We start from the raw sequence: 72,089 nt of genomic DNA on the forward strand, positions 1-72,089 counted from the left end.
TACAATGAAAAAGACACAAAACTGGATTTATTCTGTCTTTGCTGCACAGCTGCCTCTTCTTCTCTCACCCTCTCCTCCTCTCTCTCCCGTTGCTACTTCAAGCATGAAACTGATCAATGATCGGCTGATCGGCTTTTTTTCTCTTGTTTGTTTATCGTCCACTTTGCGCCAGAAAGAAGAAACCAGCAGATGTCGCGCTAAACAACAGCAGCACGTTTAAGCTTGATCAGCTGTTGTTAGAATTTATTTAATATTACTTTCTAGTATCAGCTGATGTCTGCTGGAGCCACAGCTGTAAAGCTGCTGGTCATGATATCGGTTTGGATATGTGGTGAGAGGGAAACATGAAGATGAAACTAGGAGATGTCCTTACTGAATCATCAGAGCTGTGATGGAGAAACAGGTTTACCTTTTAGGTGACATGAATGAGTTGAAGGGAAGTTATGAACTGTTTCTGAGAGACAAATAACACCAGGATCCTTTTCTCAGTAGCTGACAGCTGGTAACTGTGCAGGGGCGGGTCTAGCAAAGTGTTGCCAGGGGACCAGGTATAGGGCATTAACAGGGAAAGGGGGACACAAAGAAATACTTTTCTTTCTTATTCTCATTTAAAATAATAGCTTTTAAAAAATAATCATCTGAGTCTTACAACAAACGATTGATAGATTCATACATATATACCATCAAGACAGTGTACATCACTTGTGACGTATGACCCTGAAGGTAAGTGCGTCATGGACTAAAGTAAAACAGTATGTTGGATGTGCCACGCAATGCTCAATTACATGGGTGGGAGCTAGTGTGTTAGCGCAGTTAGCTCGTTAACGTGTTGGCCGTCTAGCCCCATGCACGGGGCTATCAGGGGTAGCTCGTTAACGGAGATTTGCCGTGTTGTGGCATTAAGGTCATTTTAACGAGGTTAACCTGAAAGCACTAGTGGGAACACAACGAATATGACTGCACATTTACGCCGACATCATCGCTAGCCCGACGTCCTGGGGCTAGGACGCTAGCGATTTTTCCAGTCGGGCTACCAAAATCTATCTCTGCCCTGCCCGTCCGGCTATTGTAGGAAGGAAAAATATATGGCAATGCTTTTGCATTCTTTCAGAAATGTAGCTGGGTAATTATGTCATTGGCATCGGTGAGCCACTGCCAATATGTGACATATTGAAGTCGCGTTTGAATTTGCGCTTGTTTTTTTGCTTTCACTTTGCAATCGCGTGAACTGTGTATAGAGAGCGACAGCACTGATCTGAGTGATGATAATTTGTGCACCAATTCCTCTGACATCGTCTTATCAATCGTTAGCTTACTATGCAAACATGACAAGTGAAATCTCCCGCAGCAAGCTTAAACATGTGAGAGGTTGATCGCGCAGAGAATCGCTGAGCTTATGTGAGTGCGTGTGTAAAAGCAGCAGGATTTATATTTCAGTTCTGCTGAGCCAAATAAGACAGGTCAGGGTGAAGAAGTGACAGCCAAAGAAAAGCTTACCACAAAACGGAAAAGTTATGACAAATCAGACTATAAGGCAAAAAGAAAGTGCAGCTTTATGATTTCATGGACAAAAGAATTTCTGTGGCTGCGATATGATGAGCTAAATAACCAGGGCTGCACATAAGTGGTCCGCAGGTGCGCATTCGCTGTCAAAATAAAAAAACACGCACAAGGGTTAGGGTTAAATTTAAAAACTGTACTTTTGAGTTAAAATATATATTTATAATTTTAATAAATGACAAATTAAAAAGGCATGAACATTTTTTTTGTATCGAAAAAATATCGAACCGTGACACCAAAGTATCGAACCGAACCGAGTGGAAGAATCCGCGAGTTTCTCTGTGAGTTTCCCATTACGTCGTTGCGCACTTGGTGCTTGTTTGGAAGGTTAGGGTTTTTTTTCGCTGTAAAAAGAAGTTTTCTTCCCACGCACGATGGACGCTAATGTTTTTGTCACTTTTTATGGAATCAAACTCAAAGTAAGGTCAGTACTTCCACGCTTTAAACGCTGCACGCTCATACTCTCTCCCACAATTGATATATGATCCATTGTTGATCTGCACACAGCTGTTGTCACTAACGTCTCACTCGCTTACGTCACTGTAGTGAGACATTCTCGCAAAAAATCACGGTTTTAGTAACGCAGTAACGCAGTGTTCCTACGGGAAAGTAACGGTAATCTAATTACCATTTTTGCAATAGTAATCCCTTACTTTACTCGTTACTCGAAAAAAGTAATCAGATTACAGTAACGCGTTACAAGTAACGCGTTACTGCCCATCTCTGGTCCAGACCAAGTTGAAAAACAGTAAAGTATGTTTTCTTTAAAAAAAGGCCATTGTTTTTTTTTTATTCTTGTGAAATATGCATGTCAAAAGCTTTATATGTTTGTATGTGATGTTCTAGCTCTTAATCCAATGTTGACATGATGGTCTAATGTTGTGGTTTTGATTGTAATTAGTGATTGATTTTACTTTTCACATGTTTTACAACAAAATTAAAATGTGTTCTTTTATTCCTTTCCATGGTATCCTGAGTGATGCATCCTCGTCCAGTTTATTAGTTAAGTTTGAAGCAGGCTTTTAGAAGAAGCTCAGCTTTTTTGAGCCACCATACTCACCTTGACAAAGCAAACTTCCCTCAAAATTCTGACAAATTATAAGGACTCAGGTATGAATGGTGTGAATCCACCTGGGATTTATTTAATTTAAAACAATAAAGCACTGAACCTGATAGAGAATAGAACAAAAGGCAAGCAACATACAACAAGAAGAGGAATGCACATGTTCCAATACATTGTTGCAGCCATTTACCATTTTGCTATATAAATAAAGAAATGAGTTACTCAACAAAAAGTACTGGCTCAGTACTTCTTCTTTTTGCACATTACTGCAAACAGGGGTTTAACTGCATCAGAAATGCGACCTTTTGTGTGAAATTAGGGAACGTGTAGCTCTGTCCAAAACTCAAATTCCATTTCCCAATATTAAAAAATACTGACCTAGCATCTGAGCCATCTGGGAATAAATATAATAAAAACATTCACAGGCTAATGTTAAGAACTAAGAAGCATGCAAGCTCCAATTTTTAATCTAAGTAGTCACAATGACATAAGCATTGTTAGTTAAAAGATGTAGTAGCTTGTGATCAATTATATAAGCACACACCTTAGCACATGCACTTTGCAGGTGATGAGGCATGATGACATAGCAAAAATCCACCTTAGGTAAAATGCACAGCAGACTAATATAGGGTGGGCCATTTATATGGATACATATAAATGTAGAATAAAGGCAGTTTGTGGGATTCGTAGTTTTTGAGAGTCTTCAACTAGTAAAAACTAAAGTTATAAGGAGATGTCTGTATGTTGTGTTGCATAGACACCAAAAACAGGCAACTGAATTTAGCATGCTAACTGGCTAATTAGCTGCAAAAGTCTCTCATGTTGCTGGTGAGTTCATCATCAGACATCAAAATGACAAATTTGACTGGCAAATAAACGCTAGCACAAAGATTTCACTTTGACATGTTTCAGTCCCAGTACTCACTTATCCTTTCCCTCTATCACAGCCGTTATCACGTGAAAATTGTGCCAAGTCATGCTGTGCAGTACGTGGGTTTAATTGCCTGAAGGAAATACAGCACCTTACCAGGAACATCCAAAATCACATGGAGCTTGAGAATAAAATAAACAGCTCCATGCAGCTGAACAAACACAACTCCAGAACACTGTATGATTGTCTGTGTATGATTTATCCCCCCCTCTTCCTCTTCATGAGGTACCATCAGAGGGTCAGTCCCATTGTGTATTTACATTGTGAATTCCATACTGACCCTGTCTAAGCCTCTTGAACCTGCTTATCTTGAACCAGCTTATTTCCTTCTGGCTGTGACATGAAAATAACACAACTACGCCTTTTTTTACATGACAACTTCAAAAAGATTGTTTTCACATCAAAAGGGTTTAATATTACATTCATATATGCCTGCAAGAGCTTCATGAGTCCGTAGTAATACGCTTGGCAGCTGAAGCTTTACTGGACCACTGGCCACGGGTTAAAACATTAATGAAACACTGCTGCCTTCTGTGTGCCGATAGCACAGACAAGTGTTGACACTGACTCAGGCTCAGATGCTATTTCCTCGTGTGTGCTTGCTGTAACTTTGCCCAAAATGAATGAATGTTGCCACATTATAAGAAGAAAGCACCTGTCTCTTTGTGAACCAGAGTGATGAGCTAAACCGTACCTATGATTATCAGTATTATCATCTGTTTAAACGTGACCTTTTGTGTGAAATTAGGGAACGTGTAGCTCTGTCCAAAACTCAAATTCCATTTCCCAATATTAAAAAATACTGACCTATTTCATCTGGGAATTAATATAATAAAAACATTCACAGGCTAATGTTAAGAACCATGTCATTTCCTAAAATAGTTTTGGAGTTGGAGAAATACTAAACAAACCTGACCTTTGAACTGTACGATGTGTTCATAGAGAGATGATTACCAGCACAGCAAACTTTGTCATTGTTTGGCTGTTAATGTGAAATGCAAAGTTTGTATCAAACACAGTGAGTCACAAATATTTTTACAGTCAGGAATATCTATTATATCCACAGGAAATACTTACAGGATTGATATCATTCACAACATTAGGATAACAGCCAGCGTTTGAAGTCTGTTTTATGATGTGGCCATTAAGATAAACTCATATAGATGAAGAGTAATCAGTGTAGGTTGTTTGGATAGTTCAGCTTTGAATCATCATCATCACAAGGCTGTGTTGCAACCACTACATGCTGATCATGGATACTTTATTTGTTTGTCATTTCTATTTAATAGAGTTATGAAATGCTGCATTACTAGTAAATTTAGCAATGGTTGATTTCATATTTCGCATAGAGTTCAACAAAACATAGGCTGTAAGAAGACGGTAAAAATAAAAGAAATTGACGAATTAAAACATAAAGCTTGGCTGTAAGTTTGTATCAATTTTCACAGAAAAGAATATTGCTATAGAGATTTACATCTAGACCAGGGGTGTCCAACATAAGGCCCAGGGGGCCTTAATCAGCCAGGAAAAGACTCCCATACTGGATGTTGCTAGAGTATGTGAAAGAAGCATATGTTTTAGACTTTAAACTGTATTTTCATACATTTTACACCTCGCTGATGGCCAATTAAATCTATTTTAACTTCAATTTCATTTCAATCTGTCCAATTACAGGAAATCACAACAGCAGTTGCCTCAAGGCGCTTTATATTGTACAGTAGATACAGAGAAAAAACCAACAATCATATGACACCGTATGAGCAAGCACCTTGGCGACAGTGGGAAGGAAAAACTCCCTTTTAACAGGAAGAAACCTCCGGCAGAACCAGGCTCAGGGAGGGGCGGGGCCATCTGCTGCGACCGGTTGGGGTGAGAGAAGGAAAACAGGATAAAGACATGCTGTGGAAGAGAGACAGAGGTTAATAACAGATATGATTCAATGCAGAGAGGTCTATTAACACATGTTGAGTAAGAAAGGTGACTGGAAAGTCACAGCTCTTCAAAGGAGAAGATTATTTCACAGTAGCATTTACTCACCTTGTGCTTTCTACCTTCAGCCATCCGGTCAACTTCCCCTTAGATCCTCTGACTATACTCACCTGCATCCAGACGTTGGTCTGTACTCGGCAGCTCACATCGGCTTAACTCACCTGCCTGCCCTCCTGTCACAGTACTCTTAGAATCACCCTCACCTGGAAACCATGCTGCCTCACCTGGACCACTTGGCCCTCCCTTGCCATTTCTCCACCTGCCTGTTATGATTCCTATCCACCAGGACTTCACAGACTGAGCCACTAAATCTTGTCTCCTCTCATTCTAGTGTTCAGAGCCTCCTGTTTGCTTTACCTGATCCAAGACCTTGTACCTACTCGCCTCGTCACCGCTCCCAAGTGCTTTTCTTTTTTTTTTCTTTTTTTTTTCAAGTAGCAGATCATTTAATTTTCTTAAATACTTAATTTAATTGACCTATTTTAGGATCACAAGACCTGTCTGAAGATATTATTATCAAAGTGTTAATAAGCATATATAAGTATATATAAGGAGTATGAGCAATATATTGATATGGTAATAATATAATTTATTTGTATCAAACTTTAAACAATAGTTCACCCTCATTACTATTAAATTATTAAGTTGAGTGTGTGTGCTGAGCTCACTGTTTATACAGGAGGTATTCTTTATCAGTTTGAGTCATGAATATTTGGCAGTGGTACACTTTCCTAGATTTATAGCATTATCTTCTTTCTTTTTTTTTTTTTCTTTTTTTTTTGCCTGTCCCGTTTGACTCTTTTGCCAGTTATAATTGCAGACAGCAAGAACTTCAAAAAAAAGGATATACTTACTTTTTTTGCCAAAAAAGGCTGATGCTGATGGACTACAGCAGCAGAGAAGACCAACACTGGACAACAGAAGTTTAGAAAAATGTTGTCTGATAAGTCACGATTTTGCTGCAACATTCAGAATTTCACATAAACAACCTGAAATAATGGATCCCTCATGCCTTGTATTGGCAGTCCAGGCTGCTGGTGGTGGTGTAATGGTGTAGAGTAGAGCTTTCAAACAAAAGGACTGGGAAAGACTCCAATCCGGTGCACCGGATTGCTTTGGACCAAGTGAAAGAGAGCATATGTTTTGGACTTTTGAACTGTATTTTCAGAGGTTTTGTAGCTTTTCCTGCTTTTCCTGCTTTCCACCTTCCCCATGAACATTCATACTATGATAAAGTCATTAACTAATAAATAAACAATTACATGACAGAAAGCTCCTGTTTTGACCATCTAATGTAGAAATTAGTTTTTCACAGTGAAAAAAGCAAACAACTGAAGCTTATGAGTAAGTTCAAAGGAAGATCTGTATTCACTTTTCTGCCTGCTTTCCTGGGTGTTAGGCTGCTTTCTGTTCTTTACATAACTACCACTTTCCCACGCTATCAGTTTCAATACTGACATCATTATTCCAGTCCAATCATCTTCTCGTCCACCTTTGAGCCAATCAGCCTTTGCTTTGCATGATTTAAATCTGTGTGCTCCATCATTCTCCCTTTCAGACTCTCATTCGCGCAGCCCACCTCCTCCTCATCTCCACCTCACGCACCTCAGTCAGGGCTCCATCCATCGGTCTCCAGCTTTACCGCCACCAGCATCTAGACTCGGGGGAGTCCTATCATGGCTGGGATTCTGTTCTACCCTGAGGGGTCACTGGAGTCTAATGGGAAAATGTGTTAATTTCTATATCTTGATAAATCATGTTTAATTCTTCCAAGTCATCAGTTCTTCTCAATTCTTCCAGATGAAGTTACTGAACTTAAAATATCTTTACGATGAAATGCCTAGCATAGGTACTTTCTCTGGTCCAGCCCACTTGAGATCAACGTAGGCTGCATGAGTGATGTCACATCCCTGGTGTAGAGAAGATTGTTCTGTTTCAAGAAATGACTGTTGTTTAGGTGTTTTTTTTAATTTATAATTTTAAATAAAACTGAATTAAACTGAACACTTCATGTATATAATATGCCAGTTAAACATTATCGATCTTAATGACAGACATTGAGTGACAAACATGGAGTGGATGGCACTGTGCTCCGTGTGAACACACTGAGGAACAGAATGTACCCAGAACTGAACTGAACCAACATATTGACTGAGGTTGATTCGCACAGACATATGAAACTGCAGAAATCGAGCTCAGTTGTTTGCACACGTAGCAAACGTTCATTTTCTTAGAAAGGGTGTGATGTACTCTCACTGTCCTGGCTGTTAGTAAAGCAGATTTATTTTCCATCACAGCAGGTGAAGAGCACAGAGCTAATGAAACACATGAGTGAAGGCCGTCGGCTGGACTGGTTCCCAGGCCGCTGAGTCTGTAGCAGTATTTTACCTCATTGTGTGTTTAGGTTAAGTACACACTTTATTCAGTTTTCATAGTTTGATTTTCAGAAATGTCTAACTGTGCTTGTAAGCAATTTCTATCTCTTTCGTTTCTCAGGAATAAAGACTTTCATTTCTTTTCAGACATGCGGGGCTAGCATAACCTCCCAGGCAGATTTAACACACCTAGGTTTTGCTCCACCACGCCTACACGGTCCCCAAGAGGTCACGATCAATACCCCCCCTTTTTGCATGCGTAGTGTACTGCATGTCTGTGGTTGGAGGTGGTTATTTCTCACACCTAAATGTAGTTTATGTCACAGGGTTGCCATCTTTGCCACTGTAGGCGTGTCATGCAGCACCTTACAGTCAGACACATAAAATCATCCATCTCTGATCTCAGAGACCGAGCCCTGCTCTCCTGAGCACATCCTTTAAGTGATTAAAAAGAGATAGTGTTTGTGTGTGTGTGGTTTTCCATGTTGTTGTGGCTATGGAAAATGTGTGTATCCTGTGTGTGTTGTGCTGATGCTGCTTTCAGATGAGTCATCAGCATATGGTGAGGACCCCGAGCTTAATTACGTCCTCTAATTCTAGTTTTAATTCATTTAAGGTCATTTAGTAAAGTCGATCAGTGGTGATGACACTGACATTTCCCTGATGCACTCAATCAATGAGAGCGGGGCCTTTTTCTGACTCTGCTCAGCTGTTCTAAAATTGAATTGTATTTCATAAAAGTCTGTTAACCACATCTAGACAGATGCTTGTTCAGAGTGGGTACTGGCATCCACTCTGAGGCCACCGAGAGCATCCTTGGTCTCACACACACACACATATGTATATATTAGGGGTGCAACGATACACAAAATTCACGGTTCGGTTCGATACTTTGGTGTCACGGTTCGATATTTTTTCGATACAAAAGAATGTTCATGCCTTTTTAATTTGTCATTTATTAAAATTATAAATATATATTTTAACTCAAAAGTACAGTTTTTAAATTTAACCCTAACCCTAGCCCTTGTGCGCGTTTTTTATTTTGACAGCGAATGCGCACTTCTTCACCCTGACCTGTCTTATTTGGCTCAGCAGAACTGAAATATAAATCCTGCTGCTTTTACACACGCACTCACATAAGCTCAGCGATTCTCTGCGCGATCAACCTCTCACATGTTTAAGCTTGCTGCGGGAGATTTCACTTGTCATGTTTGCATAGTAAGCTAACGATTAATAAGACGATGTCAGAGGAATTGGTGCACAAATTATCATCACTCACAGATCAGTGCTGTCGCTCTCTATACACAGTTCGCAAGATTGCAAAGTGAAAGCAAAAAATCAAATCAAATCAAATCACTTTTATTGTCACATCACATGTGCAGGTACATTGGTACAGCACATGTGAGTGAAATTCTTGTGTGCGAGCTTCACAAGCAACAGAGTTGTGCAAAATACAATAATGTAAACAAGCAAAATACAAGAATGGCTACATCTGAAACTAATAAATATATGTACAATATATAATAGTATATGCATTTCTGGATGTGTATACTAAATATTTTTCTACGTGTGTGTGTACACATATTTTACAAATTAAATAGAGTAAACAATAAATAAAATATATAAAATAAAATATACAGAGTGAGACATGTGCAAAACAGTGGCGTTACTGTACAGTATGGAGTGCATAATGTTAAAGTTCCAGTAGTGAAGCTGAGGTGTCTATGAAGTGTTCAGCAGTCTGATGGCCTGATGGAAAAAGCTGTCTCTCAGTCTGCTGGTACGGGACCGGATGCTGCAGAACCTCCTTCCTGATGGAAGTAGTCTGAACAGTTTATGGCTGGGGTGACTGGAGTCCTTGATGATCCTCCCCGCTTTCCTCAGGCACCGCTTCCTGTAGATGTCTTGGAGGGAGGGAAGCTCACCTCCAATTAGCCGTTCAGAGCACCGCACTACTCGCTGGAGAGCTTTGCAGTTGTAGCTGTTGCCATACCAGGTGGTGATGCATCCAGTGAGGATGCTCTCAATGGCACAGTGATAGAAGGTCCTGAGGATGCGGGGGCTCATGCCGAATCTTTTCAGTCTCCTGAGAAAGAAGAGGCGCTGCTGCGCCTTCTTCACTGTTTTGTTTGTGTGTACTGACCACGTAAGATCCTCAGCCAGATGTACACCAAGGAACCGGAAGCTGCTCACTCTCTCCACAGCAGCGCCGTTGATGGTGATGGGGGTGTGTACTTCTCTGCACCTCCGGAAGTCCACTATCAACTCCTTTGTCTTTGCGACGTTGAGGGTGAGATGGTTGTCTTGACACCAGTGGGTCAGGGCGCTGACCTCCTCCAAGGAGTTAAGCTCTCCTTGCGACATGGCAAATTGAACCTCCCCCACCCTCATTCAGATCTGGCGTTTGGAACTATTTTGGTTTTCATGTGAAGTATGACCCTGAAGGTAAACGTGTCATGGACAAAAGTAAAACAGTATGTCGGATGTGCCACGCAGTGCTCAATTACATTGGTGGGAACTAGTGCGTTAGCGCAGTTAGCTCGTTAACGTGTGGAAGCCGTCCAGCCCCACGCACGGGGCGATCCGCGGTAGCTCGTTAACGGAGATTTGCCGTGTTGTGGCGTTAACGTCATTTCAGATTAACGCTGACAGCACTAGTGGGAACAAAATGAATATGACTGCACATTTACGCCGACATCATCCTAATGCAAAGACAAGTGGAAGCAGACAAAAACAACAAGCACACATGCTACAAACTTTACCCGAGTCATTTAGACAGCTGTTAGCACATGATTCTCCTTATGGGGACCTGATATGTTTCATATGCTGCTGAGAATATAGCCCAGAAGAAGCGTATAGTATAGCTTTTATTTTGGAAAGAGACATTCCTCTGTAATAAACTCTCTTTTCCAAAGATGAGTGATTTCTCGATCAGATAGATTTATTTTTTTTTATTACTTTGTTGTTTCAGCAACATTAAATTTAAAAACTGCACTTTTGAGTTAAAATATATATTTATAATTTTAATAAATGACAAATTAAAAAGGCATGAACATTTTTTTTTTGTATCGAAAAAATATCAAACCGTGACACCAAAGTATCAAACCGAACCAAACCGTGAATTTTGTGTATTGTTTATATATATATAAACGATACCCTATATATATATATATAGGGGGCAGGGATAGCTCAGTATGTAAAGTGGTCGCCCCATGATCGGAAGGTCGGCGGTTCGAATCCACTTAACGGCTACCCTGAGGTACCCCTGAGCAAGGTACCGTCCCTACACACTGCTCCCTGCTTAGTGGGCTGCCCACTGCTTCACTGAGTGAATGGGTCAAATGCAGAGAAAAACAAGTAATTTCCCCATGGGGATCAATAAAGTATCCATTATTATTATTATTATTATAAATGGCCTGTATTTGTATAGCGCTTTTCTAGTCATTAAGGACCCCAAAGCGCTTTACACTACATTCAGTCATTCACCCATTCACACGGACATTCACACACTGGCGATAGCAAGCTACATTGTAGCCACAGCTACAGACAGAGGCGAGGCTGCCGGACACAGGCGCCATATCTATATCTATATATATCTATATCTATATATATCTATATAGATATAGATATATGCTTATTGTTGCCATTTTCTCATTGAGTTATTTACTTGTGGTACTCAATATTAATTTAAGTGACCTCTGAATTAAATCTCTGCTTTTACTAATTACCAGCTGTAATAGAACAGATGTTTGTACTGCATGTCTGTCTAGCTATGGAAAGATTTTTATCAAGACATTAACATCAAAGCTATGTAAGCTGCAGTCATGAAACTTGACACTGAAATGAGAACTCTTTATAAGGTCAGTGTGTTCCGAGAACTCATACAACTGCAACACGTCTCCACACGTCTTTGAGCTCCTGTTAAAGTTTCTCACTTACACTTGGACAGTCTCTTTTTAGGGTAGTTTCATTTTAATGAAGTAAGATAGTATATCAACCAAATGTCAAGCATTAACACATTAAATACGTTATGAACTGATTTGCATGTTGTTGAGTGAAAGAAATATTTGATCCCAAAGCAAAACATGACTTGGAAAAACCCTTGTTGGTAAGCATTTCTTGTAGTTGGTCACAAGGTTTGCACAGATCTCAGGACAGAATTTGCATTGTTTAGGCTTGGGCCAATTGTTTAAGAATAGTGAAGCAGTAGCACTTTTGCATGAGATGCCCATCCCTAGTATGAAGCAAATGTTATGTATATCTGGACATACAGAGATAGAAACTATAACTTAAATGGTTATATAATTCTCATTTTTATATGGAAATTCTGAAAGGTATTTCACATATAATGTTACACCTACAAATAAACCATGTTATGAGTCTCCAGTTACCCTATACCAGGGTTTCCTGGCTCAACAGGCTTCTGGTTGGTGGCTAGACTTCTGATTCTCATAGTGAAAGCAATAAGTCCATGTGATCTTATTTGACAGAGCTTAATGCATTTTCCTGTGTATATATATATTTTCAACAAATTAAACCATAAAGAAATTTGAAACTAATTTTTCCAAAGCAAAGGATCCATTAGTACTTGGTGGAGAGTCCTTTTTTGGCTTATAGTTGGTCTCCAGGTTTGCGCACATCTCAAAAAGGAATTTTGAGAAAGGCCAAATCTCTAAATCCTTTAGGTTTCCTAGCTCTCGTCTTCAGACTGGCTAGGCCACATCATTGCCGTAATGTGCTCCTTAAATAACCACTCCTTTATTGCCTAAGCAGTATGTTTTGGGTCATTGTTATGCTGAAAGACCCATCTACGACTCATCTACAGTGTTCTGGCTGAGGGAAGGAAGTTCTCGTCCAAGATTTTATTGCATATAGGCCTGTCCATTGGCCCCTCAATGCAGTGGATGCCAAAGCGCTTAATTTTAGTTTGATCTGACTACAGCACTTTTCTGAATGAATTATATGTTCACTGGCAAAATTAAGATGGGCCTGTATCTTGTATTTTCCCAGTTTAGTTGGTCCGCTGTTTACCGGCAACCTGCTAATAAAACGGTTATTTTGAGTTCTACTTTGCCTCACTGAAACCTGCATTTTGGGTCCTTCTCTCCTTGCCTGCTGGTACGCGAACATGACAGAATGATGCGACCATTTCCTGGACCCAGCGGTTTCATCCCGGGAGCATGACCTCTCCCGCATCCACCGCCTGATCGAGTGGGTTTCCCACACTAAGGACACTAAGACTATGGCAGTTGGGATTAATGCAATCGAAGCGATCCTGGAGGGGAATCCTCATTTGCGCACACTAAAGGGATTTATGGGCTTCATGGACCAGCTGCATGAAGCCCAGGAGGTGCTACAGGCTCGGGAGCTTGCAGCCTTTGCCCGCGCCCAGTATTCTTCGCCGAAGCCATCGCATCGGCAGTGGCCGCAACATAAGGAGCTCTCCGCGGAGTCGCCCGCCGCACAGCAGCAATTGCCACGGGGGAGAGGGGTTTCCGCACCGCGGCCACAGAGCTCCACTACTTGCCGCTCAGGGCTTAATTCACCTGCCTCCTGCTTGGCGGTGATGTGGTCGCAGGACGAGGACCTCTTTTCTCCATCGTCACCAGTTTCTCCTGTCGCCTCAGCCCCTGCCGCCAGGAGGAAGCAGCGCCACCGCCGTCATTCCTCACTACAACCGGAGCCCAATCACTCGTCAGAACAGCAGGCAATGGTGAGTGATGTTGACTGTACCCCTATTGCTTCACCTGCGAATAGTAATGGGAACTGTTTTCTTCTCACGGCTAAGAGTAGTGAGGTGAAGGCGGTTTGTTCCATGGACATTCATCCCGGCCCTGTAGAAAGAAAAGACTCCCTGACTAATTATGTTGATGCTTTTTCCGCTGAAGTATCAGAATGTATGGGCAAAACTCTGATTGTGCACCCTCTGTTGGAGCCAACTAAGAATTTTTCTGTCGATACAGAGTTAACCCCGGACAGTTTGAATTCAGTTTTGACATGTACTGCTGAATCTATGAATGACGCTGTGGGTTCGCTATCCAAGAATGGGGAGGGAGACTTAACGGGCTGTTTCTGCCCTGTTCTCTTAGAGCAGAGAAGCCTAAGCAGAACTGTTTCTTCTGAACTCGTTCAGCTAGTTAAAACCGAGCCCTAGAGGCTCAGGGGAGCCTATACCACCCCCTGCATCACGCTCACTACAAACACCTCTTCAACTGTTAGCTCATTCAGCAGCCCAGCTAGCTGTTCAGCTGCCCTCAGCTCAGTCAGCTGCCCAGTTAGCTCCTCCATTACCTATAGCTCAATCATCTGCTCCTTCACTAGTTTCGTTCTCACCACAACTGTCACTTCAGCCTTTTTCAACCCAGTCTCCTGCTGAGCAGCCATCTTTTCTCACTCGTGTTAAGCAGAAAAACATTCCCAACAGGACTGTTTTCGTTCCTCAAAAGCTGGCCCGATTAGAGACATTTACTACCTCCAGGGCCTCCCCAGAGTCCGAGTTTCAACCCGCAGTCGACTCTGGACCCCTGGAGGCTAAGGAGTCAGCCGAGGACTGCACCCAACTGTTGCCTCCTGAGCCAAACCTATGTGTTGCTCAGCCCCAGTCAGCATCAACGCTGCCAGAGGCCCGTGCGCCTGCTGGTCCTGTTCTGTCCCTGCCAGAGGTCCCCGCACCTGCTGGTTCTGTTCTGTCCCTGCCAGAGGTCTCCGCACCTGCTGGTTCCGTTCTGTCCCTGCCAGAGGTCCCCGCACCTGCTGGTTCCGTTCTGTCCCTGCCAGAGGTCCCCGCACCTGCTGGTCCTGCTCTGTCCCTGCCAGAGGTCCCCGCACCTGCTGGTTCCGTTCTGTCCCTGCCAGAGGTCCCCGCACCTGCTGGTTCCGTTCTGTCCCTGCCAGAGGTCCCCGCACCTGCTGGTTCCGTTCTGTCCCTGCCAGAGGTCTCCGCACCTGCTGGTTCCGTTCTGTCCCTGCCAGAGGTCCCCGCACCTGCTGGTCCTGCTCTGTCCCTGCCAGAGGTCCCCGCACCTGTTGGTCCTGCTCTGTCTCTGCCAGAGGTCCCCGCACCTGCTGGTTCTGTTCTGTCTATGCCAGGGGTCTCCGCACCTGCTGGTTCTGTCCTGTGTGTGCCAGGGGCTCCGGTGCCCACTGGTTCTGAGACTGTTTTCGCTGGGGGGCCAGAGGAGCCCGTCCAGCTTCCTGCCTCGTCAGCTGGAGGGCCCGAGGAGCCCGTACAGCCCCAAGACTCGTCAGCTGGAGGTTCAGGAGAACCTAGCCAGCTTCCTGCCTCGTCAGCTGGAGGGCCCGAGGAGCCCGTCCAGCCCCAAGACTCGTCAGCTGGAGGTTCAGGAGAACCTAGCCAGTTTCCTGCCTCGTCAGCTGGAGGGCCCGAGGAGCCTGTCCAGCCGCCAGCTGCAGCCTCATCATCCTCGCCAGCTGCAGCTTCATCCATGCCACCTGCAGCAGCCTCCTCATCTGCTTCAGCGCCGCCTGCAGCAGCAGCAGCAGCTTCATCCACGCCGCCGGCAGCAGCAGCGGCTTCTTCCACGCCACCGCCTGCAGCGCCACCGTCTCCGGCTTCCACGCCGCCGCCTGCAGCGCCACCGTCTCCGGCTTCCACGCCACTGCCTGCAGCGCCACCGTCTCCGGCTTCCATGCCACCGCCTGCAGCGCCTCCGGCTCCGGCTTCCTCGCCGTCGCCTGCTGCAGCCTCGTCATCCTCGCCAGCTGCAGCCTCCCAGTCTTCATCCTCACCAGCTGCAGCCTCCGAGTCTTCATCCTCGCCTGGTCCAGCTCCGGCTTCACCCTCGCCTGGTCCAGCTTCAGCATCGGCGTCGCCTGGTCCAGCTCCAGCATCGGCGTCGCCTTGTCCAGCTCCAGCATCGGCGTCACCTGGTCCAGCTTCAGCATCATTGGCGTCGCCTGGTCCGGCCTCCTCATCAGCTTCAGCATCATCGGCGTCGCCTGGTCCGGCCTCCTCATCAGTTTCGGCGTCGCCTGGTCCGGCCTCCTCATCCGCTTCGGCTTCGCCTGGTCCGGCCTCCGCTTCAGCTTCGCCCGCTTCGCCTGGTCTGGCCTCCGCTTCAGCTTCGCCTGGTCCGGCCTCCGCATCCGCTTCTGCCTCGTCTGGTCCGGCCTCCACCTCGCCTGGTGCTGCGGGGGCCACGCAGCCTTCAGGTCTACAACTGCCGGCTCAACATCGTCGGCCATCTGCCAGGCCGCTTGTTGGGCATCTTCGCCACTGTGGACGACCTCCTGACTTGCATTGCCGCTGCCGCCGTGCGCATGGTTGGCCCCAGAACTGTTTCCACGCCGCCATTGCCGTCCGCGCGGTCGGCCCCCGGAACTGAACTGTTTTGGCCTCCTGCACTGTCGGCCTCCGGGTCAGCCCCCTGAACTGTTGGTTGGATTTGTTTTTCTTGACCACCTGGGTTTTTGGTTTGTTTTTGGACTCTGTTTACCGGCAACCTGCTAATAAAGCGGTTATTTTGAGTTCTACTTCGCCTCACTGAAACCTGCATTTTGGGTCCTTTTCTCCTTGCCTGCCGGTACGCGAACATGACACAAATATTCATTTTACTCAATGACATGGAAGTTAGATTATAACTTTTATATGTTTATGTTTTTTCTGGTCTTTTGGTTGATATTCCTTCATAAAACTGTCAAAAAAAGAGACTGTTCATTTCTTTGTAAGTGAGCAAACCCAGTGGGAGATCAAAAACGTGTGGAGACATGTTACAGTTTAAAATGAGTTTTCTGAACACACTGACCGTAATATATGAGTAATTAGAATGACTCATCAGTCAGACACACCCAGGGGCATGTCCAGAAAGGTGGCATCGGCTCCCCCTGAAATAGGATCAGTGTATCATTATAGGGCTGCATATAAACCTGAAAATCATGGCATATGTTTTGTACACTATTTTTAATTTGATTTCATGCTGTGCAGTGTATGTAAATGAATACTGTAGCTTCCATATACTGCATATTTGTGTAGCATAGTATAAGGTGTCCTTGGTTATGATAGGAGATAGTATTATTACTGTTTCTTTAGTTTAAATGTTAGCAGTTTTATTACAAGGAGCTTTCATACACAGGATGAGGAGTCTCCAGACTTCTAGACCTGGATTTGGCCTCTGCAAGGATTATACTACAGACACAAATGTCCAGAATTAGTTTCTGGGTTCACCCTTATGGCATGTTGGGGGGGGGTCAAATATCTGGAAGAATCTTAATGTAAACAGAGCCAAATGGAAGCTCCCAAATGAAATGCTTCTCACATTCGTTGTGGAGGTATTGGTAAATGTTTGCAAATAACTTTTAGCCATAGACCCAGGTGGGCTAAGACTTAGTATTGTGTTCCCCCAGGAGAATCTGAAGGATGTGGCTAGAAAGAAAACTACTGTGACAACTTTGCCACATGACTCAGATGAGCTGTTGTGGGGATTTTATGCCTCCACATTGGCAACAGCTATAGCCAGGAGGCATTATGTTCTCAGTTGTCTGTCCTTTTGTTCAGTTGTTAACAAAATATCTCAGGAACATCCTGAGGGAATTTCCTCAAATTTGTCACAAACTTTCACATGAACCGACTGATTTAATGAACTGATTATCTTTTGGTTCTCAATTGGCAATGTGAACTCACAAAATAGATTGTGAAGACGATGATCATGCATTTTGAAGTATCATACATTTTGAATTATATAATTGCATAGTAATTCAATCATAAAACATTCCAATAGTTTATGCAGCTTCTTTAAAAAAAACAAAAAAACAAACCCTTTTCCTTATACTGGAAATACACTACTCCTGCCAAGAGTGTGACAGTATTGCGCATGGAACAAAAACACTAGTGGTGTGGTGTGTGGAGTGGTGAGATTAGATGCTAATGCAAAAGAAATGTTTAAAGCTGTCAAAAAGTTATGATGGCCCAGTACAAATTCTATCAAATACAGCTAGCATGTCACAAATCTGGAGTGGTTTGGGGTTTATTGTTGCAAATAAGGAACAGTAGTTTTGCATGAGGTGCCCATCCCTGGTATGAAGCAAGTATTATGTAAATCTGGACACACATAGATGTAAATTGTAACTTAATTGGTTATAATTCTAGTTTTTATACTGAAATTGTAAAGCTGTTACACATTTGTAGTTTTACACCTACAAAGCACTGAGAAAATTAGCTTCTAGCTTGACATAGCTAATCACCTACTAGATGACTCATTTAGCAGCTACTTCTACAAAATATTTGGACACAAAACAGAAGCCAAGTAGCATATTTCACATGTAACACATTTGCGATCGGGTCTAGTACACTTGTAAGAGTTTGCTTACACACCCAACATACCAGATAAATCACTTTGTGGTTTATAAGCTGCATTAGGAGAATTTGATGATCAGAACTGGAATTCTTATTAGATCATGGTGGGAACTTTTAATTATGGCCAGGTACTTTCTCAGGTCAAAAAATCTGGGTAATGTGACTTCAGTTCTCAGCAGTTTAGTGGTGCTGTGCTGAGCCTCTTTCCCACACAGATAGTAGGTTATTAACGGTGAGTGTATTCCAGGAATTTACAGAACGGTACAGCTAATCCTCATAAAATTAAGATAGTGGGTGGTATGGGAGGGGGGCAGGAAGCAAAGAGGGTTTTGGAAAGGGGGGACTATTAGTTCCAAAGGTAAAGAGTTAAGAGGAGGAAGAGAGAAGAATATAGTTAAGAAGAAACGTCTTGGTGGAGAATGGTGAATCAGAAAAGAGGAAAAAAGAAGAGAAGAGAACAGCAACAGGAATCACAAGAAGCAGGTCTGTTTTGATTATTTACATTGGAGTGGCACACCTTGATCCAGTTTTATTTGCTCCCTTTTTCAATTACACTTCCATCTAAATACATTTAAAGCTTTACATTCTTCAGAAACAACAAATAGCAACATCAAGCTACGGCTTACTGACTGGTTACACAGTTCTAAACATTATAAATTAAGTTATTCATAAAAAGCTCCATTAACAATGGATTTGGGTGTGTAGAGTGAGTCATATTTGCTGTATATCCTGTGTTTACTTAACATATCTAATGTGGAAGATAAATGTGCTATTCAGTTTATTACTCATGCATCCTATCCTTTCCCTTTGCCACTGCAGCAAGCTGGACTTCTGGGAAATGGGAGCATTTGAAAGACATTCTTACTATTTTTGTGGATGCTAATCTATGAATGCACACGGTTCATTATTTATGTATGAAGAGAACAAAAATGTTTTAACAGCTATATGAGGCAAAGGAGCAGCACAATGAGGTGAAGGGAGGTTTCTACAGATTGTCAATCAGAGGTCAAAGCTCACACGTGTGGCATAACCAGATTTACAACTTCCATGTGGTGGAATCTGCATTGTCTTGTAAAGATGCCGTGCTCACACATAAAATCTCAGTTGGACAACACAATTTTTCATAGAGGCATTTTTAATGGCATTGATAAAAAACTGAAGCATGGGCCACCAGGTCCTTGCATAATTAAAGCCTGTTAATGAGTTCTTAATGATTGTTAAAATAATGGTGTAAAAATACTATGGTAAGTACAATACAGTTATTTGCTTTGAGCATAGAAATGTCAGAAAATAACTTTATGTCTTTTGCAAAGTGAAATAATTTTTATTTTAAGAATAATCTTTGTTTCAGTGAAAGTCAAAATGACACTTAAGTTACAGGAAGTTTTAGCATCAAGTAGAAAATAGAAAGAAAAGCAGCAACAAGAGTATTCATACAGAAACATATGGCACTGGTCAGCACTTTTGCCTCACAGCAATAAGATTCCTGGTTTAAATATTAGCTGGGGGCTTTTCTGTGTGGAGACTGCTGTGCCTCTGTGGGTTTCCTTTGTCCACAATTCAGCCGCATGCATGTTAGGATAATTAGAGATTCTAAACTGGACACAGTGTGTGATAGATGGTAAAGTGCTTGTACTCTAAAAGCCTTTGAGTGCTCTATTAAATTAGGATTATTGATTTGTTGATGTGTATAGCCATTTTAATGCTCCAGCTGGAGATGAGTTTAATTATAAACTGTAGAGTAGTTTTTTTTTTATTTTTTTAAAGTAGTTTTATATTCATTGGCACAGGAAAATATGCAGTATTAGTGGATTTTTTTAAAAACTCTGCAAAACCTTTTAAAATGAATTGCACATCATTAGAAGTGTACAAGCATCAGTACATTCAGTCACTCCAAACCATTATGAAGTATTGTTGGTCACTGTACTACTCAAGCTCAACAGTGTTGTGGCAGATATATGAAATTTATGCATTTTTATTACTGTATTTGCAAAATGCAGGAGAAAAACTCTTTGGAGAAAGAAAAAAATGGAAAGATTATAACATTCCTCATTTTGACTCTTGGGACATTACAAGCAGGTGTTACATGTCAGCAGCAGATGCTAGGTATCCAGGAAATTGAAGATTTATTTCTATAGGCCCAATACCATCTAATTGTTATGACAGAAATATGGTTCTGGTCACTACCTTCTCAGACACAAACTAGAACCCCCCCACCCCCACCCCAGCATGTTATATAAAATCTGGAGCGACATAAGGGATTTTTCCCATATCCACATTTACAAACATTTTATAATATACTGCATTTCTATTATTACCACTTGTTCGTTTGCTTTGGATTTCTTTAAAGAACTATGATTTTAAAAGTTAAAAAATGATAAAAACATGGTTTTTATTTCACATTTTTATTGTTCATCATAATGAAACAGCATCACCGATACAAAAAAAAAGGAAAAAAAAATCCCCTTTGTTTAGGTAAAATTACAAATCTGAATGTTCAATCTGATCCATAGGAACACTGTGAACAGCAGAAACATTAAGCCAGTGCTTCTACACGGCTGAGGCTCCATAGAAAAATAAGGCAGGTGGTTTTTCTACACCTTCTTTCGAAACACATTCTGGGGACTTGTCTGTTTTACAAATCCATGAGAAGACTTGTCATTTAGACCAGCACGGCATTGTACAGCTTGGCTCGATCACACAAAAAAGGAAAAGAGATATGATACGAGTCTATCCGAAAGTGAGAAGAAAAGTTCAGCCAGACTGAATACCTGAGATACTAAAGTAGGTTGAAAGAGCTTTCTGATAAAAAACTGCTGTCTCTTCTTTTTATTGGATGAGCTGCTTGAAAAGACAAAACTCATCCTGAGGAACTGAGAAAAACTCTTACATTAGTAACAGACCCAGAGGAGAGAGTGAGGCAGATTTTCAAACACCTATTATTGAATATTGATAGTGAGTACTGCACGGGTCAAGTGACCCTTTAGTCGAGAAGCTTGGTGACTTTATCAGGCTGTAAAAATATTCAAGTAATGCCTTGCAAATAAAACCTGACCAAAAACTGGGCTTTTTAAAGATGTCTATGACACCAATGCGTCACAAGCCACTGACATACATCCAGCAATGGTGTATGATTGTCCTGGTAAAGCTTTGAGCTGGTGAACGTGGAAGATTCTTATGCATAAAGATATACGCTTACAGTACATGTTAGTTTAAGTGATGGCTACACTGCATTGCACAGTGCAATAGCAAAAGAACCACTTGGTCTTGTAACAGATGACTAACGTGTCTTGTAAGAAACTTCCTGTAGTGTGGTCATAAAATACTTGTCTCGTCCTAATTTTGTTGAGTGTTAAATTACATGTTTAATATCAACACGGCTTAATCGTGGCTTTAAAATTCAACCCAGTGACGGTCAGCTAGTGACATAAACCCAGTTGCCTTATTTCTGAGACTCCTGGGAAAACCGTGTTGGGAAGTAGGCTGTTGAGTTAATGCATTGTGACGACAGGTTAATGTTAAAATATGAAAACAGATATATAGCGAACAACTTTTCTACAAATATACAAGCTTCAAATATAGGACCAAAAAAACCCAGAACAAACTACTGTCTGACAGCAAGAGAAAAAAAAGGTCTAATACATACTTAGAAACTAAAACAAACACGGATTGCAGAAGAAGTCAAGTAGAATTCATCCATCAACCCGCTCACAAGCAATGAGTGTCAGTGTACCATAAAATAAAGATTATTTACAGAGCATATACAATTGTTCAAAAAGACCATGTTTGTAGGCCAAAAACATGCACATTATATACTATTTCATTTGAAATATCTATTTGTTTTTATGTACGTAGATCCACAAAGGATCTATAAATGCTGTCCACTTTGGCTGCGTGTGACTCGCAATGGCACGGGAGAAGCGGTGAAACGGAACAAGTCTGAGGTTGTGATGCCGCCATTCACTGTTACATTTAAGGCACCTGTTTCAAAAGCCAATTACAATACCAAGAATTCAGAAGGCACAATAAAATAATGAATACGATTACCGGTTGTATATTATTCTTTTAAATTAAAAAAAACATCAAGAATTATATATATATAAAAAAATATATTGCTAGGGGATATCCAAATGTTTAGCTTTAGATGTTGAGGTAAAACATCTGGAGTTGCAACTTGGGATCTTGGTAGACACCCTTCACAACATACTTAAAAATGGCTGACACCTTTAGCATGGTCATCTAGGTATTGAAGCATTCTTTGTTAGTTATTATTTACCGCACCCTTACTTCTAAAAATTACTGCTCTTTGATATTTTGTGTGTGAAGGGAACATTTTCACTTAATTGTCAAGACTTACACGTGAAGATTGATAACAATCTCGTTTATATGCCAAGTAAAAACAAAGGAACCTGGAGACTTGTTAGCCCTCGCTAGCATATTGACTGACTAGCTAGCATGGTTTGGCGTAAAGTTAAAATTTGCCTACCACAGCCTCTAAAGCTTAATAACTGAAATATTATATTTCCTTAAATTAATTTCTATATATCCGTAAATGTTTAAGCATTGCATCACACTTTAATGGAGCGTTTCAATCCCTACAGGCCTGACAGTAAAAGGTTAACTTCCTACTTAACGTGCCTACATGAGATTGTTATCAATCTTCGCATCTAACTCATAAACTTTTACAAAGTGTCAAACAATTACTTCAAACTAAATAGCATATAATTATGCAAAAAAACAAAAACAAAGGACGTACATTCGAATAAAGTTCTTCTTGAGCATAATATGGCACGAGTTAAAATAATTGTAATATTTAGGTCAACCTATTCATATGTATCTTTTTTAGCTGATCTTTTTTAAAAATTGTCTAAAATACATACTTATTTTTTCCCCATATAATTACTTATTTAAAAAAAAACAATTCAATGTTTATCTCATGAGTTCTACTGTATGTGCCTTAATAATGATTCCAGCAGGTATATGTATACTGCTAGTTGGAAATGATCATCCAGCTGAATGGGAAACAGCCTTAAGAGGCCAAGTAAGATATTATATACAACAACCATTTTGTCAGTAGATACACTTAATTATGTACATTCGTATCTTGCATATTTAGATCCATCTGTGAACAGTAATACTGAAAGCACCCACTTAATCTTGTGTGCACAGCCGAAATGAAAAAAGACCAGCAAGGAAGATCCTTGTCTTTTTGGAGCTGAAAATATCTAGCATAACTCTACTAAAGAAAATTGTTTGTGCGTGCCAACTTTGGCAAAGCTTCTGGTTGTTAATACGTAACACAGCAGCAAATCGATGTTGAATTTCCCAAATAAAAAATGGAATTAAATTGCTCATCAACCGTCATTTTGAGAAGAGATGAATGCTTAATCGACCGCAGGAATTTTAGGAAATAGTAGTAATAATTATAGTAATGGCTTCTTACACAGCTACTACTGAACACAATGCTAGATGTGCTCCTTTTTCCATGGATGATGGCACACTCCAAAAGACTCCTTAAAGTTCACAGAGGACTGATGGACCTACATGATCGTTCCAGCCCTTCCAGCTTCAAGTACAGGCTGCAGAGTATCTGTTCATTGTTGTTTCTTCTTAGCTGGAAAAGAATGATCATCAAGATGATGGTGACGATCTAAAGCTGTCTCGGTGGCATGTTGGCATTTTAAACCAGAGACCGGTACCCCTTGTTGTGATTCTTTCATTTGTGTCGTTTCACATCCAAAAAAAGAAAAAAGAAAAAAAAATACAAACTAAACTAAAAGGATCCCCTCCAGTGGGACTTTCTGGGAGGATACTGAAGATGTCTTAACCCAGTGCTGCACTCATGTCTATAGCCTGAGGTTCTATAACGATTTGATGAAATGAAGGAAACCAGTGGGTACGGAAAACAAGTGATTTGCTGTGGGGCAGTCAAGGAAGTGGCTGCACTTCTAAATGGGAAACTGAAGACGGTAGAAAAGTGTTTTAATGGTGTCCCCCAGAGCCTGGGGGGTTGTGGATCCAGTCAAGAACGATAAGCGTCAAGCTGCCAATCATGAAGATGACTCCCATGACCAGGAAGATGGCTGCCTGAAGAGAGAGAGAGAGAGAGAGAGAGACAGAACAAGAAGGGATTCAGCTTGATGAGATACACAGAAGAAAGAAGGGGTCTGTGGAAATTTCTGGCAGATCACATTCATCTGGCCCTCAGTGGATACATGGAGAAAGCCAATACAGTGAGACAGCAGCAGAAAGCATTGTGTGTGACTGCGAGTGTGTTTCTGTACACTTACCCCAATCTTCTGTGGGGAGCGCAACGGCAGCGACTTTACCAGGCGCAGGTAAAAGGCAGCGGGTAGGATGAAGATGAGCATTGTTGCTGCAGAGGCGCCTGCAATTAAACCGAGAGGAAAACTGAATCTGCCATCAGGTGACAACAACTGAAACAAACAGCCAGACCAATCACTATGAGGAATTCTTTAAGTGACACGTTGAGTGACAGCTGTGTTTTTTAGACTTTTTAATAATTAAGGTGCATAACATAAGCTTTTAAAATACCTTTAATAAAGCATCAAGCCTCATATATTATAGGCATGCCATTAAGTATTGATTTGAGGTGCTGGTACTCAGTTACAAAGTAGTACTCTTCGGTTTGATTTAGGGATTAGTTTTGCAGAGCTGATTTTTCTTTTTTCTTTTTTTTAAACTTTGCTCGAAGTGATCGTCTTTGCTCCAACAGAACATGTGCACAGGCATCTGCTGGCAACTCTTTATTAAAAAGGGGGTGAGTAGGAAAGTGTTCTTCCTGACAATCTTAAACCTGAGAATCCTCACCAGGTAAGGATTTAACCTGACATTTTAAGCTTCTCTGTACTTCCAGCGGCTTTATCCAATTAAACAATCCCTCATCTGAAGGTGCCAATCAGACGTGAACCGGCAAACCTCACTGACTCACTCTGGGTTCATGTGTCTTTTTGAAAGGGCAGAAATGTTGCTCTCTGTTCACACTCAGTGTCAGGACTCACCGATGAAGCCAAAGATGTCCCGGATGGTGGGGACACAGATGACCAGGACGTTGTTAAAGGCCAGGATGAAGGCGGCAATCAGCAAGTGGCGAGTCCAGCTGAACTCTCGCCCGCTGAACAGTAACGTGGTGATGGACGAACGGATCTAGGAGAAACAGTGACATAGTGGTGATGAATGTGGTGAAACAGTGTTTTCAGCTTTCTTGTAAATAGAGAAATAAATGTTTGTTTGATAAAAACAATTTATTCCAACACTAAAGTCAGTTGCTCTCTTCTTGTCTCAGTCAAAGAACCGAATCATTAACAAATATGCACGGCTGCCAGCCTGCGACTGAAGCCGATTCCTCACATTTGGCCAGTGATTGAAGTGTGTCAAGAGTTATGAACTTGTGTGTGTGTGTGAGTCAGAGAAAACCAGGAGATCCTTGAGCTACAGGCAACCTGTTAAAGCCTGAACTGGGTGAAAGGTCGCAGGTATCAGGTAAAACCTGAGGCCCCTTTAGCCCGTAAGCCTCTGGGAGAGAGGTCACAAAGAGCCCTGCTTACAGCGCCCATTCAAAACTGTTTGGGATTATCTCCCGCAGCGCAATGGAACTATGGGATTGCATCAGCCAGTGCAGAGAGGAGGGCGGGCTCAGCCCCGGGGGGGGGGGGGGGGAAGAGGAGGAGGCGTGTCTTTACGCCTTTTCTCTTTTTTTGTTGCTGCCAGCATGTGCTTTCTTCTCTGTGACAAACTAGTGGCTCACAGCACAGATAAAATGAACGATTCAAACCCAAGTTTCTCTCTTAGCCGTTTTAAAACAGCCCCTCCTCACTGCCCCAACCCATACCTTCACTTTACTCCCACCAGCGTAATTAGGACTGCTTGGAAAACTAGAGCCTGGACGCAGTATTTCACTCCAAAGCTTCAAGTTATTCAGCATCTGACTGTCATCTGGCACTATGACTCTTGGGAGTGCACCCTTTGATATCTGCGCACTCCTAACCTATCAGTATGGCCAGGCTTCGGTCAGTCCAAAACAAACCACAGATGAAGATCTAAGGTAATAAATAGGCAAGCATATGTGACTTTTTCTGAGCAAAGTTAAATGTGTGACTGACAAAACCAAGTGTGAACTGAAACTACAAGCAGCACAGTAAGGAAAGCCCCTTCTCGGATATACATATATATATATATGTGTAAAAAAAAAGTGTTGCCTCGCTGTAGAACCACTGAAGCTTTACAAACCATGACTTCTTCTCTAGGCAAAAGGCTTTAATGCAGCCAAGCAAACCTAAGAAGAATATTTGTGAACCGTGCTCTCTAGCGGTGACACCGATCCTGATGGACAACAACTGCACTGTGTGAGGCACAGACTGCCCTGCCTTCCCAGAGGTTTACATACAGAACACGCTTTGTACTTCAGCAAGAACAACATTCGGGTGTTGAGGTTGTGTAATTTCTGTCTGGATGGTGTTTGTCCCCTCCAGCATGACACCAGTGTCATCCTTTTAACCTAAATTCAATAGAAGACCCCTCAGGCTTGTTTGCCCTCGGCTCTTTTGGAAGCGTTTCAGCACATCTGGACTGAAATAACACAACTGTTTACAGAAGCACACTTAGGAGGAGCACACCTATTAAAAAGTAAGACATTCACACGCCTGGATTAATCACCAGAAATGACCACTCATGACACATTAAATATATTTAGCTTGAGTGGCTATCTGCAAATATTCACAGTCACATGTACATTACTAAAGCAGGAGCAGAGGAAGTAAAGAGAAACCAGCTGTAGCATACAAGACTTTACATACATGTATTTAAGCCAGAGCTACAAAAGGAACATTTTTATGTTGATGATAGTAAGTTATTACTGGCTGTAAGTGTTAATCAGCTCTCTTACAGCCGTCTTTTGTGGTTTCCATCTCCTGCTGGAGCCTGAGAACTGGAGCACGTCTGACTCCACATAAAACCCTTTCATTATATCCTGAATCCTGGCAAAGCCTTATGTGATGTGGCCTCTGTAAGCATCTATCCTTCACGTGACTGCACCGCCCTCTGCACGCACACACACACACACACACACACACACACACACACACACACACACACACACACACACACACACACACACACACACACTTTCAGGCTTGAACGTTTATCTGGACATTTATCTCCCACACATACAGTCTTGTCTCGTCTCTTATAGTCCTCTACAGGAGTCAAAGACAGCTGCAGATAAAGCTAAAGTTAGTCTCTAGCTGAAGGTTGGCCACATTTTCCTACAAAATGAAGGTCAGGAGCATTCAAGACAAGATTCTCAAATGCCACACGGAAACTTGGCATAAGCGTTGCTGTGACTGAGCAGTTCTTTTGATCCGACGCCGTGCACGGATCTAGATCTAGCCAGTCTTCCAGCAGTGTTATGGCAACGGTGATTGTAGGAATAGTTATGGTCAGTTAATTAAAACCTCCCCAACTTTGTGTATTTTAATCAGAACGCTGTTAATCAACTTTCCCAGTCACTTCATTCACACTGTCACCAGTTAAAAGTACACCCAAGACTGACTAATGTTATGTGTCATGTCTTTACATGCAGGCATATTCAATCTAAAATCAGTTTGCAAAGCAGGATAACTAAAAGAAATCTCCTTGTAACAGCTTCAACGCTGATAAAACAGCCACGTGCACATTAGTTTTTTAACTCCAAGCCAAGGCTGCATAGCTGCCTTTTTCCTAATTCATCACAGCATCCCGTTTCAGTCTCGTGTTTCTCTGCTGCTATCAGTTTTCTATGTCCTCTGTCAAACTCTCTCTATTTCTCTTGAAGGACTCAGCTGGATATGTTTCACACAGTGACTAGACATGGATCATAAATACCCAGGATTACGTTTTTTGATATGATTTGAACATAATTTCACATATGGCCGCAATATTCAATTCAATTCAATGCAATGTATTTTATATAGTGCCAGATTTCAACAATAGTTGCCTCAGGCACTTTATATTGTAAGGTGAAGACCCTACAATAATACAATACGATAACACAATAATGCTAACAAAGTAAGTCCATTACACTGTCTTCCTCATTGACAGAGTGGGTACAGATGCATATTTCTTATCAACAAAACTACACAATTGGAGGACTGTGCGGTCCTGGCAGAGGTTTGTGTCTGTTTCTCTTCTCTAGCTCGTCTCACTGGCTCCACCTCTCTATCGCCCGGAAGGCAGCAGTTAGAGTCGGGGTTTTTCCACTGTCCACTCCGAGTCTGTAAACTTCCACTGCAGAGACTGAGGGGGCTGAAGGGATTCCCCTCTAACATAACAAAACACAACAAAGGAACTGAGGTGGAAGTGGCACTGTGCGGGCATAAGCTCCATCCATGCGTCTAAAATATAACAAAATGTGTAGGCTGTATGTAAGAGAGCACCGATGTACAGAAATGTGTCTGTATAAATGTGTGTGCGTGTGTGTGAGTGCGGTGTCGCAGTGTGTTTCCATAACATGCCATCACTTGCTGCATCATTCTCCATCAGCACTTTCCTCTGATTGAATGCTCCTGCCCCCTGGTGGCAGTCTGCTGTAACTTCAGGTATTTCCGAGAAGAATTCATGCCCCAGCTGCTCTTCTCTATATTAAACCCAGTTTAGATGTGTGTGTGTGTGTGTGTGTGTGTGTGCGTGAGTGCCTGGAAGCCAAAACGGGTCAGGAAACTTCCTCTGTCTAGCAGCCATTCTTGTTCTCCTCAAGTCAGATAAAGGTCAAGCTAAAATTAGTCCTTGACCATGTATGGACAGGCAAGTAAGAGGGGAAGCGTACGTGTGAATGAATGTGGCTTGTGAAGTTGTGGTGACTGGAAATCACACACATGCAGACTTTTGACTTCATGCTGAGAGAAAGAGCAACATAAACGGGTGTAAAAAAGAGTCGGGCCTCACTGCTGAAATCTTACAGTGTGTATGCCTGTTTGCGTTAATGTGATAAAAAAGTTTTGTTTTTTTAAAGAGCCTTCGTCTGTGCATTTGAGCTTTGAGGTGACGGCACAAGATGGAGCTCCAAACTGAACAGTGTGTTCTTTTTTACCAACGCCGGGAAAAAGCAGCTGTGTCCAGAAAATGACAAAAAAAAAAAACAAAACATTCTGAATGACTGCAGTGAATACAAAACACAGTCTGTAAGCAGACTGACAGAGAGTGGCAGCAATGTTCAACATTTACAGGCGTGGTGTTTGTGCTCGTGTGCTCTGACGTAAATCAAATTAAACTGCTGCCTAAACGAGGCTCCAAATGATGAAGGCGAGTGATGAAAGAGGTTAGAAATAAGCTCTAGGCATGATATTTTACCATAAAGGCAACTTTTTCGGCTTCCAGAAGACAAGACAGAGACAGACTGTGTGTTTATGCAGGTTGTACTTACAGGGAAAAGCACGATGGGGACAGTAAGAGTGACGGCAGTGAGGACAGCCAAACGCACCAGCAGCAGCATCGTGTCAAACTTGTACACTTTAGTGAAAGTGTGCAGCAACTCTGCCTCCACGTTGTCTGTGATGCAGAGGGATAAAAGAGCAGTCCGTGAGAAATACTGAGACTGAAGAAATGGAAAAATAGGAATTCTAGCAAGACAAAAGAACGGAATGGCAGAACAAAACAAACAAAAACCAATCGTTTTTTTCTGTTGGTTAAACTGTTGCTTATACCATAAAAGGTGAGGTAGCCAAAAAGTGCCGACAGCATGTACATGATGAGCATCGCCAGGATGGACAGGTTAGAGACATTCTGCATTTTCTTCCGGCTCCGACTGTAGATGGCAAACACACAGACTTTTAGAGAGGTGACTTCACGATCGAAATATAAGGATTGGACAAAAGGGTGAACACAAAAGGAAGTGTCGAAAACAAACCACTTCCTGCAGAAGTAACACCATTATCACGCCACTTCTGCAGGAGGTGGTCTGTTAAAATTAGGTAGTGACCGACAGAACAAGATTGTAGACACAAGTGGCAGAAATGACTTTTCTCCAAAGGACTTGCCTCCCCCTTAGCGATTGGGTGCCAGTTGAGGTTGTTCGGGAAAGTGACGAGTACGCCTCCCGGACACCTCATATGTGAGGAGTTCCAGGCATTTCCTATTGGAAGGAGGCCCCTATTTCTCTCTAGTGTGTCCTCGGGAGATTATATCTCTTGACTGGCCTCAGAATGCCCTGGTGTTTCCTCGAATAAGGTGGAGGCGGTAGCTGGGAGCTAGCTCACAACTAGCACTTCCCAAATGACAGTATTACTGAAAAATGCTAATTAGAAATCCATGTTAAAGTCCCTGACAGCAGTGCACGAGGAGGTATCTGAAACCAGATGAATGTAAACAATACCAGCTCTGGCAGAGGTCCACTACTAGGAGGCATCCACTAATCCACATTAGGAGTACCCCACATAGACACCACAATTTTTGCCATGTCAGAATTACTAATCAACTTTTTTTTTTTGCTTTGAACACATCAAGAATATCGAGAACTAACTGTTTCTTCACTTCCTCTCTCTTGGAAGACGTCATTGCAACGGGTCAGCATATGATGATTTAAATGTATGTATAAGATGTTTGATGGTTTTTCAGGATGTGATGATGTAAATGTAAGTAACATACTTACTCTTTAAGCTCGCTATAGATAGGCAGCACCTCAGGATGGCAGACGAAAGCAAAGGCCAGGATGGGAACAGTGTACGCAGTCTAAGGAAGGATGAAAAAAGTACGGAAACGAGCCATTAACATGATGTAATATATATGAGAAGTATTCTTCTACTGGGTAAAGTAGCTGTAAAACAGAAATGCCTGCTGATATAGCCTCAGGAGAAAAGAGAGGAGGGAGAGCACTAAAAAACCTTTTCCTCAGCATTTAAGACTTCTGATGCACTGGACAGTTGAACACAGCAGTGCTGCACTGCTGTCTTCTCAGGTCATAAAAACTGGTATGCATAAAAAGACACGGAATATGTTTCCTTTCTTTGTCTCCAATCAAAGCATGACATGCAGACAATACAATGACCTTTACTTCTACCAGCTGCTACTTTTGAACGGTCTCATTTTTCTACTTAAATTATGTGAAAGGTTATTATCGTGAAATTTTATTTGTAAGAGCTGTTATTACACAAAGTTTGGATTTGGATTAACTCGCTTTTATGAAGTATAATGCCACATTTAAAATGTGTACCCTGATTTATGATTATATTTGCCCACAGATTAAACAAAACATTTGTCACTCAAAGGCCGAAAACACAGCACCAAAGATGTCAAACATGTCTTGGCTTGGCATACTGGTGTCTTGTCTATTCCACCCCTACAGCCCCATGATACATTGTGTACATGTTTTCAAGACTTTACCCCAGCAACAAGATTATCTTCAACTTTACTAAAGTCTTGGAGTGTCTAATTAATTGGGAACTGATCAATGGTGAATATTTGCACATGTACAATGACAAACCCAACAGTTCTCCATTTCAGAAGCTAAAACCTCTTAAAATAACAAATAAGCAATGGACTGTGAAGGCAATCAAAGGTTCTGCACCAGTACAACGAACTAACCTGTGAGTTGAAGACAAAGTATTTCGGCGTGCACATCTCCTCAACGTCTGAGTGAGGTTCAGAGTGTATTCCCGTGGAGTGCTGGGTATCGTGGCTGCCAATGATTGCTGGGGAAATGTCAGCGTGGGAGAAATCCATCTGTATAGACTTGTTTTGCAAGGCGTAGAGCCCTGGCATGTCCGAGCCATTTATGCTGAGATTGGATGAGTGGCCATGGAGGAAAGGCAGAGGGCAGGGTAGCTGGGTTTTTTTGTATATTATCTGAAAAAGATTGACATGAAGTCTGACTGTGCTCTTCAAAGTAGAATTGTCACATATTGTATGCTAACCTACTAGCTAACAGTTTTTATTACGACATCCAAAAGATACGGAGCAACATTAGCATCTCAGCAACTTAGTGATTTCAAACTCCTTTTAGCTCTTTTCTAGTTTCCTTCAACTCCATAGAAAAATAAACTGGCAACTTAGTTGCTAAATAATTGACTGAGTTCTCCAGTTAGCAGCTAAAATTATCTGTTTTTTGATGCTGCGGAGGTAGCACATGCTGGGTTTATCAAGACTGTTCACTGAAGCAGGCTCCTTTACCAAAGAAGGTGCACGTGAGGAGTGACAGTGAATCAAGAGTTTAATATTGTTAAAAAATGTCATCTTTGTAATTTGCATTTAGTGTAATTTTGTCATACTACCTAGCAAGAAAATGCCAAAAGATACCATTATAGCGTCAACCATACTGAAGGGTTAAAACAAATAATTTAAGGACGGTTGTTTTACTGCTTAGTTGAGGTGTGAGGCTGTATCTTAGGTTTTAGTTGCACCTTCTTCAAGAATAAGAAGTTGCAACTAAAATTTATTAAAACGTGGTAACAAAAAAATTATTTGACCCTTTTCCCTACCACTTTTGTTCTTTTAGGCAACAAGTTGAGTGTTGACCTGGGAAAGTAAATATGAAAAGAAAGAAAAATCTACTTCCTCCGTTAGTAGTCCTGACACTGGCAAATCGGAAATCTGAGTAACTGGCAACAGGCCGTAACACAGAAACTATTAGCTGAAAGATGCTAACATACCCCAAGTGACAAACACCTACGTACAGATGGTTTATGTTCATACTGATCTCTTGACATACAATTCTTAATCACATTATTATTAGCACATATTACGATTGCTCACACTCAACTTACCACACCTAGGAAGAAAACCATGCAAGAGAGGGAAAAACCACTGGTGTAGCCCAGGTAGCCTAAAAAAGAAACGAGAAAACAAAAAGTGAGTTCCTTTCTTACTCTGAACCTAGATAGCTGTTTTTAATGCATTTTGATGCCTTTTCTATTATATGTGTCACTCTTGCTTGTCAGCCCTATTAAAGAAACGCACCAACCAAGTGTGATCTGAGCAGAAACAAATTTAAATAGTGACAGATGCAAAAAACCCCACCATCATCATCATCAACAAATTCAGTTCTAACATAAAGAATTTATCCCGTCTGCTGCTTTATACAGCTGTCTGTATGTTTTACAGACAGCTGCAAGAACATGGAGGCACTGAGGAATTTGGCGAGACATAGCAGGAAGCGAACTTTAGAAACTTTAGTGAAACTGGAAGTCAGTCTGTGGTGGGAGCAAGTGGATAAAGTTTACAAAACATGTGAAGGAGAAAATATGACGGTTTTCACTTGTGTTCCTACCCAGATTTTTGAGGAGGGATAAAGGCAGAATGATTCCGACGGACACAAACAGCACCAGGTAATTTCCATTTAGGTACCATTCACTGCAAACACAACACAAGGTTAGACCACAAGAGATGGCACACGAACATTAGTTTGCTTCATCTTTAGAGGAGCCCATTCTCACCCAGAGTTTTCTTCTAAGTGCAGGAATGCGCGGATCACTTCTGGCAACTCATACTTCACTATAAAGAGGTAGCTGGACATCGCTGCAAGAGGACAACAAGGGCAACTTCAGGTTTCATGCAAACTACAAATACTTCTTTAGAGGTGCACATTACAGATATTATTGTAGCTCCAGTAATGCAATTAAAAACACATATGTTTCATTGAAATACACTGATTTAGGGCCTACCTCCAATGTTCTGCATGATTATTGATCCAAATGCAGCCATTTTTCCGGGCCAGCCAAATGCCCTCTCTCCAAGCTTCTCATAGATGAGGGATCCTGCCAGAACAGAGAGAGTGACTAAGGATACCAGCCTTAACTAGACAATCAGGTGTATGTTACACAGTCTCTTTTGCAATTCTTACTTAGCCCCTTCTTTGTAAAAAAAAAAAAGTTATCTTTGCAATAACTACTTCATTCTCATTTCTTCAAATGCCTTTAGGTAAGGGTGTGGAGATTTCCAACGAAAGTTGGCATAACAGCAATTACTTTTTTGTGCTGTTACAATCACTTGTCCGAGCATTTTCTCATGCGTCATACTCCTCCCTGTGACCTACAGTAACCTCCCAATTAAATACTGTATATAAAATGTTATCATCTGTGGAAACATACACTTGTAATCCCTTAATCAGCAGTCATAACATTTAACGTCGTAACATTTAAAAATGTTTAAAGGTCTGAAGAGCAAATACCAACCTCCTTCCTTAGCAGTCACAAGGAGCAGGTGTACAGAGTATAAGGAGAGAATGGCTATAGCGATGAGGAGGACTCTGCGCAGAGAGAGAGAGAGAGAGAGGTGTAGAAGTATGAAAAACTGGTACTGTGTAACTGAGTATCTACCCCTTGCTGTTAAAAAAAACGTAATGACATTTGAAGCTGCTCTGGCTCATGTTTGTGTTCGGTGGGGGGGGATTCTGTCCTTTCAAAATGACTTTGGCATGGTTGTAGCATGACTAATGTCTGTGTCACGTAAATGCTACAAATACATCCATTGCTGCATTCTTCAAATACCATACTGTGTGTCAGCAGTGAGATTATGACGGAAGAGGGACAAAGTTGTACAGCTTCCTGTAGTTATTTCACACCCCCAGCTAGTTCTCATTTTTAGGCTCTGGACTGCAGCCATGTGCGTGGACAGTGGATGACAGAGGGAGTTGCGGTGGGTACACCGGGGGCATTTAGGGGGTGTTGGATAATGGAAGTCATCCACAGTCCAATAATGCATATGCATGGGACCAGATTGGTGAGGGAACTGACCACTGAAGCTCAGATGTCCCCGTGGGGAACAGGTGCCCCCTAATCCGAGTGGTACGTGACCACAGTCTATATCTAAAAGAGTCATAAAAATCATTTTTACTTTGTCAGTGCAACAATTAATAATCAGACACTCTGATTTCCAAACAAATTAGTGACATTCCCTTCAGCCTTAGCTGTACCATAATTATCACACTATTATACCATACAAAAGATTCCAAAATGCTGAATTGTCATGGTTGTTGTGGTAACACGCGATTGTCACCTTTTCTAACAAAAAGTGAAAAGAACTTTCTGCCATCATTTGGTATAAGTTAGTTAGTACACACACTAAACACTCCACCTAGTGACGCAGCAGAAAATCTTTGTCTTTCCTGCCCAACCCATAATTCTGTCATCTTAAACTCCACTACAATAAATTCTAAGAAGACATGAATTAATCTGTGGAGAACAATGCAATGCTAACCGGTGTTTATTTTAGGTCTCTTTTCAGGACTGTAAGGAGGGGTGACACTGACAGGGAGCTCTAACAAGCTTCAGCTTATAATTGCATTAGTTATTATTAATCCATGTATTTTGTGCTGTCTCCCTCCCCTCGATCTAAACTGGTCGTGGCACATGGTTGCCCCTCTCTGAGACTGGTTCTGCCGAAGGTTTCTTTCTGTTAAAAGGGAGTTTTTACTTTCCACTGTTGCCAGGGTCTTGCACATAGGAGGTGGTCTGATTGTTGGGGGTTTCTCTGCTTTATTTTAGGGTCTTTACCTTACAATAATGATAATAATAATGATAATAATAATAATAATAATATAAAGTGCATTGAGGTTATTGTTGTTGTCATTTTGTAATTTGATAAGTAAGTTGAACTGAAATTGAATAATCTTTCAAAGTATATCCTGTGGAGCAATCATTGTTTTTGGCATTTATAACCAAATTAACACCTAATCTCTATCAAACATGTAACACAATGCACTATATATCCGCTAGTCCAAACATACTTACGTAAAGAGAATGATGCCAGTGTTTGCCATGGCAAAGGACAGGCCCAGGATGCCGCTGCCCATAATGGCGTTGCTCAAGTTGAAGACGGACATGCCGAATGAGGCGTGGCCAGGATGCTGCCCAAAGTCAAAAGAAAAGACAAGAGCTTTTTAAGGTAAAACTACCTTCAGTTGAGTGATGAACTATTGATATTTACTACATGAATCATTAATGTTAGCATCATATGCGCCCTGTTTTAGAAAAAGAAAGAGCTAAACATTTGGCATAGTAAGCCACCTACAGACAGATAGAAGCTTTAGGAGACAAGCTGCAGTTCTTCTGCACTATTCTTATGGTTTTGACCTCACTCTCCTACAGCATCTCATAACTGCTAACAACTTAGAGACTGTGGTCTGCCATGTGGTCTAATTTAAAATAATGAGCAGTGAACTGAACACATGAAAAATTGATGTAGAACAGTAAGTGCGTCTGTGTGTATAATTAATACTTTTCATTTACTTGAATTATGAAGACAGGATGATGAATTGTTGACATGTGCATATGCATTATATGGTGAGTAAAACCAAATATAAAAATAATATAACAGATTATATTGGGAGTCAAAAGGAGATACATAGTTGATGTGACTAAATCCTTACATATTCTTCTTCATATGTCTTCTTCTTTGGTATACCGTTTGACAGAAACCTGTGGCTCTCTCCATCGTCATTATCATCCCCATTAAATTGGCTGTCAACATTGAGAAAGATACACGTTAGGACAAACACAGTGAGAGGTTCACTTCAAATGTGTATCAACTTTCAGTGCTATATTTTATGATGTAACCGCCTGTCATCAAATGCAGTCTTTGTGCGTAAGTGCAAGCGTGAGTGCAAGCAATAAGATGCTCAACTGTTTATATGGTTATACCGATCTACACTGCTCTCAACCCAGAGACTTCCTCTGAAGTAGAACCAAGTTCAAATGAGTGATGAAATATGTAGATTTTCTTTTGCAAATTATTAGTGTTAGCATTCAGTGTACCGTGACTTGACAATGTGCAGGAAACAAAAAGACATTGGTGCCACTTATAAAAGATTTGTTAGACACAAGAAAAACAATCTACCAACACATAGTCCTCCATCCAGGACTATGGTCATCCATAAACTGACTGTGAAAAAGATATACATTAGCACATGCAGTCTCTGTATCAACTTTATGTGCTACAATTTACTGTTAACTACCTAAATCTGTAGCCGTAGTCTTTACGTTTAAGTGCGAGTGTAAATGCAAGCAACAGAAAAGAAGCTGGACTGGTTATGCTGGTTATCTGACGACATTTGTGTGTGTCAGGGTTTTAAATGTAAACGTAAAAATTGTAACTGCACCTCTTTACACCTATGCCTTTCTTCATTTGTTCTTAAAAACGCATCAACTCTAACAACTCAGTTTTTTTTTAAAAAACTAGCTACCCGCTGTGGCAAGGGAGCAGCAGAAAGTAGCTAGCTGGACTGAAACACCTTCCCAATTCAATAACCACCAGTGTGCCTCACCCTGATAAACACATTATTTACATGCAATTAATCTGCCGCTTTAAAGCCAAAAGATAGACATGCCAAATGAGGAGTAACTTCGCAAGTGCAAGCACAAGTGCAGGGAGCAGAAAAGGTACTGGACTATCTATGTTGGTTATTTGTCATGAATCTGAACCTTCTGTAAAAGATTTGTCAGACACAAGGAAAAATCCACCCTCCCATAGTCCTGTGCTAGTTTTATAAAGTTCTTATTATCACCTTTGTCCTTCTCCGTCTTCATTATCATCCATAAATTGACTGTGAGGATTGAGAAAGATATATATTAGCACATGCAAACACAGCTAATGGTTAATGTCACATATGAATCAACTTTCTGCCCCACAATTTGCTTTTAACCACTTGCCATCAGCTGTAGTCTTTATGTTAAAATGCAAGTGTCAGTGGAAGCAACAGAAAAGAAGTTGGACACCAACCTATGCCCAGAAAGAAAAGAATGGACAAGAATCTGTAATAATCTGTATAAACCAACCTAAAATGAGTAATAAAATATGTTTATATTTATTCTATGACTCATTAGTGTTTGCCAAGTCTGCTAGTCTTAGTGGATGCTATGTGCAAGCAAACCAAAGCCTGGTACTGCTGGTGGTGAAAGATTCACCAGTAGAAGGAAAAACTATTTATTATCATACTTTTTCCTCCTTCGTATCTCATTTGGAAGGAACATATCATCCATGTTATATTCACTGGCAGAATAGAGAAAGCAACAGAATGTTTGTATGTATTATTGTAGGGTCTTCTATAAAATTGAATTGAATTGAAAGTTATACGTTGGGACATGCAAATGTAGCTAATGGTTCAGTTCAAATATACGTCAACTGTGGCACATCTTTTTTGTAACCAGCTGCCAATAGCTGTTGTAGTGTTTATGTTTAACTGCAAGTCTTAAGTGCAAGCAAAAGAAAATAAAGTAGAGTCTATAGCTTTTGTCAAGCGGTTGTCCTCAAACACACCAACCTTCACCAGACAAAGACTTTTATTTATTTCATTAGTGTTAGCTTTAAGTTTACACTGTCAATGTGCAGCAAACCAAAGGCTTTGGTGCTGTTGGTGAAAGATTTGTCAGAGAGATTGAAAATCCAGCTTCCCATAGACATGTGTTAGTAATATAGAGTATTTATTATCATACTTCTGCCTCTTTGGTATCCCATTTGTCAGGAACACATTGCTTTCTCCATCGTCATTATCATCCACATTATACTGACTGATAGGATTGAAAAAGATATGCATTAGGACACAAACACAGTGGTTCAGTTCAAATGTATATCAACTTTCTGTGCTATGTTTAGCTTTTCTTTTTTTTTAGCAAACTGCTAACAGATGTAATCTTTATGTCTATATGCAAGTGCCAGTACAAGCAACAGAAAAGAAGCTGAACTGGTTATGCCACTTGTCTGAGGTCATTTGTGTGTCCACGTCTCAACTATATATGGAAGCTATGTGTAAAAAGATTCACTGTGCTGCTTCAGACTAAAACATATGCAATTTATTCTTAGAAACAGATCAAACATCCCAAGCAGGTGTCCTGAAGTGATGCAAACACAGAGAGTCATTCATTGAAAACATTACCGTGTTACGATTTATGATTTAATCACCTTTCTGTGCAACGAGCAGAGAAGAAGCTGTCTACGCTGATTATTTGACACCAATTTACAACTTCTGTCATTTATTCTGACGCACCAATGCACACCAATTTATACCCAATCATGGTAAAGCAGGAGTTCAAAGATCCGCTTGTGATTAGTTTGCCATAACCAGAGGCTTGCCCACAAAAATCCAGCCTTCTCTAGTCTACTGATATTAAGAAAGACATCACAGTCACTGACCTGCTCATGGTGGCCTTCTCACAGTCGGTGGGCTCTGTGAGTTGTTCATCAAGGCTGTCGTCGTCAGCCACTGTGGAGACTTTCCTCAGTTCCATGCGTTCCACAATTCCCGGCATAGTGGTACAGAGAGCAGGACCAGAGGCAGAGAAATGTACCTTTCTAGGATTTTCAGGGTTTAGACTTCACTGGCACAGGATACAAGAACCTTGTCAATCACCTCAGCTATATCTTGTTACCGTTGAGAAAAGTCCTGAAACAATAAAGGAAAAACAAGACAAAGTTTCAGTAACAGAATTGGCTTTTTGTCTGTTTATATGTTGCTTTCCTTTTTTTGCTGGTCTTAAACTGTTCCAAGAACTGGAATAACTGATTACAGGGGCTGTCAGTGGTTTTATTATCTGCCCTTATCAGGTTTTTGGCCATGATGAGGAAGGCACACAGAAAGCCTTTTTGGCAGAAAGCCCTGAAGGCAAACTTCAACTTAAACATGGTTAACCATGATGTTTAACCTTTAACTATCCAAGTACTTTATGGCAGAAAGGGTTTCTTGTAGAAAGCCCCGGGGGAAGACCACTCCCACAAGAATAAAAAAATCCTTTAAGGTAAAAATGGAGCCCTCTACTCTGGAAACCATTTCCTGGAACTGAGGGGCTTCCTAAGAGATTATATGTGCCTTGGCACTTGTTACGCAGCTTCACCTGTACCAGGAAGGGTGACTTTGTGTTAATTTTATTGCCTTTTACATTTCACACAGGCTCAATTAGTTGTGTTAATGACTAAAGTTATTTGTATCTCTTGTCTCTTTAGGAAGATATCACAACCAAGTGCTGACGTACATAATGACTGCTGAGCGGAGTCGAGTCAGCTCCAGTGACGTGAAACTAGGTCATGGATATAGCATGTCCGTGGGGTCGTCGGACCACCATCAGCTGCGCCCTTGATAATGCATGAGCTGGTTTACACAACTTAACCCTTAACATCAAAGAAAAGAAATGACACTCCACTTAGGGGCACCGCCTTCAATTTCTGTAGTGTTTAAGTTATGTAAGAAGGAGCTCAACACACTGAAAGAAGACAACGTGATTATAAACGAAAATAGCAGCAACGTGATTTACAGTGCTGTTTCCCCCCTCACACAAAGAGCTCTTTGACTGAGTTGGAAGAAAAGAGCCTAAGGGCGACTCACTAATGAAAAACTAATGCAACGTGTACAGGACCAGCCAGAGCCGTGACACCGATGAACCCATGAGAAAGGACACTTCTGACATCCTCTTTTGTTTCACGGCACTCGCAGCAGTAATGATGTGGTGTAATGCATTGAGAAGAACAAATATGTTAATGTAAAGTTAAAGGAACAGCTCGGCAAACCACATTTACCTATTCACACAGCTCTTTCTTCTGCCATGAACTTAACATACACTAATGCAGACCTTCCCAAAGTATGGGGCCCGCCCCCTAGGGGGGGCGCAGAGCCATGGCAGGGGGGGCACGGGATGAAAAGGGGGGAAAAAAACAAAACGCTTGGACACTGCTAGCACGGGCGCCTACAGAAACGCAAAGCAGGAGATGAAGCATCGCTGAATGTGTTTCCAAACCAACTTCATTCTAAGCCAAAGACTAGAAAATATGGTGAAGCATATCTTCCCTTTGGCTTCACCTGCACAAGTGCCGAGGTAGGTCTCCCCTGCAGAATTGGTTTTCCCTTTGTTGGGAGCACGCACTGGGCTGTTTAAATCACGGACAAACAGTATCCCACATTCGTGATTTTTAGTTCACAAACACTTCCTGTAATGACTAACTAGATATGGACAGGTCTTTATTCTACCTTGATTACCTTTATGCATAATGATAGCTTTGCTTCTTTGCACTGAATCAAACAGTGTTTCTCTCTGTTTAAAAAGGTCTTATGTTTTAAACCAATCATTGGGTTTTTCATGCAAATTTCTGATAATGCCACAATACGACAACAACTGTAACATCAACGATGAACAAAAACCTTCCCACAACCACCTGGTGATGATCAAGTGGAGCAGTAAAAACATAGTTGAGCTACCATCCATCCGCAAGTGGTCAGTCTTAAGGACAGCTGATAGAAATACAAAGACCTGCAACTTAAGCAACAGCTTTTAAAGAGGGAAGCGGTTGAGCCACTTCAAAGTGTAAACAAGCGTTTGCAGTCAAAACTTGAGCTCTTTTAGATACACTACCAGGGGTGTTCAATGTCCTGGCCGATGCAGTTGAGACCTTCTTTCACAAAAACTTATTGTTACTGACAGGTTGTTGTACTTTCTGTGAAGTAAAGCCATAATAGTTTTGAGCCAACAGAGATTAGGTGGCTGTGTCATCGTTAAAAGCCACATCACACACGCCGCTACACCTAATCTCTCAAAGTCCTTGTCTGCCGTGCTGTTAGAGGGAAATGGAGACTGGGGTTCGCTCTCTGCAGCCAAGAGGATTAACCTGTCAAGCTGGGTTAAAATGATGTGTTGATACAACCATTACTTATAGAAACCCACATTAAGTACTTCCCACCATCGGTAAAATTAATCTTTATAGGTTGCTGGAATTTGTTCATTTCTTTTCCAAACCCGACCCATCTATCTCACTCCTGAGGCCAAAACATTTTTAAAGACTCCAGAGACAACACACAGTTCATACAATATGCATTTAAAGATTTTGACTTGGTTCTTTCAACATGTTTCAAGGCAAATCACACAGCAGCAGTCATTTTAAGTTTCTTCTCATATATAGAATGTCTGCTATAGTGATATAGACTGTATGCAGTCATGTTAAGATAAGATATTGGTCTTATCTAAAGTGTTTGGCAAAAAAGGAAAAGAAGCCAGGCTTAAAAAAATACAGTAATTTGTAAATTTAGAATGAGAGCCCTTTACCTATTTAGTCTGAAACCATTCGCCTTCAGTGTACACACAAGCTGTTGCATCAGCCACGGTCTACAAGTCTTGGCACGAGCAAACACACCCCTTTATAGCTAAGTGAGTGAAGTCAATGCTTTAAACTGCTACGTATTACACAGAAAATTCCTTGAAAGCAAACATTACACGTGTTTCTGTTTTACCCCCCACTCAACATTTGCACAACAGAGGTCCTACCTGCTGTGCATGGCATGGCTCACTTTTTCAAGAAAAAAAATCTCCCTAAACAAACAAGCTCACTTACTGAAAGGTTTCTTAAAGCGGTTCTAGGAAGGTTCCTTGTTTGTCCTCCCTTTTTGAATGAATAGATTTGAAGAAAAACAGACAGAAGAGAGACGAGTGGATGGGTGAGGTGCTCTGGCCCTTTTGTGACTCAGGTAAGACAGGAAGCTTTTAAAAGAGAGGAAGGAGGGCCTCTGTCAGCCAATCAGGATGCGCAGTTTGCTCAGACTCCTCCTTTTTTGATCAGTCATAAGCGGGGTCGTAACCCTGATAGCTCACTCCCAATCTCCACCAACACCACCCACTTGGTATGCATACATGTATATACACATCTGACTCAACAAATATAATCGAGGAGAGCACACGGAGAATAAACTATATACACTCACTGAAGGACGGATAGAGCTACACTGTAACGTGGCCAGTTTGATCATCGGCATCGGACTGAAGATACCAGCGTGCACCAACTCTTAAATACCCTCAGCAGCTTCAAGACACGACCACATGACAGGACACATGACCACTTATAAATGGACCTAAATCATACAGATCAAACACAGGTGGTCTGTATGATTTAGGTCACAGAAAACTGCTGTCTGGACTGGTCTCTGACACACACACACACACACACACACACACACACACACACACACACACACACACACACACACACACACACACACACAAAATTGCTTGCACATGCAGCAGGCACACAGATGCCCAGACACAGACATACTGTAGGCGACTGTCAGTGTTTTCAGTAGTAGGCCGTGCCACAGGCTGACCAATCAGATGGCTCACTGTCTGGATGTCGGCGTGCCCAAGGTCATGTTTGTGTCAGAGATGGGTTTTTTTTTACTTTGTAATGCAGTTCAAATAGAAGAAAACACACACATGTACAGATCACTTAAGGTAAAAAGACACTATTTTCTTCCTCAGAACATCGGGCACTGAGCTTGTAAATGCTGAACATGAAAAGATATGTTTTAAATATAGACTCCAAATGCTGAACTGCTACAAAGTCTTCGTTTATACGATACTTTACTGTGTTTTAATGTTTAAATAAAATCAGAAAATTTACTTGAGCCCACACGAGCCATTATTAGTCCGCATACTTGGCTGCAAATAAGGACTAGCTGCTGTCCAGTTTGTAGTGAAACTGTGAAAAGTATAACCTAAAATGGGAAACGGGGACAGTTTGCTTTTGAAATATGTCACCTGCAGCTCTGCACAACTTTATCTCTTATCGTCTCAACTTTTTACCATCTCTGTTGCACTTTTTCACGTTTCACTACCACTCGTCTAGTAGTTAGCAAGGCGAGCACAACCTGACAAATCTTGAGCAATGTGTGTGTGAGATCATGTGAGAAACTTCAAAATGTACCAGAGCAAGAAAGCAGTAATAATAATTTCACTTTAAATGCAAGTAAAATCAAATTCATCCCAAAAGTTTGACACAAAGAAGAAAAATGATGAAGCAGAAAAATGCACAGGAGAGACAATTTCTGTGAAAGCTAACTGTGTGAACTGTGTGTGTGTGTGTGTGTGTGTGTGGGGGGGGGGGGGTGTCTTCACACACATGCTCGGCTAATCACCTGTGACTAAGCATCAACCCCCGAAGACACAGATTCGGGGGTTGGGAAAGAAACTTCTGAGCCGAGCTGAAAAGCAACTACCAACCAAAGTGTCTGAGGTCAGAGTTTGAGGTCACATGATTAGCACTGCAAACAAAACAAAGACTTGAAGTATCCGTCGGAGGCAAAGACACGTGCTGGCTTCAGCCAATCCATTCAATGATCTGTATCTGCCTCAGTTCCAGCCTACAACTAAAAAAACATAAACCCAAAGGACCAGTCCACCAACTTTGCTCATTTAAAATGAAGGTTTTTAGTAAGAAATATGTGGCTGAAAATATTGCAAAGTTGCTACAAGCATCTACAAATACAGATATTTATCCTTTTTTGAATCTTCCGATTCTTCTTTCTTTTAGGTGTTTTTTTGAGTAATAATAATAAGTTTCAATCCTGGAATTGAAACTTCACTTATTTACTGATAGGTTTGTACAGAACAGGGTGTAAGAGTTCATGTTCTCAGTTCTCTTCTCACTGGGTTCAGTAAAGGTTGATCATTGCTCACGCTGATATCTCTACCCACATTTTGAGCCATTAGCATGTCCCCAGTCAATGTTTTGGGAACACTTTGTCATTTAACTGGCAGAGCCCACCTACTGCTGGTGTTTGCCACCACACTCTGGCTATTCTTAAAGTTTGCTAAAGTGATTGCCTAAATAAGAGCTGAGGTAATCATGTGGTTCTTCCAGATTAGAGAGTACACGTTGTTACTCTCCCGCTTTAACTGCATGTCTGTAGCGGGAGAATAACAAAGTATGTTGAAATCAGGTGGCTGACAAGAGGCCACGAGGGACGTTTCCATCATGGATCGAGGGTTTATTAACCTCCCATTTTGACCAAAACATCGTTGGCACCATCAACTTTAACTTCTCTGTATATCTTTATTGTTAGTGAAGCCCAAACCTCTCAACTCGATGTGACTGGGTGCAAATACCAAACAACTTGCAAGTAAATCATTAGTTGTCCTCTGTCAGCACGTGTTTCTAAGTAAGTGCTATGTACATCATATGATACTTAGCAATTATATTTGTGGAGATCCCTTCAAGATAATCTCAAAAATATTCAATAACACATACATTAAAAATATAAGCTTAATTCAAATGACTAAAGTTACTTTCAACATTTTTTTGTAAACATTCTAAAAGTTAGTGCAAAGTTGTTCTGGCGTGCTTACGTCAAAAAGAAGTCACACACGTCACAGTAGCTGCAAATTGCAACCACATTCCTCCACCTGAAACCACAAATTCAATTTAATGAGGCAGTTTGGATGTACAACGGTAGCTGTTAAGGAGAAGTTGAACCAGCTGGTTCATACCTGACACCAGTAGCCTGCCAGCCTCTCTTGGGCTTTAAACAATTAAAATGAACAAAAAGTTATCAGTCAGCAGAAATGGCCGCTAGTTGTTTGCAGGTCAACAGAATGAGTCACTAAGAATCAAACTGTTCTTCTTATGATGCACTTTGCTTTAAAAATTGTGCTACAACCGGCCACAAAACTTCCTGTTAAGAAGCAATTGGGTACCCTGCCACTAGGTGAAGGTAAAGCAATATTCTGGGTAACAGATTAAATAACAAACTGTATGGTGTCATAGAGAGCCGTGAGGCAGGGTACACCCTGGACAGATCGCCAGTCTGTCACAGGGCCACAGGGTGGTAGACATAGTTTATAGAAATCGACATAAATATGGGCCTCATTGTATGTTTACATGCAGCAAACTCTATTTACCTGCATGCATGCATCAATGCTCAACTACTACACTCAGTCAGACACTGACCACCTCCATTGAGTGCATAATAAAAAATTAGAATGCAAGATTTTGCTCAATCAAATAAACATCCATGTAGGAAAGGAGATTTTCATACCTTAATTTTCATTAAGTTATCGTTTAATTATGGTTTACCTGCACATCAGCAACATGCACCAGACAAAAATGCATAAAATGCTGAAACAAAGGTGACTTTGAAAGCTGGATTAGATCACGTAGCCTAAAATACATGCATACAGTTATCTGACAACCTTTTGATATGGTTCCTAAGTACAGTTAACTTGACTTACTAAGTTACCCTGTGAAATGATGTAATACTAATACTAACACTGGACTAATATGGCACACTTTGGAGATGTCAAAAATGAGTATACTCAATATTTGTTAAATTAGATGTTACTGTTATAAAATCAGTATCATATGACACTTTTATAAGGTGTTACTATTCATAAATGCTAGAAACTAGCCATTTTAACCTATTGGTCGGAGGTTGCTAAGTAACACGATGACACCCGATGAACAAACGCCACATTCCAACCAGAAATATCACCAAGACCTAGAAGAACAGTGTTACTACCTCGGACAATCCCTGCTTTCTAAAACTCGTGAAACTTTTAAAGCACAAAACAGTTTTGCTAACCTTAGGTTTGCTTACACTTTCCAGTCATTTCACAATTGCCAAAACATGAAACCCTATGATAGATGGATGAACAATAAAGTGTTATCTCTAAAGTCTTATCTGTGAAGAGCCATACAGCCAAGACTGGAATCCCCAACGAGAGATCTTGCTATGATTGCAACTCGTTTTGTAAACAGTCTGAATATGTACTGATAACAGATAAGGACAGCTGAAGCTCACGGAGCTAAAAGTTCTTTTTCATGAGCGCAAAAAATACCAAACTGTCCATTAAACCAGTGAAGTCCATCTGCCTCTGCTGCCTAAGAACAGTGACAGAAATCAAAGCGTTCTGAATCTGCAAAGAATTATGACAGCCTAACCATAGCTACTGGTGAGGCGTGTCATCTGTGGATGGCTTAACATTCACTTGTGTCCCTGCAGCAAGAACTATAACCACATATGAGAGAGTGTGACAGAGGCACGCATGCTCCTTCAGATCATCCAGTTTGTCATTGTTTGCACTTGGGACGAATCATCATGTGTGACATGTGGACGACAACTCCCTCCTCCCTTCTGTAAATTTCCCTTGCTGTTGCGCTGGAATCGAATATCACGTTTTCACATGTTGAGAGCATATGAACAGACTATCCTGGAAGGCTGCGTTCATGCTATTCATATCTAGTTTGAAACTGCTACCATATGGAAGGGTTAGGAATCTATTTCTTGATTTTGATGTTCCATAGAGAAGTTTGATTTTTAATGTTCTGCTTCTGTAGGGTAAAGTAAGCACAGAGGACTGAGTGTTCCCAGAAAAGGTGTGGTGGCTGGTAACTATTTTTTCAACCTCAGTCCTGAGGTATTCCCTCTAGTCTGGAACAAATAATCACATACAACGACTCTCCTGAATAAGGGCAACTTTATACTACATCCAAAGTGCTAGGTTAGCTGGTTAGATAATTCCTCTCAACTGTTTTCCAACATTTTCTGTTCATTTCCCGTTATCGTTTCACAGCGACGGGCTAGATGTGTGAAGGTAAAGAAGAAGACGGGGTTTGAACGCACCTCTGTCATTTCATGTGATCACTGTGACGTATGTGGCCACTGAAAACAACTGCAAACACTTTTTGACGTAGCCAAACCGCACATGGTGTGACCTATTTCTAACATAATATGGAACGGCCCTTATTGCCTGTGACATTTAAGATACCAGTTTGCGTCCACTGTTAGGCGACAGCAGTGTCGGAAGTGAAGGAATGAATCGTTTCATTTATTCAAAAGAAACTGTTACATAAAGATGGAGATTTCTATGACGAATATCAAACAAGTAACACACAAAAAACAACCAAAAAAAAAGCCCATATTGACAAAAAACTTTGACCTTAGACCTAAAGTAAACACCATATTGACCTTTTGGAATAAACCTGGTGTGTCCAAACCTGTTTGTGAACCCTGGAGACTTTCTCTCTCTGTCCATCTTATCAGTTAATATTGATTTGCCAGCTCATGTCTGCTAATAGTGACGACAGCATTTTGTTTTGTAACAATGTGTAATTCTTCACAAGCTCAAGGTTTCACCCTTGACTCTAGCTGGAGGTGTGGATGATGACTTCAGAAGGGGCTAATGGGCCAGAGAAGGGTTTTTGTTTCCTGTTACGTCAAAGGCTCAGTTCTCGGTGTCTTCAGTTTCAGTTTGATTAAAATTAAGCTAAAAGACTAAAACCAGTTCCATCTGTGGTCTTTTCCACCATGAAAAATAACCCGTGGGTGTAATTTGAGAGCTTGGAGCCAGTAACTTTTGTTAGGTCACCTGTATAAAGACGTCACTACCTGATGCACAGAGGAGACAGACTGTTCTCTCAGTAGGAGAACACATTTACAAAATAACCTGCTTCTTTTCATGTTTCTCTAGTTGGCACCATTTTGAACTCTGGATATCTTCATCACGCCATAGTAAGAACTTTCCACATAACAGTCTGCATTTGAAGTTCACTTTAACACAGAACTACTCTGGCTGCTTATGTAAAGCTGACACCTTTGTCCCTAGTAGCTTTATAAAGTGTAATTGAAGCATACAATATTGAATTAGGAGAAACAGAAAAAGAGTCTTTACACTACACAAGCATGAATTCAGGTCACTTTAATTACATTAACTGGGTCTAAGGAAGGAATTGTAGAAGAAAAATGGAGAATATTTTAGTAACCATCAACCCGGTGTTCTCTGATTATTCAGAGGTGCTATGTGGGATATTTAGAGCTACAATCATATCAAGTGCTCTGCACTAATCTCTTGCTAAGGCACTGACTCATAGTTCTGATTCCTGGCAGACAGATAAAAGAAGAAAATATTTAAATATATTACCTCTCTCATGCACAGTGTTGCCTACATGAAACTCGTGTTTACCTTTGCAGGGACTTGCTAACATTAGGTAAACTCAGAGTTACTCTGGGTAAATTATAAATGCTACATTTTTAGGAAAGGCAGAAGTATCTTGGGAAGTCTGTATATTGTCCTTTCTTCAGAGGTTTTAGATGAGAATATTCTAAAACTCTCAAGTCTGCAGGACAAATATGAAGGCAGAGTAAGCATGGGGAGACAGATAGCCTAGCTAAGCCCCCAGTCACACAGGCCTATAGCCAGGTTGTTAACTGCAAGGAAACCACTGATCATGAGGGGAAAATGTACATTCCCCAACAAGTTGCGAGTGGTTGAGAGCAGTCAATGTGATATCACTTGCCCCATTCACACAGGCCTTGAGAGCTGGCAGTCACCTGTCCTGCTGTGTATTCTGCGAATGCTTAGCAAGTGGTTGCACTGTCACTACCATGAAATTGCGTTGCAAAGACGTGTGCAACTATGGATAACAATTAAGGAGGTTTTTGAAGCAGTACTCTTTTTATGACCTGTTTCACCTGGTGAAAGCTAGCAAACTCCAGCAATCACTTGTCAAACGGTCGGGAAATACATGGGTCGACAGGTCTCCAGGGCTATGTGACTGACACCTGATATGCTTGCTAGCTGAAAAAAATAGTTTACGAGTTTCTATCACTCCCTCTCTTTGCCTTCTTTTCCTTTTGTGGTTTTCTCCTTGACATTTACCCCAGGTGTACCACAATCAGTCAACTGAGGAATGCCCCCTAAAACTACAAAAAAACAAAACAAAAAAACCTAATCAGGAATCACACCTTATTCCCTCCACAGGAGTTTTTAAAGTGCTCAAGCAGTTGTGTTGGCAAACATCCCACAGTGCTTAGAGGACACTGAACCCCTGCAGCTGACCCCTGACCACCCTGTTGGCGAGAAAAAGAAAAGGGGTAAATTCCTTCCAAGGTTCTGCTAAGTTTTACATTAGAAAAAAGCTGGATTACTGCATACAGGCAGGTGGTTACCTCAGTGAACAGCCCAGGTTTGTGAATTATGCAATCATTCAGTTCACACATTATACAGTGTATTTACCTTTTCACATTCGCATTGAATGTGCCGACAGCATTCTGGAAAACTGCCAGTTGCTTCTGTGCTTTGTGGCACTGGCTCAATGCATCTTTGTATGATATCCATTCCTTTGAAACTGACACGGCATCTGGCTTGTGGATCATTTGCTCATACTCCAAGTTAGCTCAGCCAGTGCAGGCAATATTTCAGCTCCCAGCTGCGCAGCAGGATCTGACCTACATGTGTCATTCAGGTATCCATGGGGTCAGTGAGGAGTAAGGCTTCACGAGCTCCAAGCTCTAACATGTGCAGGAATTTCCTTCCCACCTTTATCTTGGAAAAGCAGTTAAAATAACTGTAATGGCTGCTTTCACAGAGACCTTTACAGTCAGCTGGTGTAAGACTGAAAGGCACTGCACGGATATTAAACATGGAGGTTAGTTTAACCAGCGTGCAGCTGGTGAAATAGTTGGAAACTGCTCAGTTGGTACGTGATCCACAAAACCTTTTCCAAGCTGGAAACACGCTTATGTTATGCTTCTACAATCCTTTGACTCTGACCATACTCTTTAAAAAAAGTTACAGTTTAGGAAGTTGTCAAACTTCATTAAAGTGCACTTCTGCTCAAGAGCTGGAATGACCCACTGCCATTAAGGCAATGGGTCATTTCAAATTTCTTATAAACTTAGGTTACACATTTACTCTGTAGTAATTATTAAAGCTGCAGCAAGGTAATAACTTCTCTTCAATAACTGATAGCCATTATGTCTCCACACAGTCTTTACGACACGAGTGTGTACCACTGCCACCACCACATTCCTCAAAGAAAACACGCCCACATCTAGAAACTTAAATATCCATGTAGGTGGAGTCATACTCAGACCTCTATTATGCAAGTAGGTTGAAAAGAAAAATCTAGGCCTTGGTTTGAAAGTGTACGGTCACTGAGTAGCAACTGGGTATTTTTAGCTTCCAGAATGGCAGTGACAGAACCTTAAGTCACCACTTGAATACGCCCAAGCCTGCAGATTCTCCAGGCTCAATCTAAGTCTTTGTTTTCAGTCCTGTGCTGTCACCTGGCTGTCTGCCACTAAGACCAGTGTTCTCCAATTTCAAACCAAAAGACGCTCAAGAGAGTAAAGTGGAAAGTGAAAAGCATCCCATTATAAAAACCTCACTCTTTACAATCTGTAATCTATTATGATGCCCACAGTCAAAAAAAATGATCTTCCAGGTGGTAACTGAGGGGCACACCATGACAGACAAAGAAAAAGAAAAAAAAACAAAAAGCGTGGACATGAAATCTCGTCAAAATAAACTGAGATTAACCATATAAGCATCTCCATCAAAGCATGGGGACAGTATGAGCTTGTGATTGCAGTCGTAACATATCTATTAGTCCTCAGAGGACTTCCTCAAGCCACGCTCCGCGTGCCTCGCTCCGCTGTTACATAAACCACGATCCTTTCTTTCTTTAAGCATCTTCTCCAGCTGCTCACCGCTTCAAAAATCATTACTGGAATTGTATTATATACAGAGAGACTTTATGAGTCACAGAAACTATGGAAAGTGAAAAAAAGCAGGGAAATGTTAAATAAAAAGCGAGATGAAAATTGGAAACGTTATTAGCCGCCTTTGTGTAGCTTTTTTCCTGCGGTTTCAGTGAACGCGGAAAAGCATGCAAAACACACACAAGCTCCACGCAAAATCCACGTTTGCTGCATGCGATCAACTGGTGGCTCGAGAAACCCTTTTGTTAAGACAATAAATGCTCACACCAAAAAAAAAAAAAGAAAGAAAAAAGCGCAATTTTCTCTTATAAATAAAGACACGTTTGGCGCTGTTTATTGACTTCAGGCACCACCCTGCAGGAAGCCTCCGCACACAGACGCTCCTTATCTAAAGACACGCTTTACTGTAGAAAGAAACCCGATAAAAACAAACAAAAAACAAACAAACGAATAAGCATGCATGCAAACCCAAATAAACCCGCGCACAAGTGAGCTCTCTGTCATTATTATTATTTATGATTTGACTTACATGTTCTAATTTTAGTCATTAAACCTCACCACACTGCTTACCAGGCGGGGGTAAGCCCTCCGAGTCAAACTGCCCGCTTCCAGAGTATCAGAAAGGGAGGGTAATGATTAGGCAGCTAATCACAAGAAGGATGGGAAAAAAAAAAAACTTAAAGTAAAGAGCAGATGTTAATGGAAATGTCGGGGTCTTACCTACTGTGTAAGAGCGGCGCAGGAGGAAGCGGACTACTGGAAACGAGCGCTTCAGACCCTTCCCATTTAACAAGCAAGGACACTGAATGGAAATTTCCATCTGCCATGTGATGATAGCAACTCTTTAAGCGTCGTGTTACACCCACCGCTGCTGGGGGCTCCTTCTTCTCCCAATTACCTCATTTGATTTGAGGATACACTTAAACAGCCCAGAGCTCAGAAAGTGACGGTCTGAGTGGAGTCGCTCAGTCAGTCTTTTACCAGTTTTTCCACCTGAAACAGACGTTGTAGTCTTAGCCATTTATAATGAGTGTCCAATTTTATGTTTGGGCAGTGTTTAGGATAAATACAGGTTTAATGACAGGGAGTCGTTGTTTACATTCTGGCTGACCACATTGTTGGAGAAAAACAGCTTCACGCTGCCAGTTCAGTGCAATTCACTGCTTTTAAAGCGAGCAGGACCTGGAACGGACTTATCATTTGGGCGTTCCTGTGGTGGTGGCCAAGTTTGAGGAAGCTGCAGTTTACTGTCGCCTTTATTTGCCATGCATTTATTATCCATTGTATTATTTTACTGCCTTGCATTAACTACTTTCCCCCCAAAAGGAATAAATATTACACAAATACACATTAAATCTTAGTGTCGTGAGTTTTAACAGCAGGCATAGAAATCTAAGCCTTTGTGGGATGGATTCAGCAAGGTGTTGGAAATATTGCTGGCAGATTTTGGTGTGACAGCATTACAGAGTTGCTGCAGATCTATCAGTTACACGTTCATGGTGCGACTCTCCCGTGTAACATCCCAAAAGTGCTCTATTAAATTGGGATCTGGTGACTGTGACACTGGTTAGTGCACGTTAGAACAGTGGTCCCCAACCTTTTTTGCGCCACGGACCGGTTTATGCCCGACAATATTTTCACGGACCGGCCTTTAAGGTGTCGCTGATAAATACAACAAAATAAAACTAGTACCGGTACCGAAAAAAAGAAGATTTATTCATAACACACGTGAAAAGACCCAGGAAAACCGAGTTAACGATAAAAACGATAACAAAATGACGCTGAAAACCGATAAAAACCCTGAAAACCATACATTTCTCACCTGAGCGTCAACTCGGTACCAAACGACTCACGGAACCGGTCCGAGGCCCGGGGTTGGGGACCGCTGCGTTAGAACAAAACTTCAGTTGGCAAAGTGTGCCAACAAAGTATCTCCCACACATTACACATTACAGCAGCAGGAGACAGATCCATGCTTTCATGTTGTTTATGGCAAACTCTGAATGTCACAGCAGAAATTAAGACTCAGCCCATCAGGCAGCGTTTTTTCCGGTCTTTTATTGTCCAACTGCTGCTCACTGCCGCTCACCGCCACCAGAGATGGGCAGTAATCTGCTGTAATCTGATTACTTTTTTCAGGTAACGAGTAAAGTAAGGGATTACTATTGCAAAAACGGTAATTAGATTACCGTTACTTTCCCGTAGGAACGCTGCGTTACTGCGTTACTAAAACGTGATTTTTTTGCGAGAATGTCTCATAACAGTGACGTAAGCGAGTGCGACGTTCCTGACAACAGCTGTGTGCAGATCAACAATGGATTATATGGGTGCGGGAGAGAGTATGAGCGTGCAGCATTCAAAGCGTGGAAGTACTGACCTTACTTTGAGTTAGATTCCATAAAAAGTGACAAAAACATTAGTGTCCGTTGTGCGTGGGATGAAAACTTCTTTTTAAAGCGAAACCCCCCCCCCACCCCTAAACTTCCAAGCAAGCACCGAGTGCGCTATGACGTAATGGGAAACTCACAGAGAAACTCTCGGCACACCTGCACCAGGGTAAACCTCCGCCTACGCCACTCCTGCTTTACAGGTGAAAATAGAGCAACAGGACCGCTAGTCTTTGACTTTATTTATTTTCTGCTGTGTTTTACTTGCATCTATTTGAAAGAGTGAGTGTAAACACACACACACACACACAAAAATATTTTATGTGCTGGAATGTGCAGAAAATAAGTTTAACAAATTTCTTCCAGTCAGAGAATGTTGCATATAATTAAATTTTTGCTTGATGCATAAAGTTAAAAGGTTAAAACTAATAAAACAAGTTTTAAAAAGAGACTTTTCCATTTGATTACATTTTGTATGATGGATTATGTAGAAAAAGTAGAATTGGGCTGAAAGATCTATCACTTTATCAGCTATTCAGGTTGTAAATCGTGTTTTTAAAAAGTAACTAAGTAACTAAGTAATTAATTACTTTTGAAAATAAGTAATCAGTAAGTAACGGGATTACTTTTTAAGGGAAGTAATCGTAATTAGTTACTGATTACTTTTTTCAAGTAACTTGACCAACACTGACCGCCACTCATTTCTGTTTTTCAGACCATTCTCTAGAAAAACCACAGATGGTTGTGTGGAAAACTCCCAGCAGATCAGCAGTTTTTGAAAGACTCAGATCAGCCTATCTGGCATAAACAATCATGGCACATTCAAAGTCACTTAAATCACCTTTCTTCCCCATTTTGGTGCTCAGTTTGAGCACCTTTTCTTCCATGAAAATAAAATAGGAACCACTTGTCAAAGAATTTCTTGATGCGACAGGTCTGTTGCTGAAAACCTTCTTTGCTATCTTTTCCTCATCACTGGGCCAAACACTGTTTGACCGATTTAAAGGAGATATTACTGGATAAGCCTATTGAGACTGGGTGTCTTCACAATATGGTGTGTTTGTATGTAATACATCGAACTTAATGCAAACATTTTAAAACAATATGAAATGGACTCAACAGTTTTTCTTACATTTTGTAGACTTTCAATATTTCTTCCAGTGTTTGCGGTACTCTCTGTCTGTCTTTCATTACAAACAATTATCTGCCAGATAACTTAGCTATATATGTACAATATCTCTCTCTCTATCTCTCTCTCTCACTCTCTCTCTCTCTCTATATATATATATAGCAGAACAGGGTGGGGATACCAATCTCGACCATGATGTCCATCTGGCTAGGCCCCCCATGCTACCTAAACCATACAGGATGCCATGCTGGCTCGAACATCTCCTAGATTAACAAGTACCACATCAGGTGTTAAGGAATCAGGGCACATTGATGAGAAGTGGGCTACTGGAACAAGAACGTAGACAAGGGATGGGAATAGGGAGCTGTTGGAATGCTACTACACAATAATCCCAGCAGAAGGGGTTACATGAACCTATAGCTTGTTCGACACCCAAACTAGGCGAGTGGCTCCAGCAGATACTAGGAATGACATTTGAGCTCTCCGTCCAGAAGCGCACAGTCCTAAGAAGTGTAAAGATACTGTGCAGCACCCTCAACCTCCCGGGCTTATGGTAGAGGACCCGAGCATGAAGGAAGACTGCTTACAGTGGTGAGTGGGGATTTTTATATAGATAGGCCATTTTCTTCATTTAACTGACTTTCATCAGCTGTCACTTCAAGTTTGTTGCTGTGCACCTTTGTGCATGTTTTGGTTTTACATTTGAAAGCTCATTATCGTCAAACATCACCGAAACGACACACTGAACACGTCTGTTTATGAAAACATTCCAAGTGTGCTTTGTTGACCCGCTGTTCTCTGCTACATCCTTGCTCCGTATTTACAGGATGGAAAGAGGAAGCCGATGTTGGTTCGACTTTATCCGCCTTCAGGTTTCACCTCTCAGCAGGCATTCATGTGGCAACAAGCAGGCAACAAGTGATAGTTTTCTTTATTATATGCGCAGTACAGCTGATAACAGTGGGCAGAACAATATTTTGGAATAGCATGGGTGATTGATTGCATTAAAAAATAAGCTTCTTATTATTCTTATTCTTATTATGCCTTCTTATTATTAGCCAACGTGCCCACTGAGGTCAGAAATAGTTGTGTGTGGTGTTACAGGCCAGCTCGACATGCTTTTCCCCCTTTTTGGTGCTACGTGTCATGTGTTGTCTCATGTTTTGAATAACAGCACAGAAATGCTATAAATCATCTCATGAGAGTCGGCTCATTTCAGCTGACAGCGATTATGAATACTTGAACCACACTGGCAGTAATTAGACGGAGAATCTGTCAGCAGGAAGTAAGTCCCTGAAGAAGTCTCTAATACCTCAACGAGTTAACCATCCAAAAGTTGGCATCTTCATCCGCTTCTACATCACTTTGGCTTTTTCTGTCAGGTAACAAGTTCATGTGAACTATTGTCACACGATAGCTGGTCCATGGAGCAGCTGTATCTGAGACCAGAGGATTTGCAGGCAGATATTATAAACTGCACATCCCAACAGTGCAACACGTGTATGAACATGAAGCCAGATGACCTACTTTTTCCGAGTTCCTTTTCAGGCACAGAACATTGCTGGGTTCTCCACGCTGTTAAAGTGCAGGTAAAACACATGCAGATAACTTTTAGTGTCACTATTCGCACAGAGGACACACACGCAGATCGCTGATCACAGATTCATAACGTTTAATGAAAAAAGCCAAGATGGTTTTACAAAAGCAATAGAAGTTAACCATGGAGCTTCTTAAAAGCTGGGTGTTCAACTTAGGTGAGAATTTTACGACAAAGAAACAGGTGATACTCCTGGGATGTCTCAGAAACGTGAATAAGCCACTCAGGTAGGCTTCTTGTTAGAAAATCAGACAAGTTTCTGCAGTCACCTGAATGTTTTATTCAGGTAAGTAACTCGTCACTGAATCAGAAGTGTCTTTCCTTTCTGTCCTCTATCGATGATACATGGTTGACTCCTAGTCTGGGATGATAGTGGGTCAGGCAGGTATGTAGATGTGTATGCTATTCCAAGAGTAGGAGGAGAGAAGCAGGTAAGTGAAAGCACAAGTTAACAGCAGGTAAGTAGAACATAAATCTGAAATGCAAGCGGCCTGCACTTCACAGCCACATGAAGTAGGTTAACAATCTGGCGAAACGTGGAGATGAAAGCTGGGTTTAAATATTGCCAGTGACTACAGATGGAAAACAGGTGCGCCTGGGCCAATTCCTGGAAGACACACGCTCATGCTCACTGAGAGGAGAGCCAAGGAGAGAGCAAACGAGGAAGAAGTCAGATCTTAATGAAACTGCATAAATATTGCCTACCTACCTACCTTAATACTGCATTCACCATGTGCATTTCTGGACGTTTGGTGTTCGAATGCTATGTTTGTTGTAGTTTGTGCATGTTGGTTATGCTATGCATCTTTATGGTCACTGCAAAACTGCCATCTTTGCAGTGCAGATGAGTGGCCGCTAACTTACTGATATTAGCTAATAAAAGCACAAGGTAGGAACATAACACAGCAGAGCAGATGTCAACAACATCGGGATAAGAGGTAGGAGTTTGGGTGAGCATCATCATCATCATATCATCTACAACTCATCATCAATGCTTCAACACTTAGTACAGTGTAATAGTAATATTTTATACCCTCAGACACTTAAAGCAGATAGCTGCTCCTCCATAAACCTGGCTGTGCCATAGGTTTCTTCCTGTTAAAAGGGTATTTTTCCTTCCCACTGTCACCAAGAGATTGTTCATAGAGGATCATTTAATTGTTGGTGTTTTCTCTGTATAATTGTAGGGTCTTGAATGTACAGTATAAAGGACCTTGAGGCGAATGTTGAATTGAAGTAAAGTTTTGGTACCATATATTTAAAGCGTTTTATTGTAAATGTAATGTATATTACATAAATATATTTGCAATGTTGACCATCATTAGGTGATAACAGTTCAAGTAAGACTGTTAAACTCAAAGTATGTGCCACATTTTCAGTGATCAAACAAGCACTGCAGGCCAGGCAGAACCCACCTGTATGAAACTCAGAGACTATACACTTACTCACGCATAGCACAGGGATTTGATAGATTATGTTTATGCTCCTCATGCTTTCGTTCAAACACACCTACAACACTGATGAACTAAGCCAAGTTACCATTATGGGATTTTAGAAGCTCTGCGTGTGCCAGACTGTTGCACTTTTATGTTTATGAAACAATGCTGCTGCCAAAATGTGGAAAAAACGGCCTGATGCACCACGTTCAGGCTTTGTCCAGGGCAGCATCTGTTAATATTTGCTTTTTAAAAAAATATTAGTCTCCCTTTAAACTAGTTTGAGCAGAGGACACCTGCAGTTGTAATCGTATTAATGTGACGTGTGCTGTGCTGACAGTGACACATAAATGTTACTACAGTTTTACTGTGCCAGATCAACCTTGTAAGATTGTAGTCGCTAATTTTATAGAAGAGCGACAAGTGTGCACATTCGGACATGAAGCTGACCTGATCAAATGCTCTCAGATTAATGGAAAGGAGTGCATGTCTGGGACTTGACCTAAAAATGGATTTCAATAGCAGAGCTGCAACTATTTGAGAGCCTTTGAGCTGCGGGTTACATTCTGTATCTAAAAACAAAACCGGCACACATGAGCGACGTTCTAATTGCAACATGCCGTTTATAAATAGATATGGTGCAAAAGTTGACACCTTGACACGAATACATTTAATTAAAAACTTTTATGTTTAATGTACAGGATCATAAAGGTTGAATGAGATTTATTCAGTTTTATAGATGACTGCTTCCTGTAATAATGTGGCTAATTGTAGACCCAGAGAGCAGACTCAAAGAACAGCTGGGAAGTTTAAGATTTATTTTATTGACAACGACTGAATGAAGAAGTAGTGGATAGATGGTCGGGAGGTTCTGCAGTTCATTAGTGAGCACTGCCTTTAAATAGGGAGCTAAAAGCAGTCCAGTAGTGGGACACTGTTGACAGAGGTGAAAACTGTGTCAGCCTTACTTGTTTTCTAGGTGAATGGAGTCATGGAGGAGGTTTGTATTTCCAAAGAGCCAAAGTTTCCACAACAGCTCAGACAGGTAACTGGGAGGAAACAAACAGATTGTCATCACCATCATGGCGCCCATTGAGCCACCTTCATTACCTGTTATTTGTAACAAACCTGCAAAGAACTGGTGAATCCACCAGCCAGATATACCCAGCACTCGATCGCAAATGTGAAGCAGGTGTATGAAGGAGGGAACTATAGGGAAATGCTGCCCAGAGGCGGACCCAGTGAGAGAAGCCAGCGCAGCAATTCCACCTGAGACTGATAGCAAACAGTTTAGAGAAACAAAGAAAATTGGGCTTCAAAGCCATCCAGCCACTCTCATCATAACACTCTCATCATAACACTCCCATCATGTGCTTCTTTTGTTTTCAGAAGAGAAACAGAACCTAAAAGTGCCTTCTATGTTTAGATGCGGTTACCACGAGGAAAATTAGTCCTTTATAAATAGCAGTCAATGGATCTAAAGAACTAACATTTTCAAGGCCAATTTTTATTTTAGCTTTTGAAATTACAAAATGAATTACATAGAATCTTAGAAGTGAACTGTAATGACCTTTGTTCTTTCCTACCTGAAAAGGAATGAATGCTGATGGTTAGTTAACTGTTTACAGCAGATTGTGACAGGATCTTCTCCTTTGAAAAATGCTAGGCTTTGTGGTTCATTCATACTTTCATTCAAATAATAACTCTTAAAATATAAAATATTCCTTCCAAACGTCTTCATAGAACATTGAGGCCCAATCACACAAGCCTAAAGACTGGCTGGGACTTCCTGCTAATCACTGCTGACAAGGCGAAAATGTCTATTCCCTGATGTCAACTACCTAGCTTCTGAATTTACTGGTGATTTAAATGGGAGAATAAAATCAAAATCTAAAAAGCAGGAAACAAAACACAATTAAAACTAAACACTTTATAATGGACGATGTTGAACAATTGCAGTACAGATACTGCATGTATTTAAGAGCAAGGTGAAACAATTAATCACATTACTACTAAAATTCTGTTATATGTTGCTGAAATGTGCTGCTCTTTGTGACTTGTATAACGTTGAAAACACACATAATGTCAGTTTGCAGTGTGGCAAACACCATATAAGCAATCTCACAGGTATCGACATGCCTGTGTTGAACATAGTATAACCAAAAACTCATTGTGACAGATTTGGTTGCTAGAAGATTGCTACAGTTGCCCATACTTTCAATGGAAAACGGCAATTTATAGCATAGCATATCACTAGGTTTGTTTGACTTATGCCTCTTATGCCTCTGCTGTCTGGTGTGGCAGTTTCTTTTCCATGTAGAAAAGCCAACTACTTATTAGCAAATGACAGATGAACAGTTAGCTGCAATGTTAGCTGAGGAAAAAACCCCAAACCAAAATATTTCCTTATGTTAGCTAAGAAGGAAGAGATTTTGCTCTGGGGTAAGCAGAACAAAAGTCTTGCTAAAGTGGATAAGTAACATAAACATAATGATAAATATCGCTCTTTATTGTTGAGCATGTAAAGAAGAATGTGCTAATGCTGAGCAGAAAGATAATAATTAGCAAAAATGATAATAAACTTTCTAGCACTTAAGTTTTAATTGAAGGTAAAACATAATATTATACTCACAACTTTCAGAAAAAGAAAAGAGGGTGAAAATACTAAAACATGATTCTCAGAATTGTGATTTTTGCTTAAATATTAAACAAAAAAAATGAGCTAAAAATATTTGTGCTGTAGAGCTACATGCTGCTATGCTACTTTGATGTTTGCCTGCTAATAAGAGGCTGGTGTAACCACGGCTGGTACATAATAACAATAATTGGTACATTTACTTTGGACATATCAACAAACCTTGTGACTAAAATCTACAGCAATCAATTTTAGTGGTTACAGAAGGAAGAATAAAACTGATTATTAATATTTTATTAATAGTGATCACTGTGGTGGGATACACATGCACAATTCAAGTGACAAAGTAACAACAATTAAATATAGATTAAAAAATGTTACAAATTAAGACAAATGTCACATTTTTTTATCATGCTGCAATTAAAGGGCTGGCTGCTTTTAAGTATATATTAATAAGCTATTTAAAAGCAGTGTGACCTTTCCTTTGATTTGATGTTACACATGTGTATCCCGTTTATCGGTTATCGTGATTGGCCCAACAACGGTGTAAGAGTTCTATTTGCTCAAAGCCATCCCACCCTCTCTGTTCAAATACTGCTGAACTTCATAACTTGGACTTGGATCGTAATATTAGCAAACAGAACTTAGATAAACTTTAGACTGGAACATACCTGTTGCTGCATGATAATACTCCCACTCAGCAAACCAGTCAAACGAACGCTTGCGTTATGTAACTGACAAACTGAGAAAGACATTGCACAAATGCATTTGCCAACTTTCTGAACTTTTGCTGGAGTGATCGCTGGGACAGGTTGAGTTTACTGCACGTGAGCTGGGACAGATAAAAACTTTAGATTTGGAATTTGGAACTTTTAGGCCCTGCAGGCCCTTGTTCAATGTCAGACCCTGTTTTCTGAATAATAACCACATCTGTGTTTTGACACGGCTGAACAATGTTTACAAAAATCAAAGGGGAGGGCAAACGCGTAGGACCCCAGAGTGTTTTTGTTAAATCTAACATCTGTCTTCCCGATTTAGCATAAAAGAAGTGTTTGAAGACGAGAAGCGAGACCCTGACAAAGACCCTTCACCTCTTACAAATAGATGTTTATCCAGATGGGTGTTTTCTGACCATAAGAGCCAAAGCACATAATTGATTTACAGAGGATAAAACTTTATTTATGACTCACTTGTGGTAAGAAAGTCGCACAAAAAAATCATAAATAATAGTAATCAGATTCCTGGTTAATTCACATTTAATTAATTGAACGTCAGTGTAGGCTGCTCAGATGTACTGCACACGTGAGACCAAATAAAGTTGTGCAATAGTACTAGGAAACAAAATCAGATCTGCTGGCATGAAATCCACACCCCCTGTAAAACTGCATATGTATATGTCAAGCTTTATCTGACAGAAGATAAATTCCTTGATTATGCAGTGTGTCCATATGGTAAATTTGTTTCATACAGTTTTGTTGAATATTTTGGTATAATAGGCTGTTTTAAATTTTTATTTTAGCACTTGTCAGATTTGATCCTAAAATGCTTCAAAACATGCAAATTATGTGTATATAATTTGTCCAATGTTCCTTTTAGATATATAATATTATGTGTAGAATAATACACATCTTCATTCAATGCAAAAATAAAATGCTATCAGCTATTTAAGGCTGAGCTCACATAGGTTGATATCAGTTTGCATTAGTGAAAACAGTGCAGTTAAAGTAGGAAATATATTCTGCTGTGTGTGAAGAACACAGACCCTGCACATGAGTTGTGGTTAAAGATTTAATTCACCTAGAGTTAACTACATTTAACCAATTTAATGTTGTTTTCTATTCAGGAATCAAGTGCTGCTAAATAAATGTGAATGCCTAATTGCAAAGCATTTTAGAAAGGGTTTATAAATGCGCATTACAGATGTTGTACTTTGCATTTGCAATATCAGTTCAGTTACACTTACACCACTTAAGATTAGAAAAGGCAGTGTCATAACTAAATTAGTTTTTAGTTGTTCAATCTGCACCACTCATTATCATGAAAAACAAAGTCTTCAGGCTTGCTATGGGTTAGATTAGTTAAAACTTCCCTTCTGGTCTTACTAAAGCAGAAGCCAGCCCTGCTAGTGTCAAAATAAAATTTCAAAACAATGCTTCCCTTTTCTGCACAAGCATGCATGTGCTGCACCACATCACTTCGATGCATTGTTATCAATACCAATCACCCCACTTCCCTTGGTGTGGAGAACTGTCATTGGCCTAAAACCAAAGACAGGAAACTAGCAAGTTTCTTCTTAACTCAAACTCAGTCTTGAGTTAAAATGTTTAACAAGGTATAGATCACATTTCCTATCTTACTCTGTTCTTATGGCATGTTTTTATCTTAACTAGTCAGGAATTTATCAACCTATGATGAACCAAAAGACTTGGAATTACTGGAAAAAGCATCAGGTTGTTTTAGTCTAAAAGACGCTTAGTCTAATAATTTGTGAATTTTTAATCTATCTTGAAAGTCTGAAACTCTTCAAACGTTCTGTTCTCATCAAGCAGTTGACATTCCCCCCTAAAATCCTTTGAGCCCTCCTGTGTGCCCCTCATGCCAGGGCACCGATACAATACTGCAAGGCCATGGCATAATTTCCCAATTCTTCCGCCTCTCTGCCCCATCTATTAATTTCTGAGGCTTGTTACATAAGATATTATGCAATGTCTGATGTCTATTTTTCAGGGCTCCGCTCACTAACAGGTCCGGGGGCACATTTTTGATGGCTGAAGATGCTGTTTATATTCAAAAGCTCACCCCCTGCTCCCCTTCCTGATGTGGATGTTTGGCTCTGATGAACCCAAACAGGCCATAAACAGTCGGCTGTGTCGGAGAGCCCACCGGTCACGATCCACACGTGTGTGGAGAAAACAGGGGACGTATGCAGTTTGTCAGTTACAGCGCAGCATGGGCTATCCTGTGGGTAGACTTATTTTTGTTTGGAAACTCGACAGACAAAAGAATGATTCATGAGCAATCTGGTGTGACATATTTGTAATCTGGATTAACAGTGTCTGTTTTGTCTGTTAAGATAAAGGAAAGTGAAATAATTAATTAGTAATAACTTCTTGATGACACAAAGTGGGAGTATAATGGATAGATCAGCTACTTGCTGTCTATAGGCTGACAAATACAGGGGATTTTTCAGGACTTTAACACTAATACAGAGTCAATGAGACTGAAACTATGACTCTAAAACTGAAACAATGAGCTCAAAGACAATAAAGGTTTAAAGGAGAGTACATTTTTTTGTTTTTCCTCAATGACAGCATCGTCCACAGGTCTCTAGTCACTCATCTTTTCCTTTGACAACATAAAAATATTCACAAGAGCAGGTTTAAAACTGTCATATGTTCACATATTTCGCCCTGTGGTTCTGGGGTTATTTTAAGGAAATGAACTTTAGCCTCCTTTCCTAGTTGGTAATACTGTGATAATGTGATACTTGTTTTATTTTTTCCCTCTCCTTTAGAGGTTGGTGCAGCTGGGAGAAAGCCTGAAAAGTAATTAGTGGACCCTGACAGGCAGAACACCTTATCCTGGCTATATACGCTGTACTCAAGGTTACCACAACTACTGATTGTAAATACTCGTCAGATTTAAAACAGAATATTTCTGATTTGGCACTGATTTGTAGTATCGAATAGCTCTCCGTTTATTTTAATTACTGCATTTAAAAATGGTTATGTGCAATAATGCAAATGTTCACTATTTGTAATATAATAAATACAAGGAATCAACAGGGGCAACGGGGACACCAAAATAGACATCAGCTATCTTTGTCCTCATGTGACTTACAGAAACAGCTTCTAGCTACCTTCACTGTTCACATGAGCAAATATGATTGGTCCCTTAGTCTTTTGCCTTCCCCGAACCAGTGGGAAGCCAATATATATATTGCTCAAAGATCCTTCAGCAGAAAGGATATTTACTAGTAGAAGTGGATTTGTCCTTCTCATTCCATTTAAATGTCAGCTCTTATTATGACAGTTCAATCAGTAACACTGTGAATATGGAAAGAACAAACCTTTGTGGGAGTTACCATTCAAGAGTGCTAAGGGTATAGATGGGTTTAGTCACATATAACATTTCCTGTCCTTTAATAAACACCAGCCAGTGACCACGAACCAGGAAGGTAAAACAGCCACTTGTTTAAAAACTTGTATTTACTTATACACAAGCAACTTTAGTATAAATTTTAGGTTTAGTCTTTCTGATATAATTCTTTATCAGATTTATTATTTATTTATTATGACCTGTTCCATCCAGCCAATTTAGCAAGCAGAGTCATAGTCTGAATGCTTTGTTGAGCTAAACACATTGGAGATTAAGTTCAGTGATAGTTGGGTCCATAATTTCTTCGACAAAGACACAATTTTCTATACTTCTGCCTTTGTACACCACCACAGTGGATTTTACATCATAGAATCGAAAAGTCCAGACTTTGCTTCAGGGTGTATTAAATATAAGGCCCAAAGAAAGAGTGTAACAGATATTGTTACAGGGAAATCGTTAATGGTGAAATACAAGGACAACGAGTGGTGCAGACTCTTTTTGTCACGGTCCTGGGTCTCCTGACCCAGCGTTTTTAGTTCTTTGTGATGTTTGTATTATTGTACTTGTGTGAGTTATTCTATGGTTTCTAGTTTCGATCCCTTGCCCTTCATGTTTCTCTATGTCCCCTCTGTTCTGTGTAAGTCTGTGTCTGCATGTTTGAGTTCCCCTCTGTGTCTCTCGGTTCTTAGAGTCCTCTGCCTTATGGTTTATGTCTCTGTGTTTCTTAGTTGCTGTCTCCACTGTGTCAAGTTCGTGTCTCTGTGTGATCCTTCCTGTTTTACTTTGAAGGTCCATGTCTTATGTGAATGTGTCCTGCTTTGCTTGTCTCGTCAGTCCTGATTTCTCCCAGCTGTGCCCTCCTCCTGTGTCTCATTCCCCTTGTTACTCCCCAGTGTATTTAAACCCTGTGTTTCTCTGAGTCAGTGTCGTGTTGTCCCTCATGCTGTGTGTGAGTCTCCCCGTGTCTTCTGTATGTGTTATAATTAGCTTTTCCCAGTTTAAATGGTAAATGGTAAATGGCCTGTATTTATATAGCGCTTTTACTAGTCCCTAAGGACCCCAAAGCGCTTTACATATCCAGTCATCCACCCATTCACACACACATTCACACACTGGTGATGGCAAGCTACATTGTAGCCACAGCCACCCTGGGGCGCACTGACAGAGGCGAGGCTGCCGGACACTGGCGCCACCGGGCCCTCTGACCAGTTTAGTTTAGTTTTGTATTGCTTGTTTTCTATTTTCCAGCAATAAAGCTGTGCTTTTGAGTTCAAGTTCTGTCCCTGTGAGTTTGCGTTTGGGTCCAATCCCTGCCTGCCACACAGCGTTTCATGACACTTTTATGGTTACTTTTATGATAAAACCCCGTTGGCTGTTTGAAAACTCAAAATGGTGGCTATTTAAGACATATGTTGAGAAAGGAAAGAAAAATGCTTTTTTCAGTTAAAGTAAACTAGATTTGCCTTTTTGAAACCATATCATACATATTTGTCCACAAGTCTAAAATTAGTCAGAACATTTTTTCTTCCTTTTCTTTCTTTCAGGATGTCTCAGAGTGCTGGTTTGAAGTTTCCCTCTAGTGTTGGTTCCCGCATCCCCCTGAATTCCTCTTGTACAGTTCTCGGCATTCCAGGATTCATGTGTGAGGCAAAGACCTTCTTGTAGTCAATCCAGGCGGTGCACATGTTCGTCAGTCTGGTCTTACGGTCTCAAGCGACTGCTCTGTCTACTTCTAGCTGGTGTTTAGTCCCTCTGGTGTTTATGCCAATGCTTGTGACTCTGTCTGGATGTCTGCCACTGTGATGGTTACTGGATTACTTTTTAGGGAGGTTTCTGTGCTCTGCTCTTAGATGCACTATCCACAGCACTGTTGATAGGCGTTGCGTCCCTTTCCCATATGCTCTTCCGGCATTTCTGTCTAAAGCCTCGGTGGGGCTGTTCCCGCTGAAAGCGCACCTTGGGTGGTTCAGAGCAGAAAATCTGGTTTATTCTCCTGGCTTCTGTCTCTGGTATACCTCTTTAGGCAGCTAGCCATGGCTGTTAGTCATTGCTTGGCAGTTTCTAAGGCCTCAGCTTGTTGTATTTCTAAAGAACCTCTTTCTTTACCACACCTTTCTGCGGTTCTGATAGTTAGTGAATTTCTCTTCGTCTAGCATGTGTGCCAAGGTTTAATTTAAGCAAGCACTTTTTTCTATACCTTTTAGTGCAATCTACAGTATTTGTGATCTAGTCTGGCCTCTAGTCTCCTTCTCCAGGGAGGGTCCTGCTCCTTGCAGGCGTTTATATTGTAGCCAAGCATCTCAAGGATCACTGTTGCTGTGGTGTATATCAGCTGGTTGGTTTCAATGATGGTCGCAGTAGAGATTGTCTGTAATACTGCATTCACTTCTTCTAGGAGACTTTCAGAGGGTACTTCACAAAGTCTTGGTAGTTGGCCATGGCTTTGGCCCTCTTCCATTTATGTTTTCTTGCTCCTGTAGCCCACTTATCATCAGAGTGTCCTGGTTCACCTGACACCTGACGCGGACCTTGTTAATGAATTGCACAGTGAAGTGTTCAGGGCTATACTCAAAACTGCAAAACCATCTGACATTGCTTCACAGTGCACATGGATAATGACCCAAAACATACTGCAAAAGCATCCTATGAGTTTCTTAAGGTAAAGAAACAAGATATTCTTCAATGGCCAAGGCAGTCACCGGATCTCAAACCAATAGAGCACACTTTCCAGTTATTAAATAGAAAACTAAATGGAGAGGGAGACCCACAAACATGCAGTAAGGTGGCTGCAATAAAGGCTTTCCAGATCATCTCAAGAGAAGAAACATTTAGTGATGTCCCTGGGCTTCTAGACTTCAGGCAACAAACTTCAAAGGATTTTAATTAGTGCTGTCAGCGTTAATCTCATTAGAATGACGTTAACGCCACAACCGCATTAACGCAACAATTCTCTGTTAGCGAGTTAACACGGATGGCCCGGTGCGTGCGGCTGCACGGCGTCAACGCGTTAGCTCGTTAATGCGTTAGTGCTGTGCAGCCCCATCCACGGGGTGAACTCGCTAACGGAGATTTGCCGTGTAATGCGGTTATGGCGTTGACGCCATTTTAACGAGATTAACGCTGACAGCACTAATTTTAATCTAAATTATAAAAATATTAGCAGCAATCCTCAAATGACAATTATTGCATATAAAAATGTCCTAAATAGTAAATACAGTACTTTAGTTAAACCCCTTGACTTAAAGTTGAAAGTCAGCCGTTCAGTCATATATTGATTGTATGAAATCCACTGTGGTGGTGTAGACAGGCAAAACAACAAAAACTGTGCAATTATCAGAGAAGTTATGGGTGTAACTGTCAGCAGGGACTGTACAACAGGGTTTAAGGTCAGATGAGGAAAACATGAACTTAGTGAAATAATCAAAACTGTTCTTGGCAGAAAGCTGTGTAGATCCTTTACTTAATAACCTGTACTTAAGAAAAAAGGCTTTAATTTCTCAAAACACCTGGATCGAGAACACAATATTCCAGTGTCCTTCCCCGACTTGTTTTTTCTGCTGTGTCACCACTCATAATGAGAAGTCGCCCCTCGTGAGAGTGTCTGCACAAACAGGGATTTGTGCGATGGAACGTCATGCGCCAGTTGTTTTTCTCAAATTGAGTTGTGCTAATTCTATACACAGAGCAGCGGCTCAGGAGGATGATGCTCCCATACAGATGATGATTAGGCGTGTGGGTGGCAGGCCAAAGACCTGTACTTTTCCATCAGACAGTCGAACAACTTGCAAAGGCCTCTTGAATTTTCTAAGCAGCCATGTCTTATCAAGAGGAATGAGTTTTTCCCCTCGTTTTCCTCTCCTTGAGTTTTTAACCTGGATGGTCAGGAGGGGTTAGGAGGGGATTCAAAGAAGTCCCTGAGCGACACTGTTATTGTTTCCGGAGCTACGGATGGCATGCTTCTTAGCGACTCTGCTGAGTGTGAAGCCAGTGCTTTGTTTAAATGCCTGCCACCTGCAAAATGGGGCCCGCCCCCTTCCTGTCAACATGATATTTTTAGAAATTAACATTTGGCTTAATAAACTGACCACAAGTGGGGGCAAACCATTTTACTTTGCAGAGGGGAATAAAAAACGTGTCTCTGAAAACAGCATTTTTCATGATTTGCAATGATCAAATTCTAAAATTGCATCAACGAAAAGCTGGAATAATAAACACAAACCATTGTAGCTTTTCGTTTCTCTCAAGGGCACAATCAGTTTACATGTTTTCTATCTAGAATGCCAACTCTCACCTTCAGTGCCCTATACCGCTCCCCATTGAATGCTGGGAAGTCTCTCAGAGTGTGTGTATAGTGTATAGTGGGGAGTTGTCTTCCCATGCAGCAACCGTAGCATGACGTATGATTTGCACATTGTTTTTTTCCCCCCCCACGTAGTTTTAAGGGTGAGCACACATGTGTCAACACAGCGATAAAAGAAAACGATGCCTCACAGGAAACGCCACACACAAGCACACACAAATCTTGACAAACAGGCATAGACGTACAGCTACGCATTCACAAAATGATAGTGTGTATGTTAAGCAACAGTGGCAAGGCAGAATGTATCTGATGTGATTACAGATTATGACCAGAACAGGTTATTCTATATATTCATGGAGTTTGCTTCCTGGTTAGCTGCTAAAACACTTGCATGTCTAATAAAGCCTGTTTCTGCTAGGTTAACCGTTTTATGCTGTACAGAAATTTGAAGAACTAAAGCTAACTAAATGTAGTAAACGTATCCTTTACCAAAAAAAAGCAGATAGTGGTATAAGTAGAAATGGAAAATTAACATAGGCTTCATTTAGCCAATCGTTACATAATCCCCTCACTTTTAAACTGTGGGGTTGGTCCCACTTGTGGAGCTTGAAGACCTTTGTATTGCTTAATGACTCTGGAAGAAGAATACATGCTATTATGTCAGCTTGGTAATTATTTGCCATGATTTTTTTTCACATAAGCACACGGCCAAGAGCTCAATTCCCCTGCACTGGCCTCTTTTCTATGGCCCTCTGTATGGTTTCAGATTGATTTTCACTTAACTGTTTGCTTACAAATCATTCGATGGGCTAGCTCCAACCTCCCAACAAGGTTACTCATGTCCACTGACCAGTTGGGTCTGGTTATCCCAAGATCCAGCCTGAACCACAGGGGGGAATGTGACTTATCTCTGCGAGCTGAGAGGGCCTCAACACTGCCTGCTCTTAAATTCTGTCTAAATAACATGTTTTTGCGGTAATGTTATGTTTATATGACTAGAAACATTATTTCTATAAATTCTTATCTTTTTAATTTTTCATTTATTTGATGTTTGAACACTTTGATTGTATAACATAGTTTGCTTTATAAATACGTTTGAGTTTATCTCTATTTCTCAACATATCTTTTGTGGTCCTTGGTCTAGTTTTTGTATAGCCTTTTTCTGCTCAAGCACTTAAAGCACTTAATACAGCCTGCCTCATTCACCAATTCATAGAAGCATATGCTTAAGTACTTTCTATCTAACATTCACACTCTGCTGTTAGTCCCACCACAGTCTGTCTAAAAAAGTTAATGTCAAATAATTAAAATCTAGTCCACTAGAATACTAGGAATTGTTTTACACAGACATAAAGACATTTATCTTGCATTAAAACAGTGGTTCTCAACTTTTTTTGCTAGGCCCCCCTTTGTTTTACCCCGGAGTTCGTCTCACAACATCAAAGGTATGTGCCTTTTTTCACCTCACGCCGTGCACCACGTTATTGTTTACATGAAATGAATTTCTACAATGGCGGATAGAGACAAAATACTGTTACTGTTAATCTTACTATCTTCAGATTTTACACGATTACATATACACACGCAATTACTGTACCTCCATTTAGAAAGGCAGAGGCGTCACGGTGTAATTATTTTATGTGTAGTTGTTTTTTCTCCTGTGTAATAATATTCAACATTGCTATTGTAGGGAGGCCCCTGCACTGGTTGGGTTACACTATCAATACATTTTTCAAAAAATGTCTCTCTGTGCAAAATGCGTTCAAAATTATTAACAACCGTGGGGTACTTTTTGTCTGTGATTTGGACAGGGGGAACAAATTGTGGCAGGATCAGCCTGATATTATTTAAATTTGACAAAGAATAATGTCCTGATTTAGAAAACAGGACCATTCAAAGATCTTATGAAATCAGAATTATATTTACACACCAGCCAGTGGATGTGATGTTAATCACACTCATATGATACTGTTCCCTGAATCAGAAAATCACATACCAGTAGCTAAACTCTTTTACTTGGCAAGTTAACTGTAACAAAGCTAACTAGCTATTGTACAGAGTGACTGTAGTCACAAATTTAAAAACAGAGGTTTCACAGGGACCCATGTACGGAAGAGGATTAGGGCCACTGGAAAAAAAATCTGAGAAAAAAGTCAGAATTCTGAGACTTTTCTTCCCAGTGGCCCTAATCCTCTTCCGTACCCATGTGATTTAGAATGAGGCAGTGCAAGATCTCTGACTAAAATGCCAACAGTACTGATAAACCTGATAGAAATGTCCCTTTTGACATGTGTTACCACTGACACTGTTATCTGCTCAACTGAGAGGGACTGCTTGTTTGTCATTTGATGAACATAAGTTATGAAAGCTTGGGCAGTCAGCTCACAGGTATGTAAAGCAGATAAAGGTAGTTATGTTTAGCTAGTTGCTAACGTGATTTATAATTAAATTTTTCCTTACTACTTCACATTTCAAGTCTTCACTACTACTAGTCTTTTCCCACTACTAACTAGTCTCATAATTTTGTAAATTAAGGGTTTGTGTACCTTGCAACTTAAAAGTCAACATCTGGGTGTGGATGACATAGTTGGGCTCTCAGCCAAAACCAACCCTTCCAATTTCCCAGCTCCACCCTCTCAACAAGACCAGGACAACCAAAATGGAAGACTCTCAGAAAGTAAGTCCAAAAGCTAATAGGTGTCAACATAGTTAGGCTATAATTTGTGTATATATATATATCTTAAAGGGAAAATGAGTCACTATACATGTGTTGCTTAGTAGGCAGTAGAGAGAGGTACCTCATATATCCACCGGAGCGTGCTGTTTCTCCATAATAATAACACCACATGAGTTGCTCAATGTAGTTAAGCAGATAGTGCCTTTAAAAAGAAAAACTTTACATTATTTAAAGCATTTGCAGAATCACTGAAAATGTTAAATCCTTCTCCATAAAGGCAAAATGCCTTGTCAACACATTTAAGAAAGCTGTTTCCAGCTGGTAGAGTCTTTCATCTGACAGACAAAAGAATTGTTTTAAATGGGACAAAG

The 72,089-nt window shown here is 40.9% G+C and overlaps 1 protein-coding gene across 8 annotated transcripts; it reads right to left on the bottom strand.

Moving 5' to 3' along the window:
* Nucleotides 1–20,619: 20,619 nt before the first annotated feature.
* slc38a4 (solute carrier family 38 member 4) lies at nucleotides 20,620–52,427 on the bottom strand. 8 transcript variants are annotated; one of them, XM_012924010.5, is made up of 18 exons: nucleotides 52,184–52,427; nucleotides 39,345–39,594; nucleotides 38,648–38,722; nucleotides 37,720–37,758; nucleotides 36,586–36,676; nucleotides 35,948–36,063; nucleotides 34,391–34,464; nucleotides 33,881–33,973; nucleotides 33,653–33,734; nucleotides 33,487–33,569; nucleotides 32,984–33,042; nucleotides 31,806–32,066; nucleotides 30,874–30,953; nucleotides 29,930–30,030; nucleotides 29,650–29,774; nucleotides 25,253–25,397; nucleotides 24,521–24,618; nucleotides 20,620–24,317 (listed from the first exon to the last, which is right to left on the bottom strand). In XM_012924010.5, exons 2-18 carry the CDS (start codon nucleotides 39,458–39,460, stop codon nucleotides 24,213–24,215), a joined length of 1,743 nt encoding a protein of 580 aa, XP_012779464.1. In that variant the 5' UTR covers nucleotides 39,461–39,594; nucleotides 52,184–52,427; the 3' UTR covers nucleotides 20,620–24,212. The 8 variants fall into 8 exon arrangements, with proteins under 8 accessions (XP_012779464.1, XP_012779462.1, XP_076731845.1 ...); XM_012924008.5 differs by having other exon boundaries at nucleotides 52,180–52,427; XM_076875730.1 differs by lacking the exon at nucleotides 52,184–52,427 and adding an exon at nucleotides 52,030–52,048.
* Nucleotides 52,428–72,089: the final 19,662 nt, after the last annotated feature.

Source organism: Maylandia zebra, linkage group LG17, assembly GCF_041146795.1.
Source record: "Maylandia zebra isolate NMK-2024a linkage group LG17, Mzebra_GT3a, whole genome shotgun sequence".
Classification (NCBI taxonomy): Eukaryota; Metazoa; Chordata; class Actinopteri; order Cichliformes; family Cichlidae; genus Maylandia; species Maylandia zebra.

Bases quoted from the DNA above. Each gene is read 5' to 3' on its own strand.
- slc38a4 (XM_012924010.5), bottom strand. From the start codon at position 39,460: ATGCCGGGAATTGTGGAACGCATGGAACTGAGGAAAGTCTCCACAGTG. The intron at 36,064-36,585 runs GTAAGGATTTAG...GACTTTGGGCAG, and splicing joins AGACATATGAAGAAGAATAT to CATCCTGGCCACGCCTCATT. The intron at 30,031-30,873 runs GTAAGTATGTTA...TGCCATCTACAG, and splicing joins ATCTATAGCGAGCTTAAAGA to TCGGAGCCGGAAGAAAATGC.